The 67076-nt window shown below is 31.6% G+C and overlaps 6 protein-coding genes across 8 annotated transcripts; 3 read left to right on the forward strand and 3 right to left on the reverse strand.

The window, feature by feature from the left end:
* Positions 1-833: 833 nt before the first annotated feature.
* LOC112798060 (ethylene-responsive transcription factor ERF114-like) lies at positions 834-4989 on the reverse strand. The gene is made up of 2 exons (XM_025841215.3): positions 4422-4989; positions 834-1691 (listed from the first exon to the last, which is right to left on the reverse strand). Exons 1-2 carry the CDS (start codon positions 4684-4686, stop codon positions 1114-1116), a joined length of 843 nt encoding a protein of 280 aa, XP_025697000.1. The 5' UTR covers positions 4687-4989; the 3' UTR covers positions 834-1113.
* Positions 4990-23753: 18764 nt separating this feature from the next.
* LOC112798061 (protein MEI2-like 4) lies at positions 23754-28600 on the reverse strand. 2 transcript variants are annotated; one of them, XM_025841216.3, is made up of 14 exons: positions 28318-28477; positions 27611-27753; positions 27465-27510; positions 27284-27367; positions 26674-27098; positions 26420-26578; positions 26189-26305; positions 25953-26101; positions 25684-25835; positions 24998-25577; positions 24806-24890; positions 24622-24690; positions 24335-24514; positions 23754-24237 (listed from the first exon to the last, which is right to left on the reverse strand). In XM_025841216.3, exons 2-14 carry the CDS (start codon positions 27686-27688, stop codon positions 24172-24174), a joined length of 2190 nt encoding a protein of 729 aa, XP_025697001.1. In that variant the 5' UTR covers positions 27689-27753; positions 28318-28477; the 3' UTR covers positions 23754-24171. The 2 variants fall into 2 exon arrangements, with proteins under 2 accessions (XP_025697001.1, XP_025697003.1); XM_025841218.3 differs by lacking the exon at positions 27284-27367 and having other exon boundaries at positions 28318-28600.
* Positions 28601-32904: 4304 nt separating this feature from the next.
* LOC112798063 (trihelix transcription factor ASR3-like) lies at positions 32905-36034 on the forward strand. Its single transcript, XM_025841219.3, has 4 exons — positions 32905-33611; positions 33753-34098; positions 34462-34509; positions 35400-36034. Exons 1-4 carry the CDS (start codon positions 33270-33272, stop codon positions 35675-35677), a joined length of 1014 nt encoding a protein of 337 aa, XP_025697004.1. The 5' UTR covers positions 32905-33269; the 3' UTR covers positions 35678-36034.
* A 3968-nt stretch (positions 36035-40002) lies between these two features.
* Positions 40003-47348, forward strand: LOC112798064 (ADP-ribosylation factor GTPase-activating protein AGD3-like). Its single transcript, XM_025841220.3, has 19 exons — positions 40003-40583; positions 41559-41635; positions 41768-41868; positions 42216-42286; positions 42472-42534; positions 42722-42766; positions 43092-43157; positions 43260-43307; positions 43388-43483; positions 43564-43605; positions 43731-43946; positions 44047-44178; positions 44279-44503; positions 44606-44692; positions 44773-45111; positions 45342-45487; positions 45572-45665; positions 46033-46511; positions 46678-47348. The coding sequence occupies exons 1-19, from the start codon at positions 40539-40541 to the stop codon at positions 46790-46792; spliced, it is 2487 nt and encodes an 828-aa protein (XP_025697005.1). The 5' UTR covers positions 40003-40538; the 3' UTR covers positions 46793-47348.
* A 3056-nt stretch (positions 47349-50404) lies between these two features.
* LOC112798065 (inactive leucine-rich repeat receptor-like protein kinase CORYNE) lies at positions 50405-53708 on the forward strand. 2 transcript variants are annotated; one of them, XM_025841222.3, is made up of 2 exons: positions 50405-52355; positions 53119-53708. In XM_025841222.3, exons 1-2 carry the CDS (start codon positions 51394-51396, stop codon positions 53426-53428), a joined length of 1272 nt encoding a protein of 423 aa, XP_025697007.1. In that variant the 5' UTR covers positions 50405-51393; the 3' UTR covers positions 53429-53708. The 2 variants fall into 2 exon arrangements, with proteins under 2 accessions (XP_025697007.1, XP_025697006.1); XM_025841221.3 differs by having other exon boundaries at positions 50636-52355; positions 53116-53708.
* Positions 53709-55813: 2105 nt separating this feature from the next.
* LOC112798066 (serine carboxypeptidase-like 45) lies at positions 55814-59148 on the reverse strand. The gene is made up of 10 exons (XM_025841223.2): positions 58776-59148; positions 58548-58649; positions 58330-58425; positions 57838-57930; positions 57667-57746; positions 57223-57504; positions 56980-57104; positions 56491-56583; positions 56279-56396; positions 55814-56121 (listed from the first exon to the last, which is right to left on the reverse strand). The coding sequence occupies exons 1-10, from the start codon at positions 59032-59034 to the stop codon at positions 55972-55974; spliced, it is 1398 nt and encodes a 465-aa protein (XP_025697008.1). The 5' UTR covers positions 59035-59148; the 3' UTR covers positions 55814-55971.
* Positions 59149-67076: the final 7928 nt, after the last annotated feature.

A 67076-nucleotide genomic window follows, 5' to 3' on the forward strand; every position in this document is an offset into this window, starting at 1 on the left:
TGTAGAAGTGATCACTCTACAATAATGGAATCATTAACAACACCATCAGCAGCAACAATAACCAAATGGAATTTGGAAAACCAGAGTCTCTTCTTGACTTGCTTAAAACAACAAATGCATTGTCTGTAACCTATATGAAATCAGGGTCTACAGTAAGGGTGGAGAAGAGGACGGCCAAACCACACACCCCTAATTTTTATTAGTTTAATGTTGGTTGTAATTAATTATAGAAGGAGATTAAGAGTACATAAAAAATACGTAAGGTTAACCACTAAATAATTTGTTTTAGTTTTTCATTCATTTCAAAATCTTTTAAAATGAGAAGAAATCATTTTTCTTCCTCTCAACCTTCACTTTTTCTCTCTCTTCATGCTCGTCAACGATTAACATTACAGCTTACTTAGTACATGCGATTTTCTTTATAACATGAAAATAATTGTATATCTAACACTTCTCAACTATTAACTTTATATAAAAGACTACAAAAGAAGTTAAGAAGCAAGTCAAAAGATGAATACTACTTTCTTTTCTTTCCTCTCTGTTTCTGCCTTTAATTTCCACTTCCACTCAAAAGAGTGTATAACTTAATATTTTATAAGTGAATTGTTTTCAGAATAACATTTCCTTTTTGGAATCGTTAATAAAATAAAATAAACGGATGTTTACCTTTTTACTCTAATTTTAAAAACATTTCACAAGGGGTAACAATGGTGTGTGTTTTGTGGAGTAAAACTTTCATCTTTTCCATAAGTATAAAAGTATTTTTCCAAACTTAATTAAAAATAAGATTCAACTAGTTGACAATGCAATGATATATACTATATAGACTATTCGATAAGAAAAATTGTATATTATATATTTATAATCAATCTTGATGATAACAAATGTATAAGGACATGATAAATTAAATCACTACATAATCATCAATAATTATGGTTAAAGTACTAATCTCTAGAAATAAGCATAATTATTTCATATGAGATATTGGTGATAACGATGACTCATCCAATATTTTTTATTGAAAGAAAGAGGTCATAAAAGATATATATTTATGCAGCAACAACATGCACAGCAGTTGGCAGACACATACAATATATTTTTATATATATACTACTAATCTTGGTGGTGATGGTGTCCTCCTTCATGATCATGTTGTTGTTGTTGGTTGTAGAAATAGGACGATGGATTCAAAGATTGTTGCAATTGTTGCTGCTGTTGTTGCTGTTGTTGATTGAAAAGATGTGAAGTGTAATAAGGAAAATTTGCTTCATCACTTGAAAGAATCTGTGCATACTGAAACAAGTTTGGGAAAACTTGATGATCATGTGTTGAGGATAATGATGATGATGGTGAATAGAGCGTAGGAAGAATAGCATTAGAAGCTGAACCACTGAATTGAAAGGCAGAACCACCTTGTAGTTGTTGTTGTTGTAGCATGTTGTTGTTATTAGGTTGTTGTTGTTGAGTAGTGTTTGGTTGAACAAGTTTTTGAGGGAAATTGAGCTTGGCTTTGTTGCCTTTGAATTTGAGAGCAGCTTTGTCATAAGCTAAAGCAGCATCTTCAGCAGTGTCAAAGGTTCCAAGCCAGACTCTTGCTGCTTTGTTTGGATCTCTAATTTCTGCTGCCCATTTTCCCCATGGCCTCTGTCTCACTCCTCTGTAGTGTGGCTTCTTCTTATTTGACCCCTCCTCTTTATTATTAGTCATCAATGCAAAATATGCGTACATGCAAATTCAACAAAACATATTACAATTTTGTCTTTCAATAATAATGTTATGCAGTAAATATTCCTGGTACTCCTCATGTAAAAATATAGTTGTTATCAATAATTATGTATTTAGATTATGTTTTAATTAATAAAGCAAAAAAAATACTTTTTAATTATTGAAAATATTGATATTAAAATAATAATGTCTATCATAAAAGTTTATGCATAACAAAAAATTATTCATTTTTAAATTTCTTTACACACTAGGTCCAACAGATTACAATTTTCTGTATCATTTACAAAAATTTTATGTATATATAAAAAATTAATCATTAAATTAGTTATCATATATATATATTTTTAATGAATCCCGTTAGGGAGCCAATGAAGTATTTGTATAATGTGTACAATGGGTTATTTATTTGGCCTAATATGAGTTAAAAAATGAACATCCAGGATAAAATATTACTAATTTCTCAAATACAGTACACCTATACTATACTATCCAGAATAACTATCTGGTACTAGAAATAATAAACATCCGATCTCCTACTGAATCGAACATCCCTAATCTCCATTGTACGTACAGATACTCCATTAGCTCCCTATATTTCCTCATTTTTAATATGTATAACATGGTGATTTAAATCTCTTCACTTTTATAATAATATATATGTATCAAAGTATACATGTAAATCAATAGGTATGATTTATATTTAGAGATGAAAAAAATGAAAGTGATTAGGTCGTACTAAAATAATAAAACAAGTGTATTGATATAAATACTCAAAAAAAGTTTTTAATAAAAAAATATTAATCTCAACTTACTATATATGTAGTATGATTTGTTTAGTTTAATTTCTTTTGGACAGAATGCAAAGAATTTGGCTTTTTTTTTTTCATGACATACTTGGATGGAAGTGAGAAAATAAAATTAAACAAAGCTTATTTTGGCATTGCTGGACATTTTGATTGAAGTAGCAAACGAATTGGATTCTATATATAAAAGTCTCTAGGAAAAAGTCTATTTTTTTTTTTTTCTTCCTTCATTGACATGAGAAACTAAAACAGGTAATTCATCAATCATTGCTCAATTGTGCTTTTCCTACATAGAATTTACACATGTCTATAACCAGAATGAGAAACATTTTAGTCATCATGATACTCCATCATTTTAGAGTACCGAATTTGATATTCAACATATAAATCTATTTTTGATGTCTATATTTTACACATGCTTGAAAATAGAACCAGAAACTTGGCATATTTATCATCGTCATCTCACTCATCATGTGAGTTGGAATAATATGTACTATCAGATATTAATTGCTTGATGAAAAAATAAGTTTTATTTAATTTGTCATAGTAATTGTGTACCAACAATATCATCCATTAAGAAACGAATAAATTGAAATGATTGCAATGTATATTTCCACAAAGTTTATTAGTCAGCAAAGAGAACTCAAGTTATTATATATGCTAGAATTATCTACTTAACAAGATGTCAAGATGGACCAAAATCAAAGCTATATTATAATTAAATTGATTTAAAGAACTAAATATTATATATTATCAAACCATATGGATTTGCAACTTTAAGTAAATAAAGATGTCATGCAAAACTTTAACTAAGGAAAAGGGGTTGATGTTATGTCATGGGAAAATGAATGTAAACCGGTTTAGAAAAGTTTAGGTGGTAGGTACAAATTTTATTTTTTTGATTGTCCATGGTATTTTATAGTCCGACAGGTTTAGAGTTAATTTGTTATAAATCTAAACTCTATTTAAAAATCTACTGCTGACCAATTGATTGCTGTATGCATAAGACGATATTTAATATCCGGTCCATAGTTGCATGCAACATGAATGTAAGTAGTGTAAGTGTAAATAAAAAATATACCAATGGACTAAAATTGAAATAAATGATGCATACATCTTTGGAAATGCTTACATGCATGTGATATTATCCACTTTGGATGAAATAAATTTTATAGTTATATATGCAAGCATGCTTTCATGCAAATCAAACATCGAATTGAACTAATAAAATTTTTATGAACTATATTCTTCTACTAACAATGCAAATAGCTTACATTTTCCATACAAAGCCATCAATCATCACATGTAAGTTATCAAATCTTCAATATCATATATATATATATAGAATATAGATTGATGCATGATATTGATATCAAAAGTGTAATAAACCAAATCAAATTAAAACTTTAATTTATCATTATCATCTATTAATAATATATGGCCGTATAAAATATTAATATAACAAAATTATTTTTTGACCTTTTTATGGATCAAAAACTGCAAATAATTAAAAGATTATATAATATATAACACTATAATAAGAGTACCAAAATCTAGATCCGTGTCTAGCACGTCTCCACCAACAAAACATACACACCATTTCAATAATTGGTTCTTTTTTCTTGAAAAATATCACCAACAAATCATATGAGAGATCTTTATTAGAAAGCAACTTGAAACGGAATTAAACAATTACAAATTAAACAACACATCACACACAACATAAGATATAATTATAACATTTTTTAGAAATTAGGCATGCCAATTTCATATAAATTAAATAAAAAGGAGAAACAAGACATATAGAAATTAAACATACAAGTAACTAATTAAGAATTGAATAATAATAATAATATTATTATTATTATTATTTAATTAGAAGCTATAACTCACCTTGATCTTGAAGAGGGTGAGTAGGTTGAAGAGGTTCATTTGAGAGAGGAAAAGGGTTTGATTGTGGCATCATCATCATGTGATGAGGGTTTTGATTATTATTATTATTGGAAGTTGCCATAACTTGAGCAAGAGCTGAAACCATGGTTGACATGTCAGTGTCTTCAGGTGTGCACCAAGAAGATCCATAATCATCATCCTCTCTCTTCTCTTTTGCATCTGATGATGAAGATAATGGTAGCTTCCCATGCCTTCTTGGATCCATTTTCTTCTTCTTGTTTTTTTTTTTGCCCTATTTTCTAATTGCTTTTATGTTGTTACTACTAGCTACTTGTAGAAACACCCCCCTCCACTTGCACCATGTAAATTTAAGCATAAAGGGAGAATATATTATGCTTATTGATGTTTAATTAGTCATGATTTAATTTAAATTTCAAAGTTGAATTACCCCTTTTAATCACTTTCTTCTTTTTCATTAACCATGGATATATGATACTATATATATTCATGGATCTCATTTCAATTTTTATTTAAAATAATGGATTCTATATCCATTTTTAAATCAATTAAGGATTCTTTTGAGTTTAACACTTTATACTAATAATACAAAAGAATTAAAAAATATTCCACATAAATAAAAAATCAATCATCAAAACAATTACTATTATTATGTATTTGTATATATTTATGAGTATTGATGATTCATATATTTTTTTTTAGTTAAGTAATCAGTTTTTATAATAATAATCAAATCTGTCATAATATAATAATACAATAATTAAATCTGTAATAGATAAATAAATTTACTTACAATGATATAATATAATTTTTTATGAGGTTCTATAAAGATATTATTTACATACACCATAATAATTAATTGAGGAATGATTTTTTGTGTAACATAATATGATGGAAAATAATTATATATATATAAAATAAAATTTTATTTGGAGAAATGAATTTTTATGTGACTTCAATATCACAAGTTTAAGTCATAAAATCAACTATAGATAAAATTATCAAATTATATTTTTTACATTATATTATTTAAGTACAATTCTTCTCTAAACTGCTAGATGTTTGTAAATTGGATTATTTTTCATGACTTTTGAAATAATAAGTAGGTAAATCAAACATGTATTTTAATTGACATAATTGGAAACCTACATAGTTGACATTGAATAAAATAAATCCAATTCTTTTTTTGTCATTCCATCCCTTATAATTTTAAACATATATATTCATTTATTTATTTATTTTTCTCATCTAGATAACGTTAAAGATATATAGTGTAATAGGTGTACATGAATTGATATGTTTCTAGAGAAAAGTTTTCACTACTTTATGATAATAGTATATATGATTCAAATTCCTTTACAGCTCTGATTGTAAGTTGTAAGAGGAAATGCGTATTCCCTGGCCATGTTGTAGAACCATTTGTTTTAGGAACAAGTGGCTTCTAACGTTAGAGAGTAATGATAGTGACACTGTTATAAGTGGCTAAAAGAAAGACACACACATACCTTTACTTTTCTTGGATTAAAGAGATAATAATAGAAAGCTAAAAACTAAAATATATATATATAGATAGACATAAGAATGAGACGAAGAAAAAATGGTCAAAAGAAAATTCGTTTCTATTTTCTTGATTAGAAGCAAAACAAAGTGTTTTATACCAATCAATGATATATATATTAATTTTCTCTCCGCTTTATTTATTAAACTATTCTTCCACCTTAGTCCATGATAACAATAAAGAAGTCTCGTGACCCACAAATTCAACCTAACAAAATACATAAATTCAGTTATAATTTTAGTTTTTATTATTTTATCTTATTTTATCTTTATTTACTTTTATCTTTCTTAGGTCAATGCTTTATATATATTTAGTTTTACCTTCATAATACAATTTAATTTAATCAATTAACAATCAATAAAAATTATTCATATTTTATTTTCTTATTCTTTCACAATTTTATCATTATTCTTTACACCATAAAAATAGTGTCAAGAATTACTATTTTATAATGATTAATTAACATTTCGTAGTTTACTTATGACCGGTACAAAAAAAAAAAGTGCCAATAAATATATTGTCAATTTTTTTAACAATTACTATATAAGTATTGACTATAACACTAAATTTTTTTTTGAAAATCATTAATGTCCATGAAAAAACTTTTTTTTTTATTGTTGGGTAAAATGTCCATTATATTAATTTTTTAAAGATAATTTAAAAATTTAAAAAATATATGCATGTAAATGTATGAAATAAAGATGTAAAATTTCAACTAGACATGTCATTTCATGGTCATATCTTAATAAGAAGATCGAGCCAAATATGGAAGTGGTAATAAGCAACAAATCAAGGGATCGGAGAACGTGTATTTCACCTTTGAAAATGGTAGTTTCGTTTAATATACAGAGATATAAATTTATATTTGGCAAATAAAATATGGATAGAACATTATGTTGTAAAATATTAAATGAGTGTATTTTGTATTTTTTTAAGAAAAAAACAGAAATCCTAAATGGAATACAAGTTATTTTTTCATTTTCTCTTTTGTTATTATTATAAAATTTTTATAATTATATTTTTTATTATTTTATTTTTTATTTTAAATTTTGTATGAAAAAAAAAGATAAATTAAATTATTTATTATTTATTCTATCTTATATTCAGTTTATTACTAACTAAAATACAAAACTATTAATTTTTGTATTCTATTATTATTATCTTGTCTTATCCTATTCTCAAAACAAAATATATTTTATAAAAAAAAATTATTGTTTACGGTATTTTTCAGTCCAATAGACAATCCGTTACGGATTGGAGTTCTATTTAAGATTTTATTATTGGTCAATAAATTACTGTATGCACAAAATGAAATTCGAACACTTAACACTTATTTAAACAGATGAGTGAATTGATCACTCGACCAACCCACATTGCTTATCCTATATATAAGAATATATGTACTTGATTTGTGTTGTGTTGTGAAGCGTGCATGGTCCCAGATCCCATGCACGCCATTCAATTCCAAATAAAACAAGTTAGAGTAATTTCTATACATACATTACCGAAAGTTGAGGCATGGATGAAGGACAATTACACTAGCACCTCAAAATATGCAAAAAATACATTGTCCTCATGCATCTTAATTCTTAGCATAGCTTCTAGTCCTTTGATTAGGCCTTCAATTTTACATCACGCATGCATGTGCATGTTTAGTAGATTAGATATACTTTGATTTCCTTTATTTGCCCATCTCTCTTCTTTTAGCATTATATTGTCCAATCATTGGAGTCCTCAGCTTTATAATTTGGCTAATTCAAATATATAGATGCTTTTCTTAAATACAAACCCAATTTGATCTTTAATAAGTTTACTTCTTCAATTCTTTTGTTTTAAAATAATTAGAGTTAATGGGTAGAGTAAATTAATTAAAGTACAGTTTAAGTTTCACTCTAACCTACTTGCTTGTAGTGTAAATCTCTTTAATATTTTCTACTATTATATTTGCATGTTTTCAAACTTCTTAATTTAAATTTTACTCGCACTCTAAACCTATTTACATGATTTTACTCGAACATATATGAACATTACAGCAAACACAGAAGATAGCGACGGCTAATTAGCGGTTGTTTATCAAACTGCTGCAAATTGGTAAGATAATGGCGATTATAATATCGGTTTTGGCTCTGCTACAAAAAGAACCAAGATAGCGGCGATTTGCTTTCTAACGGTTGCAAAACAAACCAAGAAGAGAGCCATCTAAATGCCTCGTCACTCACTCAACCAAAAGTCCAGAGCTCTAAAGTCTAAATCACTCCCTCTTTTCCAGACCTAGCTTCTCTTCGACCACCCACGCAACGCCACCATCGATCGTCACCCCTAGAGTCTCCATCAGAATCACAGAACCACCACCGTCTCCACCTTCACCAAACAACCACCGCGAAAACCCTTTCTCTCTTTCTCTTCCCATGTCTCCTGCCTTCTCTGTCTCGCTGGCGGCTACCATCCAGCGTCACCGCGGTCATCTTCTTCCCCTCCTTACAACCTCGCACTGTGGGCCTGTGGCTCTCTAGCTCGCCCATGCCTCCCTCATTCCCAGTTGCAGAATCAGAATAGAGCCACTCTAATGTTAATTCGACTCAGGTTCTCATATCACATTTTCTTCTATATTTTAGTTAATTTAGGATTAGTTATATGTTGATTCTAGTGTTAATTTAATTTGGTTAGAGTTATTTGCTGCTGTTAGTTGAGTTTAGGTTAGAATTATGATTTTCTTATTAGAATTAGTGTTTTATTTATACATAGTTAAACATGCTATTAAGAGTTTCTTGAGTTTGAATTTCAATTTGTTTGGATTGATTGATTGATGCTTTGCTGAGTCACTGCGAAACGCTACTGATTTTTCATGCCATTGGTGCTGAATTTTGATTTAATGTTGCAAAGAATGCTTGTTAGTGCTATTTTGTGTTGTTTATGCTTTTGCATGTCAAGTGTTCGACAATATGCCAAATGTTTTGAATATGTTTTAAAGTTTTGTGCAAATATGATCTATGATAAGGACACTATGGATGGCAATGTTTGATCCATTTAGTGCACCCAACCTAATGAGATATGGCTTGGTTATTGTTGTATTGTTCTGGCAAGAGAAAATTTTGTTTCTTGCAATATCATGCCACAGTTAGTCAATATTATGTAGGATGGAATAGGATGGAATCAATGTCGACTTTGCACCGAAGATTTTGTATTACTTGATAAAAGCAATGATGTATGCAATTTCACCATAAAAGATATAGGTGCTATACATGAGTAAGTGAGACATCTACTTTGAATTATCTTCTACTTTTTTAGGCTTAAAATGGAGAGAATATTGAGCTGATTATGTTTTCATTAGTCATGTCAATCTAGAACTAATCATATTAGTTTTTCTTTCTTCTCCGGTATGTGTGATCCTATCTTCACTATTGGCCAAGGTCGTCAATGCAATTTATGGCTTAAAGATCCAACGACCGTTGGCAATATTTTATGCAAGTTGAAGTGAAAAAGTTAAAATGGTTGACAAGATGGCATAAATTATCTAATTTTGGCAAACAAAATTTTTTCCTTTAACATGTGTTCTTATTATTCTTATTGCCAACTCATGAAATAAATTTTGGTAACTTTTTTCCCCTAAAAATTACTCTGCAGTTTGTTTGGATGGGAGTGCACCAGCTTACCATCTTGATAGGGGATTCAGAGAAAGGATAAACAATTGGTTAGTTCAGTTTGAGGTGTGTCATATCCCTTTCTGCAAATTGGCATCAATAATAAGTCTTCACCAATTACCAACTCAAGAAAACATTGCTTTCATTATTTTGTTTTTCCTCAGCTGACAAATGTGAGGTATCTTTCTTTAAAATTAATTGTGTTCTTTTTGTTTCCAAATCGTGTGATCATTTTCTCAATTTATCAATTCAAGTTGAGATTCTAGCAAAAGAGTATGAAGATAAATATAAGCATGTTGGAGATGTATCATCCAAGTTAACTATTGAGGAAGCCACATTTTGTGATATATGGATGCAATGAGATACAGATTTCTCTTCAATTGATAGCATGTGTTGAAAACTTGTTATTACTAGCCTATTTTCTTAAATACTATCAAACTATTTCTTTATTTGATTTGCAGGAGAAAAAATTTGAATTGTATCAAGCAATTGCAAGATGGAACAATATGAAAATGTTGATGGTTCATTACAGGTAGATTTTGATATTTACTAAGCATGTATATCAATCTTGAGAAATTATTTTCGTATCTCATTTAAGTCATAAAAAATTCAGGCCCATGCTGATCATATCCAATCAGAGCTTGATGAACTGGTAAAATCTCTAAATGAGCGATGTAAGAAGTATATATGGATTACGTGCAAAGGCAACAACACTAGTGGAACTATCCTTTGGTAATTTCTAATTTATGTATTATTATCTTTTTAGTAATTCTCTAGTATTTTGGATGTCTATAACTTTTTTATTTCGAATTGCTGCTTTTATTTTGTTCTTTTGTTGTTGATATCAATCTTAAAAGTAGTCTTAGTTGTAAAATACTATTTTTAAATCATGATGAATATCACATCAACCATTGCAACTAAGAGGTTGCTCAATCAGGTGGCATTTAAAGAATGTAAGGAGTTTATGTAAGTTCTTTATGGTATTTCTATATTGGATCTATTATTGCGTTAATCAATCATTATCATTTGTTATGCTAAAACAGTCTACCCGAGATTTCAAAGCTATAACTTTATACATGAGTATTTTTTGGAGTGAATTACCCATTTACTGATGGTATGCAAAGATCTTTTTGGAGATTGTGTGGATTATATATATGGGTTAATAGTCAAATTAGTCTTTGAAAGATAAGACATTTTTTAAACTCGTCTCTAAAAGATTTTATCAATCAAATTAGTCCTTCAAATATTATGAATTAATTATATATGTCCCTCAGTTACTCCACTCACAATTTTCGTCAACGATTGATGATGTGAAATGTTAACTAATAACATACATGACACATAACACGTTCAATTAGACGTTGACTAAATATGTTTACAAAAATCTATAAATTTATTCACTAGGTTATATTAGGAATAGGATTTTTGTAATTGGAAAAAATGACTAAATTAATAAACTTTCATAAACATATTTGGTCAATATTCAATTAGACATATCTGATATTATATATGTTATTAATTAACGTTTTACAACATCAATCTTTGAAGAAAATTGTTAATGGAGTGACTGGAGGACAAATGATTAATTCACAATCTTTGAAGGACCAATTTGATTGAAAAAATCTTTTAGGGATGAATTTAAAAAATATCTTATCTTTCAGGGACTAATTTAACTATTAACCCAAACACACACACACACACACACACACACACACACACACACACACACACACACACACACACACACACACACACACATATATATAGTGTTACTTTGTTTTGTGTGAGATGCGTCATACCAAAAGCAGGCCTCACTTGAATATATAAAAAATAAATGAAAATTTTTCTAAAAATTTGGAAAATAAATGAAACTTAAATGTTTACACAAAGACAAAAATGTTTTGAAAGTTCAAGGAGTGTTTTGTTTGAAAAATAAATTAAAGTAGAGATTTGAGAATTCATTCTTTGTTTCTCAGGATATAATCTTTGTATGTAAACTCATCATTCATGTATTATTTCAGGAACAATGAATGCCCTGCTTGCCGAACACATTGTGCCAGTCGTCGTTCTTTGAGAGATGATCCAAAATATGATGTCCTTTATTGTTGTTTTATATCCAGATATTGAGAAGTATGAGGTAAAAAGTGAAGAATTCAGCAGTGCTTTCTTTAGATTTTTGTAATGCGTTGAGTTCTGAAGATTATGTTTATATAGATGTTTTGTTGATATGTTAAGTTAGCATTTTGTCTTTCTTTTGCTAATTATTGCTATGTAGATAAAATTCACAACCTTTATAGTGTATGTAGGTATTTCACCTATAAAAAGGGATTATTTTAAAGTGCTTTGACTTTTAGAATTTTTTTTTATAATCTTATATAGCTGATTGTGGTAGTTTCAAAATGCCACAATTTTTTTAAGAAAACCTATTTACCAAATAGCGGCGGTTCTGCAACCGCTGCAAAATCAATTATATGATTTGTTGCGGTTGTGCCAGTGGTTTCCAAAAACTTTTGTAAAATTAAATCTCCATCCCTAATAGGCAATGCTTGTAGAATTGCTGAAATTTTGTTTTGCGGTGGTTAAAAACCGCTGCAAATTCCTAAAAAAATCGCCACTATTTGGCGTGTCTCTTGTAATAGAAACATGAGTCATATTGTACAAATTTTAAATTAATGTATATATTATAATTTTAAATTTATTAAAAAATTAATATCAAATATTATTTATATATTATTAGCAAATGGAATGTGTAATTTGGTGATACTAACACTACAAGAGGCGCGGGACTTAGCAGCCCCAAATTGCCGGCCGTTCTCCCCAACCGCTCTAAATTGCCTGATTTGTTGCGATTCCTGCTGCGTAATTAACCCCCGCTCCAAATAAACTGAACCGAGGCGGTATTGGGCCCTCACCGCAGCAAATAACTTTAGGGGGAAGGGGTTTTGCCTCACTAAAATACCCAGACCAAATTTATTTTGTGCCATAACCTTCAAGTATTTGGCGCGAGAACCCTTCGTCAGAGGCAAGGTATAGCAATCACTTGTCTCCTTCCCCGCCGTCCTTACCCTTCCCTCTGTCAGATCCAACTGAGTCTGCTCCATCGTTGTTCCGGTTACCAGGCTCCTCCCTCAGCCGTGTAGCTCCCGTGCACGAAGGTGAAGTAGAAGGGGTCATCGGAGTCTTCTCCTTCTGCCGTGCATGTGTGTGACGTCGTCGGCGTCATCCCAATCCATCCGTCCCTGTGTCATCCTTGGCAGCCTTCTCCCCTTTGGCAGTGTTTCACGTTGCCGATTGCAATAGACTCCCCTCTCAGTGGTATGTTCCTCTCCCTCGTCCCAATTTAAGTTTCAGGGCTGTTGAGAAAATTATTCTTGCATGAATTTAATCTTTATGCTTTCTAAATTTTGTTTTGAACAACGTTCTTTGATTAATTTTGGCCAAATTTTTCTTCAATTTAACACTCAGATTGAATTTTTCCCCAATATCTGAACCCCTGAGTCTTGATGTGTTTGTGTATATTGCTACGCGGAAGATGGCGGCAGCAAATTGCATGCGTTTTCTCCATCTGCCGCAATTGTTCAAAATAGCTGCGATTGGCATCCGATTTCTTCATTGTGACGTAGAATCAACTGGATTAGTGTCGATTCAATGAAATTCTGTCGCAAACCCCAACCCAATACTTTGATTTCACCCTAAATCACTTCAGTACCTAAAATTAGAAAGAAGAGGAACCTGCGACAGGAGAGTGGAAGCGTAAGAACCCCCTGTGCTCAAACACACTGTGCACCGCTCTGTCCCCGTGGAGTCGCGTGGCTACCAACCCAACCTCCTCTCACCGCCTTCGACCGTTTCCCTCTACTCTATAGTGTGTGAAACCCCTAATCCCTCATCCTCGGTGTGCGTAACCCACCCCTGTTCTCGCATCCACCGTGCACGTCTGTGCCATCTCTGAGTCGCGTGGCTGCCCAGACGTCCTCCTCTCACCATTGTCGATCGTTCCCCTCTCCTCCAGCGAATCTGAGTTATCGTGGCCTCTTCCCTATCACTGGTTCGTACTTCCACATTGCTCTTTCTTTCTTGTTTTCATTCTTGATCACTTACAAAATTAGAATCTTATTTTCCTCAAGATTTGTAAATCTTCTTGGTTCACATTATACTTTCAGGTTATTTTCATTCAGATTTTATCTATATATTTGATTAATTCAGTTAAATTGTAGTTGTTTAGAGTTAAGGATTTTGATTCAAATTTTCTCTATATATTTGATTAATTTTGATTCAGATTATGCCTCATGTTTAATTGGGTTAAGAGAAGACCTCAAAAGAATGTTAAGTAGAAGTAAATAAATTTATCTGAGACCTTTATTCCCCTATTTCAATTTCGAAGAGGTAAGGGTTTAAATTTAAACTTTTCACTTCCTTTGTTTAGCCTCCAAAAATTTTTCTCGCAAACATGCCCTTTTTTCACCTGATGTTATCACTGTTGATAATCAAACTGAGGATGCAACAAAAGAAGGTAGCAATTCAGGTTCTTCATCTTCAATGTTCCATGGTGCAAATGAGAATAAAGCAGATTGGAGAATCGAGAGTGGTTCTTGTCTATCTCCTCGGCCAGATTACCAACAAAAGAAGACAAGGCTCCTTTTCATGCAAGAGGAGGTTGGTTTTCACTCCCTTTAACATGATTAGTTAATTTAAGATTAGTTATATGTTAATTCTAGTCTTAATTTGATTTGGTTAAGATTATCTGCTATTGTTAGTTGAGTTAAGGTTAGAATTAGTGTTAGTTTATACATAATTAAACATGCTGTTAAGAGCTTCTTGAGTTTTAATTTCAATTTGTTTGGATTGATTGACTGATACTTTGCTGAGTCCCTGTGAAATGCTGCTGATTTTTCATGTAATTGGTGCTGAATTTTGATTCGGTGTTGCAAAGAATGCTTGTTAGTGTTATTTTGTATTATTTATGCTTTTGCATGCCAAGTGTTCGACAATATGCTAAGTGTTTTGAATATGTTTCACAATATGCTCTTTTGTTGAGAACTTTCAACACATAAAGTTTGATATGTATATAAAAGTCATTTAATTGAATAGAATAAACGTATGAAGATCAAAGTGGTTTAGGAGTGTAATTTAAATTTCTCTTTGTTTTTGTATCTTTGAAGTGGCTGGACTGCTAAATTGGATTAGTATTTCATTCTCTATTTCCACTGCTATTCTTGCTCCTAGTTCATAGAACAGTTGCTTTATGTTGTGCCACATGTAACATGGACTCTCTGAAATATACTACTGCCTTCTTTAATGCCAAACCCCTCACTCTATCCATTATATATATATATTGCTTGTGTTGTTGTAAGTGTTTTGGTGGATTGTTTTATATTTTATTTTACTATTAGTAAGTATAGTAGTTAATGGAGAGTGAAGAAGAAAAGGCCTAATTAAAATCTAAAATCCGTTTAATATCTACATTTAATTTGAACACATGATCAATTTACCTTTCTAGTAGGACACCCCTCACCCTCAAACTAAAAGACTATAAAATCAAATGAGTTTCTTTTGAATTTTTCACAATGTAACCGTTCTTGTCTCAATCAAAGTAATGTAGCAGATTTGGTCATTTAAACAAATTACATAATGGATAATATGAATCTTCCTATCTCTTTCATGCACGGACCACACTTAGTTGTAGTAGGACATTATTGTTCTCTGTTTTCAAACTATAAAATGGCATTATATAAATAGAAGCAATTTGAATATTTACTTTTTCTAGTTTTATATCTGTTATATGCTTTATTATATAGAACAAAATTTTGATCTCTTCAATTGTCATGGTGATTGTGCTAGCACAAAAAGCATGAATAAATAATTTTATTCTTGTTAAGGATTTAAATGTACTTGTTGATCAACTTATACTGCTATTTTTATTTATTATGTGCTTTGTAGTGAAATTTTTAGTTAGAAAGCTTATATTTGGTAATATATACATATAAATGTGCAGCAGAATCTGTTCATTATTTTTTATGGTTCTAAAAATAGAAGAAGAGGACACAAAATTCAGGTAGATATTCAGGTAGTAGATCAACAAGATAGGAACATACTTCTGTTTTAATTTTTTTTATTCTTTTTGGAAAAGGAGAAGAAGGAATTAAATATTATCATTCATGGTGTGGAATAAGGCGATTAGATAGAACATATAATTTTGAATTTTATTTCTATCTAATTTAGCAATTGTTAAACAAATTGGTGGTGCTAGGCGGATTGTAATCGACTCCTGCCTTCCATATCCCCCCCTGTTAAACAAACTATTAAGCAAAATCTCTATACTTTTGATCAAGCAATTCAGGTGAAATTCTTATGTTTGTGTTGAATAATAATACAATATATTATTTACATATCTTCCCTCTACTCTGCTTCTTTTTGTATAATGAATTAAGAATACATTTAAGAGGCATTGATAGGAGAATTTGCTTTCAGTTTTTATTATATATTAAAATTCAAGGGCTGCATTGAAAATAGCTTCTGCATTGAGGTTCAAATTGGCATTATATACTTAACTATATATAAGGCAAATATTACATGGGTGACTCCCAGTAAAGAGAAAAGAAAAGAAAAGATATTGTATGAAGTGAACGTGTTTCATCGTTTAGCTTCTCGTTTTTTGATTTATTTTCATGTGATGTGCAGCATTGTCATTGTGAGTAATCACAGTTTTATATTAGTTAGTTAATATTTACTGTTTTTTATCTTGTTTTTTGTAAGATATGCCTGTGATGTATCTATATATATCATCACTGCTACTCATACTAATAAGAACATTAATAATACACTTTATTTCATGCAATCTAGCTTAGTCTCATCTTCTCTACTCACTAATTCTCTGATTTCATATCATCACAGCAATTTTTTTGATATTTTAGTGTTCTAACATTGCAAAATTTTTTATTTTTGCTTATGGCAGATATATGCAGTGTCTTTCACCATTCATATTGTGGTAAGTGTAGAAAATAGGTGAACAACCAAGAATTAACATACCTAATTAAATAGTTCATATAATTTTATTTGATCTACTTTTTATTTTGTAGTTTGATTTCACGTTTATTGCATTGATTTGGAAGTTTGATTTTGCACCCTTTATGGTGTTGATCATTGCCATACTAAATGATGGTAAGATAATATTGTGCTGAATGACCTTCATATAGTTTGCTTGGACTGTTGTGTGATTTTCTAATGATATTTTTCTTCACCATTATCCCTTTAGGTACCATTATGACAATATCCAAGGATAGAGTGAAACCATTCCCACAACCTGATAGCTGGAAATTGAGGAGATATTTGCTACTGGTATTGGATTGTTGTGTGATTTTTTTGGCTTATGAAGGACACTAACTTCTTCTCGGTAATCAATTTAATTTCACATTTCTTTCAGTATATTTGGTTGTATGTAGAAACCAGTAGGGATGAGCACTATTATAAATTTATATATTAGATTCATCTATGAAAAGTTTACATGTTATCACCTACTAGTGAAAATTGTGACAGTATATGCTAACTGAAGCTTTGCAAGAATCAAGGAAATGGGATGGGATTAGACTGGTGTAATCTGGCTCAACAGTTTAGTGACCTATGTGCCTCTTGATTTGCTTAAATTTGTGATTATATATCTATCTATTGTTTATTTAGTGTTTTTTTATATTAATATCTTTAATAAATATGATGTAAAGAAAATAGGTTATAGTAAAGAGAAATGGTATAAACCATTTGAGTAGTTAATCAACTTTTTTTTAAGCTCTTGTATGAAATTGTGGAGGTTTAAAACCGTCACATTTAAAAAAAAACTGCATAAATTTACGACGATTTTGAAACCGCAGCAAAATGTTTTTTAAATCCATTGACCAAAATAGCGGCGGTTCTGTGACCGCTGCAAAATCAATTATCTGATTTGCGGCGGTTCGAAACCGCAAAATCAAATTACAACTCCCTAATAGGCGACGCTTGTGGAGCCGCTGGAATTTTATTTTGCGGCGGTTTAAAACTGCCGCAAATCCATAAAAAAAACTGCCGCTATTCGGCGTGTCTCTTGTAGTGATAAGTCCTTGCCTAAAAAAACTTGGGTTTGAATCTCCTCTCCTTCTTTAGCTATGCAATTTTTACTACTTGTTGCAAATAAGGTTGCCAACACACTCAGATATATTATTAGAGAGGGTTGGATATTTATTAGTGTGGATAATCACCCAACTTTAAAAATAATAAATATATTAAGAATATAACTATTTACGTATCTTCTTCTATATATTAATTTAAACATTAAAAAAAATAGTATCATGACATTGTATCAAATAAGAGAAAAAATAATAATGACACTATATTTTTGGGTTTTTTTGTCGCTAATAACACTTATATAATAAATTTATTTCAAGTCGTGAAATTATTTACTATTTCCAAATTTTAAAAATTATTAGATAAAAATATACGAATAATAATTCTATATCATGAAATTATTTATTTAAAAAGTTTAAATTATTAGATAATTTATAATAAACTGATCATTCCAAATTTCCAATTCCTTTTCTTCATTTTGCACATCATCCCTTAAAACATTCCCTATAATTCTTCCGAACCAAAAAACCTAATAACATCCACCAAGTCCCTTTCCTTTATCATCAATAATGTGTCAAAATATATATAGCCTATGGATATTTGTTTCGTTCTCCGTGACAACAACGGCTTTGTGTTTTTTATTTTTCATTTTTCATTTTTTTTCCCTTCTTGTGTACTAGGTTTAAAGTTGTGAACGTTCTAGGGCCCTTATTGTTGGAAATAATATGTGAGATCTTGTTTTAAATCTTATCACTATCATTTTTCCTAAGGTTGATCAGAAAAAATGTGTAAAGTTGAGTATGCGCGTTATGTGGCTAGTATTATGTCTGCTTTAGCCTTACCCCACTTACTCAGATACCACTACCTACCTGCCTTTGCCCTTTATCTTTCTTCCTCTCTATCCACCAAACTATCCCAATAAAATATATATTCTTTTTAATTTGTAAAAGATTTGAGTTATACTACAACAAATCCGATAGATAGCGACAAAAATTTTGCGGCCATTCATCCAACAGTTTAAAAAAATTATTGCTACAGATTTAGCAACGCTTTATTTTAAAGCGATTTAAATTTTGTCCGAGATTCTTGTAGTGTTATAATAATTTTAGTATTGATTTCGCTCAATAAATTTTATCTAACATAAATTGTTGTTGTCTAAAAAGATTGGATTAATTCAAAAAATAGATATTCAGTCAAACCTAATTTTTAATACGAAATTAAATTATGTTTTATAATAAAAATAATAATTTTTAACACTAGGTTAACGCCTCAACTGTATATTTCAGGAACCAACATCCTATGACATATATGTGTCACATCATATGATTGTAGATGTTGAGTTATTTATTTCAATATAGCCATAATCCGAAATAATGGTTTTGAACCTTTGTTCAAAGTTCAAACATATAACATGGCGGATACAAACATACAAATTATTCGCATGAATGCACTTAATAGTTAATACATACGTCAGTACATAGTAGGGGTGACAACATGAACTCTATCTGTGAGTATCTAACTAGACTCAATCCGATCGGATAGAGTTGTTAATTAAATCTGCAGTAGGTAGGATAGGATCTGCAGACTGCAGTAGGTGCGGGTTGAGCCTCAATCCTATCCTACCAATCCGCATCTTATATAGGTATATATTATATACTTATATAATAAATATGTTTTAAGTAGATATTGAATAAAAAAATTCTCACTAAATGCAAAAAATTTATAGTCACTGAGAGAAGATTATTATTGACAATTTAATACGTTTTTTTTTTACATAAAAATCGGTTCTATTTTAAATTATCATCATCAAGTTATATAATAATATTGTATCTTTTTAGTAAGCCATAAATTAAAAACGAATAAAATAGGGTTAGAATATTCTCAAATTCGCAGATAAAATTAGAATTTAATCTAAATTCTATCTTACCGTACCTATTGCCATCCCTAATATATAGTGGCGATAGTTCTTATAAGTTATAAATGTGATAATAAATGGAAAATTAGCCACCCCCAACAAATACATAGTAATTAACATAATGAATGAATGAATGTAGAGGAATAAATAAGGATCGGAAATGGGTGGTGGTTGATGATGATGAGGACAAAAAGAAAAGAGATTTTGTGGGGAGTGGGCGTGCTTTGATGATTGATTGATTGCATATTGGACAACATGTGTGTGTGTTGTGTGTGTGTTAGCCGCAAAGGCCCAACTTGCATTGCATGGCATCATATCTCTGTTTAGTTTTGTATGCGCATGCATTTGCATGTGAGTGTGTCATAGACAACATCATTACTATTATTATTATTCATCTTCTTCTTTCTCTTTTTCTCACCCTACAAAGTACAAAATATAGAAAATTGATAGCTTACGTAAAATTAGAAAAATAAATTAAAGAAAAAGTTTAAGGAACCAATAATAATATAAGCCAATTCTTTTTATTTTTTATTTTAAAATTCAAAAAATTAAAAATGTGTTTGGTTTGTATTTTTATTTTTTATTTTTATTTTTAATATTTTTTATTTTTTGAATTTTGTAAAAAAAATAAAAAAAGAGGTGATGAAAATAAAAAAATAGTACTTTATTATTTTTATTGTTTGTACTTTTTTCTTTACAAAATTCAAAAAATAGAAAATATTAAAAATAAAAACGCAAACCAAACACACCCTAAACTAAATATATAAAAAATAAAATCGTAACAATCGTCCAATCTAATATTTATTTTAAAATTAATAGGTTTGTTCAAAATTACAAATTAAATTTTTTTTAAAATTAAATAGAAATTTTAATTATTATTATTACTAATAATAATTTTATTTGGCTCTCGCATGCCATCACTGTCCCTTCATGTGCCTCTATTCTCACTTTCACATCTCTTAATTATACGGACTAAGCTAGTCAACATCCACCCAATTGATTCCAAAAACCCTTTTCCATTAACTTTATCTTTTTTTTTTCTCCTCTCTTTCATAACATTACAAGATATTTTCATTACAAGCACTATCATATAATATTTCTAATAAAAAAACCCGACTAATTTAGTTCGATTCAATAGAAGTTTCATGAGATAAATACAAATCTTTAAAGGAGTCTTTTACTTTTTTTAGTCATTAGTAGTTAAATCCAAGACCTCTAATTAAAGAGTGAAAATAGTCTGAATCAATTTTGCGTTAGTAGATTCTGTCCTTTCTTTATTTTGTTTTTGGTGAAAGTAGATTCTCTCCTTTTAGATGTTGGAAATCCTTGATGGGCCAGTGTTTTCCTGACCGGTCCCAGTATGTCGTTTGGTTCTTTCTTGGGCCTATACCCTTTGTTTTCTTTTGTTTTCTTTTTTTTGTCAAGATTTCTTTTATCTGTTTTTGTCCAAAATTTAGTTTAAAGGAAGTTTTAGTTTAAACTTTAAAATTAGAATATTTTTAAGGGTAAAAAACTCAAATAAACCAAGCTGAGAAGTTTATTACCCAAATCAGCCAAAACAAAAAATTTTTCAGCAATCCAACAATGACCATTTAAATATAATTCGAATCATATTGATTCGAACTACAAATGCATGTAATTCGAAACAACTTGCTTCGAATTACATTTGAATGGATATGCATGTAATTCGAATAAAGTAGATTCGAATTAGAGAAGGGTAAATCGAATTGACTCGATTTGAATTAGTAGGCTCACGTGACTCTATGGAGTTCGAATCATATTGATTCAAATTATTCAATATTGGTGACACTAGGTAGTTCGAATTAAGTTGATTCGAATTACTAGTGAGTTGCCTATATAATGCTACGTTAGTTGGATATATATCAAAAAAAATTTTCACATTCTTACTTGGATAGTTGAATATATATCTTATAGTTGATACAAAAGATATTTACTGTATAATTTTATTTTTCTAAAAATATTTTATATATATATATATTTTGATGATTACACAATTTTAGAAATATTTAAAAAGTATTATTAAAATTAAAATTATATTTTTTATTATTTGACAATAAAATTAAAAATTAAAAATTAGAGATTAATATTCTGTAACCAAATTTATATAATTAATGCTAAATAAGGCAAGTTTTGGCTGTTTTTTTTTGTCTACCTAACAATATTAATCCCTAATATTTTTGTTAGGGTACAAATTTGCCACCACAACTACCGGCTACCTAGCAATATTAATCCCTAATTTTTAATTTTTAATTTTATTGTCAAATAATAAAAAATATAATTTTAATTTTAATAATACTTTTTAAATATTTCTAAAATTGTGTAATCATCAAAATATATATATAATATTTTTAGAAAAATAAAATTATACAGTAAATATCTTTTGTATCAACTATAAGATATATATCCAACTATCCAAGTAAGAATGTGAAAAAAAATTGATATATATCCAACTAACGTAGCATTATATAGGCAATTCACTAGTAATTCGAATCAACTTAATTCGAACTACCTAGTGTCACCAACATTGAATAATTCGAATCAATATGATTCGAACTCCATAGAGTCACATGAGCCTATTAATTCGAATCGAGTCAATTCGATTTACCCTTCTCTAATTCGAATATACTTGATTCGAATTACATGCATATTCATTCAAACGTAATTCGAAGCAAGTTGTTTTGAATTACATGTATTTGTAGTTTGAATCATATTGATTCGAATTATATATAAATGGCCATTGGTAGATTGCTGAAATAATTTTTATTTTGGCTGATTTGGGTAATAAACTTTTCAGCTTGGTTTATTTAGATTTTTTACCCTATTGTTAACTTAACAAATGCCTGGAACTCTTAATGTTGGGTGTGTGAGTATGTAGTGCGGGTGAGTGTAATAATATTATAATATCTAGAGTTGTAAACTGTCTAATTCATTTTCTAACTAAAAAGAAATAAGTATATTTTTTATTCTTAAAATTTGTCAAAATTTTTTAAAATATTTATAAGTTTTATTTTGTTTTAATTTTGTCCCACAAATTTTCGATTTGTATTAAATATATTTCTGACGGCTAATTTTTAAAAAAATTTAAGATCAATTCAACAACAATTTCATAAAAAATAACCCTCAACACAAGTAAATCAGGCATAATTTTCATACATTATTGTTAGCTTGGTGTAAATTTTTTTGAAAATTTAGCCATCGATGGCATCTTTTATGCAAATGCAAAATTTTTAGGACAAAATTGAAACAAAATAAAATTTAGGGGTATTTTTGAAATTTTTACCAAATTTTAGGGACAAAAAAATACTTTACCCCAAAAAAAATTCTCATAATAGACTATATTAAAATCAATTAACATTAGAATTATTTAACATATCTAAATATTTATTATAAAATATTACATTTTAATTATTTCGATTCTCTTAATCCGCATAAATATCCTTTTATATTATATCATTCAACACAACTTGAATACACACAAATCCTTTCTCTACCGCTTTCTCTTACCTTTCTAACATCTCAAATGCTTAGAAAAATCATTCCAAGTGATATACTAAATAGTAAATTCCATATGAATTAAAAGCTTAATTAAGAATTGAACCAAAGTTAAGCATAAGGCCAAAACAGAGTCAACCCCTTGGTCTATACCAGCAAGTAGAGTAGGCAATAATAATAATAATAATAATAATAATAATAATAATAATAATAATAATAATGTTATATTTATACAAAATTAATTACTAAATCAGCTATTTATATAGAATATACGTTAAAATATGAATTACATATTGAAAATGATTAAAACAACGTATATATTTTATGAGTTTAATTTTGATGCACTGATAGTGTAAAACGTGCAATCACATCTATTATTTTAGACGACCATTTACACGATCAATATGAAATGTAGTTATTTTTTCTACTGTATCATTACGTAATTGGATGTACGTGTAAAACTATTTTACACTAACAGTGCATCAAAATTAAATTATGTATTTTATATAAAAATACATAATAACTAATTTAATGACTAATTTTATGTATACATATAACATTTTTTATAATCACAATTAAGAACGATACAAATGTGTATGTATAAACAATGCTTCATCACAATAATTCATCAAAATTTCCATTAAAAAGGAAACTCAGGGTTGAAAATCACAAATGTTCTCCAACTTGACAAATCAAAACATATTATTTACAGAAAAATGAAAAAAAAAATGGTATAAGTACAATTCTATTCCAACTTCAGGAGTCCTATATATGCAATCTTGATCTTCATATTTCTAAATTTTAACAATTTTGGTATAAAAGTAACAAAAAATTCCTTGGCTTAAGCTAAGGGAGTTTTCCCCTCTCTCAAGCAATCCAAATATGAGGAACTCAAACAATAAGACCAAATTCAAATCACTTAGTTTTATAATGTTAGCATCCACAAAAATCAATGAGATGGTGGAATAAAACTAAATGCTTCCTTAGTTTGAACACTATGAACTATGAAATTCATGTTGCAGCAGGTGAGAGCTTGACAGGTTTGTTTCGAACATTTTCGCCTACCGGAAAAGGGATCTGTGTTGTTAACAAAGTTAGTACAAAACATGTTGCTTGCTTTGCAAGAAAAGAAGAGAAGTGCATAGTTTAATGCATATAAGAGGAAACTCTGTACCTGGTCGCCGGCATTAGGACCATCAGTGTTGAAGAGGATCGGCCGGCAGCGCTTGTCCTCGTTCATCAAGCTTGAATTCTGGAAGTGAGCAATGAGTGCTGCTTTTCCTTGTATGCGAGCATATGCTAGTGTTGCCACTTTCTCACTGTTGAATTTCTCCCATTTCTTTCCATTGAACTCCTAAACAGAATTGCATCATACTAAGATTTTTAGTCTATAGTTCTTAGAATTGGAACAGATATATATTGTAAATCAGATAGTATCACTTTCTAGTTCATTTGGCTAACCTGATAAAATGGTATGATCAAGCTTGGATTAGTCATGTTGATGAATGCATATCCCATATTACATTTATTCTGCAATTAAGACAAAAAGGAATACCAAAATAGACATTATTAATAGTCCATTTTTCAGTTTGGAAAAGTTAGATGACAAAGAAGGGACAAATTTCTTTAAGTAAATGGTACTTGCTTTGAAATCAATTGGTAGATAAACAAAATCATAAGCTCCTTTATGGCACTCATCAATTGCAGCTAATAGCATCTTTGAAGTATACCTGCAAGTTAACAAATATGTAATTGGTGAGAAGGAAATGATCATATGCAGATAAAAAATAAAAGGCTGCATAAAAACACATTCTATGAAATATATGACTACACTTACTTGTTGGGAATGTTCTTTATCATAAGTGTTGTCCTGTTATCTTCGCCATTTTTAATGCGTTCGATGTCAAGTTCATACTGTTTAGTGTCTACCGGAGTTGATCTGCCTTGTCTCCGGCTTCTAGCGCGTTCTTTGTAAGTACCAAAAGAATTGATCATGGGAATCATATTATGTCTTCCATGAAACATCATTTCCCTATGATTATGGAATGGAAATCCAACATCCATAGGAAGGACTTGAAGGTCAACATAGTTTCCCCCAAGACTTGGAAACATATTTTGTGGATAGAAGTCCAAACAATGTGTTTCCCCTGCATAGGGATGTTGTCTATCCCAAATGTTATAGTTGGCTGCCGGAGCAGATTGCGCAAGGTGGCTATTCATGGAGACAACATTGCTGATCATATGTGGTGGTGACCTATGAACACCATGAAATCTTGGTAAGGTAGGAGCTGCACAAACTCCATCAAAATATGAGGGTGAATTTGGCCATGTCATTCCAACATGCTGATAAGAGTTGCTCCATTTGTATCGATGGCGAGGAAGAGAAAGGCCTCCATCAGCAGTAGAGGATTCAAAAACTGAGAAAAAAAGGGTGAGTTTAAGTTTAAGTTTAAGTTTAATCAATGGATTGAGAATCATAGTTAAGTTACTGGACTTAATACTCATTTGCACATTTTGACTTACCACAATCATTCAATTCCATGGGGTGTGCATTATAGTTTGCTTGACAGAACTTCCTGCTATTGCTATCTAGCCTTTCCTGTTTTTCAATATTGATGTTCGTCGCGAACTCGGATGGATTACAAAGGACACCATTTGGAACACTTGAAGAGACCCTATGAAGCAAAGAGGTTTTCAAGTAAGGAGCATGCATAGTTAGGTGAAATCGGCTACATGATTCAAACCACGCTATTGTTTCTTATTATAGAAAACAGTTGAATTGAGAATAGTACCTTTTAGAGTATCCTATTAGGCTTGGCTCAACCTTTAGCATCTTCCTAGCAGTATCATTTCTGTTTAAAGCTTCAAGTGCTGCCGTTGCAGCTCTCACATCATAAAATTCAATCAACTTGTGATGTGGACTCTGAGGTGTTTCAAAAATCTGCAGTTCACAAAGGTTACACAGAATTAACAAATAGTTTATCTTGATCAATATTTTTGCAACTAGTAAACTGGTAACCAAACTCACCTCTTTGATTTCTCCAAAAGGGCGAAACATTCGGCGAAGTTCATTATTTGTAATGGATAAATCATATAGAGAGACAGCAAGAGTGCCCTGATTAATTTCTTTCATGGAAGGATCATCCTGATAAAATTTCCACAAGCAAGGAATCACTAAAAGAGTATATGAAAATACTGCATTTTTTCTATGAGATGCATGATCATATTTTAACAGCTATATTGAATTTCAGTGCCTAACCTTTGGAATAAGATATTGAATGTCAAACGTCCTAAAGCCGAAAAATCCATTCCGGTGAGCCTGCATTGCATTCTGGGCAGCTCTGATATCATAATATGATGCTAACACAAATCCACATTGCTTGCAGGCATTGTAAACTCTCTGAATACCTCCAAATTGCTTCACAAAATGAAAATCAGTTATCATTACCTTTATATATTAAATAAATAATGACTGCATGAACTATAAAAGTCAAAGAAAACAAGAACACAAACCTCAAATAGAGCTTTCAATTCAGAATCTCCAACATCACTAGCAACATTTTTCACCAACAATGTTCTAGAAGGGTGTTCTCTTGCAATTGAGGTATTATAAAGCTCGAGTTTCGCTTTACAAGCATCATCATGGAATTCAGAATTCTTTTGTCCAGAAGATGAACTATCATCATGTCCTAAATCCATTCCTCCAACACTAGCAAAAAGATCCTGTTCATCTGATTCATCACCAGAACTATCTTTAACAAAGATTTCATGATCATCAGTCAGTCCAGCTAGCAAATCGTCGTCATCGATAGGGAGAAGATTCCCAATAGTTTGAGCCTCAAGTTCCTCAATAGAATCAAAAACCATCTCTTCCTCAGATTCAGGTGCAATATTATCAACTGAATGTCCATATAGAACACTATTTGCAGATAGTTTCACTGCACCAATAGGAGTTATATTAAGCCACATCATATTTGCTACTTCTTCTATTCCAAAATATCTGTTACTTTCAAAATTTGGTATTAAACAATTCAATGTATCAAATCTCCAAAGTCAATGACTCATTTATAATTGAATTTGGTACAATAAAGCTGATTCACTAATCAAGTAAATGAGAATTTACATTTGCTGTTAAACAACTCTGAAAGAGAACTAGAGAAGAGGTTGCTTTCATGCTGAGTGGAAATTACATCAATTTTATTCTTTTCTGAAAAAATTTGAAACAATATGTACACTCAAGTTAGGCCTTGCTCCTTCATCAAAATCTATGATTACAGAGAATCAAATAGATTAGTAACACTAACCATAGCAATTAGATAGGTTATCTGATTTCCAGAACTCATCTTGCTTCTGTCAAGAACAAAAGATGGTAGGTTAAATTTCTATAATTTTGCAAAACCTCTCACAATATAGCACCATGTTCAAAGCTTATATATACATAATCACATACCATAGTGGAAGGAGAAACATCTTCAAAGGAAAACAATGATGAAGAAAAATTTCTGGAGTTCATTGTTTCAGAAGGCATGTTGAATAATCCAAGTAATGTGTAGATATAGACCAAGAAAATCTAGAAATAATAGCTCTTTATATCTGTTGAGCATAGAGAAAAGAAAAATAAGGCAAGTTAATCATCCAAATATTTTTTGCCTACTCGGCAAGAAAACTGCGTGTAAAAACTTCTAGAATCTAGATAGCTTCCGAATTCAAATTATGGATTTGGAATTAAATTATCATTGATACATGGATAATTTAAATTAATTAAATCCATTGAATATAAGATATACTACTATAGTTAAATATCATGCGTTGAAGTAAATCCATTGAATCAAATGCACTTGGAAATTCACACGTTTACACATTATTGTATTAAATTGAAAAAAAAAAAAAATCTACCAATATTTTGAAAGATCATCAAGAGGATCACAAAAAACTTAAAAATTACTCCTTTTCTTCCACCGTTTCAAAACAAAATAAAAATAAAATATTGAAAAATATATTCTTTTGTCCAAGTAATTAACAATTATTTTAACATGGAAGTGGTATTAACTTGAAGACTTTGAAACCAAAACCAAACCTTCAGAAGTCCAAATTCCCAAAACCCTAATTTGAATTTTGAAGAATGAATTGCAATACCGTGTACCAAAAAGCACTTACCTTTATTTGTGGGAAAAAGGGAATGAATTGTTACAACAAAGAAATGGAAGCTAAGGAATCCGTTTAAATACATGCAAGCAATAAGAGGAGGAAGAAGAAGAAGAAGTGAGAGAAAGGAAAACGAATAAATTACGGCATAAGGCAAGGTGGGAATTTGGATAAGAGAAAAAAAAAAAGAGAGAAAGGTAACGTTTTGAAGGGATGTATGTGTGGCGTGCAAGATTTTCAATCCAAAACTTGTTCTAAGGAAACCCTTTTTATGTGTTTAATTTCTTTCTTATTTGTTTAAATTCCCTGCATTGCACGTTAACACAAAACAACAACACCCTTCTTCATCTTCATCACTCTTTCTTGTTCTGAGCTACCCCATTAACTGAAAATGTGTTTTTTGAGCTTCGGTGATGTTGCCGGAACTCTCAAACTTCCGGTGAGGTAGGAAGTTATCTGGGACAGATTAAAAATCCGTTTTTTATTTTGTTCGGTTTTGTTGGTTTAACGACTTCATGATCAGGTGTCGGAGATGTTTTTTTTTAAATTATTTTTTATTATTTTTTAATGTTTCAGTTGGAAGGAGGAGAATATAGTTGAGCTTCTCAGCTTCGTTTGACTTGTCCCAGATTTGCATGATTGTGTCATTAATGTTACTTCGCTGTTCTTCAGCTTAGCCACATCAAAATCTACACAAAGAAGAGAAAAACAAAAAGGGAAAATTACATTAAAAATAATTATTATATATTTATATATAAATATATCTGTTATAATTCGTTTTTATTATATATTTTATATTTTATGTGTTTTATCCTAGGAAACCCAAACACTTTTTTGATTTGTGGTATTCACGTGTAGAACACGACACTCATCGATACTTGTTAGACATGTGTGTATACGCTTAAACACACTTAAATATCAAATGTGTCTGTGTATTCAATTTTATTCTTAACATGTATTTTTTATATAAGTTTAGAAATAGTATATATTATTAATTATTAAAATAAAAATATTTTAAATACTTTATATAATTAAAACAAATATTAAAAATAATTAAAAGATTAATTTATATTTTAGTATTAATAAAAATATTAAAATATTATAATATAACGTGTCTCTGTATCTTATAAGAATTTTAAATTTGTGTGACCACATATCTTGTGTTGTGTAGTGTTCCATATCCGTATCGATTTCTGTAAATCATAAGTTTTACATTAGCAACTAATTTGATAATTAGTTTTTAATTTTTATTGTAAAATACTACAATTAACATAACATTGTTAAAAAAAAAAAACACTCAAAGATTACGTAACTTTCGTGAGAATGTGTGTCTGTGTGTAACATGGTTAAGACTTTAGAGGAAAAAAGAAGGAACTAATGTGGGAATTTAGTGTGGCTAATTCTGTCATTTGCTTAATCACGTAGTTAAAGTTATTTTTCATTTATTATGTTATATAAAATATTAAATACAAATATTTATATATGACTTCATGAAATAGAGAAATAAGATTAACGTTTCTTTTATTTTATTTTTTAAGATGGAAAAAAAAACTATATTATATTTTTTATTTATTCCATTTTTGACCATCTCAATTTTTTTTTTTTTGGGCTTAGTCCATCTCGATTGCTAATTACTTGGTTGACCCAAGAACAAACACAGCCATTCAAATAATAAAACCTCTCTTGACCAAAAACAAAATAATAAATAATAAAACCTGCCGAGTCCAAAAAAAAAAATAATAATAAAACCTGCAAGTACGATTTGGGCCAAACAAGCCATTCAAATAATAATTAAAAGGGTTTATCTATCATGTGTTTTAAAAGTATAGATTAACATTATAAATTGAAATTTTTTTTTGTTAAAAATACAAAAAATTTAAATTTTTAATATATTTATTTTATATCTATTAAATAAAAATTACTAATAGTAAGCTTGTTATGTATCCTAAAAAGCTACGTGTTAGCTAAATCCTAATTAGAATGATGAGTTATGATTTTCAACTATTTTTCCTTTATTAATAAAATTTATCTATTTTTTATTAACAACAAAGCTTAAAACCCAAAGAAAAACAAACTTCTTAAAAATGAGATGTCGATAAAATTGGTATAAAGACGAAAAAAAATATAAGAAGGTAAATTAAAGAACGCAAGATAGCCAAAAAATAAATTATAACTATAATTGGTCATTCCTTCTGCACAAGAGTTTGCATAATAGAATTTATTTATACACTATAAAAATTATTTTATTAAAATTGATCTATCATTAACAATAAATAAGAATACCTTATACAAAACATAAAAAGACAAATAGTAATAATAAATGTTGTTATTAGTATTTTTTTTTTATATTTTTTTCTCTTCCGTCTCAAATTTTTTTAGTTAGCCATTAGAATAATTAAGTTTATTCTCACTTAAAAATTAAGGATCTCTCAATATAGAAGATGAGTTTAGTTGAAAATTTAACAACTAGATGAACCTTATGTTTTACCAAATATAAAATGTTAATTTAAGATTTTTAAAAAAGATCAAATACCTCTTCAATAAATTTTATCAAATTCAGTTAAATTAGTAGAGTCGTAAACGCATTATCAAGTAAATACTGAACGGCTATTATGGCTTATTGTACACAAATAAATGACAGTGATCTCTTTGAATTAACACTCTCATTAATTAACTTTCCTAATTCACTAATTAATTATTGCAATTACGTTATGAATTCATGTTGTTTGTATTGTTGATGCATATATTTTCGATGTTGATGTTGTATTAGTATAATTTGATGCTTAATCATGGAATTCTTCGAGAGATTCCACTCTGGTCCCCCATCATTCAGGTCCACACAGAGAATATGACCTGCTACTTATCCTCTAATTCATAATTCAATAAACTATATTCAGAATTATTATCGATCCTTCCAACTTCGTTCATATTTTTATGATGATCTTTCAATTTAGCTAGAATAATATGACTATGGTGGTTAACTAAATATAAAAAAGAAAAAACATAAATGATAGTGGATTAACTAAATACATTTATACATATATTATACATATTAAGTAAAAAAAAAAAAAAAAAAAAATATATACATATTATTATAGTATTTGCATGTTAGAGAGAAAAGTTAGTTATTCATAGTTTATTATCTTCTTTTTCCCTCAAGTCAACGCTATAAATATAAGGCTTTAACCAAGAATTTTTAGTTAGGTTAAAGTGTTTTCTTTTCAATGGAAACTCAGGTGCAGTTAACTTCATGTGAAGTTGATAAATGAGAGTCGTTAGATGAAATTTTAGTCAAATTAGTCAAATCATCTAACTGCTTTCAGTTATCAACTTCACGTGAAGTCGACTGCAATTGAGTTTATACATTTCTTTTCTACAAAGTTATATTCAATTTTCTATAGTTGATTTTTTAAAATTATTTTTCTAAAAATAATCAAATTAATATTGGGGGTATAAAAAAAAGGACATTCATTTATTTTGTGTATTTTGTTCTCATTTAAATGATTAGTAAAACATATATTTATTCATACCAGTGTTTTTGTGCTAGCATAAATAAATATTGACTCCACATCACAACTTAAAAAGAATCAATAAATGAATCAATATTAAACTGAATTATTCAAATTGCTTTTATATATGGGTCACACACACCTTAGAGAAATGGCGTGTCACTGAAAATTAATTATTATCCTTGATGGTGTTAGACTAGTGCCTAATAGTGGTACTACCTTAATTAAGGTTTTGTCAAAAGGTTGCAAACACTAAAACTAAAAGTGGCTTTAATGGAGGGTCCATCCATTAAACACAAGCATTAGCCATTAAGCCAAGTATTTGAGAGGGGAATTATTCCTTAAGATAAGAGAGGTATTGAGAAAGAAAAAAAAAATGAATGGTTTTAATCTTAAGTGGTAGGGTTAGCATGCCCTTATCAACACCATGGTCCACCTTCCACACACAATTTATAGGCTTAAGAGTACTAATCACTTTTGAGGTTACCTATTTAAAAGGATGATTCTTTCATTATTCACCTTTGATTGATCCCTCAGAATAAAAATTGGAAAATAAATAATAAAGTAGTGGAGTAAAAACTGTGGGTGGTATTTAACTATTTATATTTTTATAAGTTACATTGAACCACCCCTAAACATGAAGAGAAAGGTACAATTCATGTTTGAAACGTTTAGAAAATGACCTAAATCAGGAGTTAGAAAAATACAAATTAGGATTTTTTTTTTTGTTGCCCACGGTATCTCCTAGTCCAACAGGTTAAGAATTAATTCGTCGCGGATCGGAGCTCCATTTAAAAGTCTGCCGCTGGCCAATAAGTTGCTGCATGCACAAGGCGGGATTCAAACTTCCGACACTTGCTTAAGTGAACGAGTGAGCTGACCACTCGACTAACCCAATTGGTTATACTAATTAGGATCTGATAGCATAAGATAATGAAATGAAAGTGCTGTTTCAGGAATTTGATGTCAAACCAACCCAGCAAGTAACCTTTTGCCAAGAAAGAAAACCCCATTAATTTTGAAGAATCAAAAGATAAGGATACGACCCCCAATAAATAGTAATCAATTATTAATTATTAGATTATATCATAAACAAAAACCTTGTTTAGGAGTTAAGGGCCAAGAACCTATTTAGTGTACACTAAAGCCAGTGAAAATTACTAAAAAACAAAAACCCTTAAAAATTTAGAAAAATAAAAACACCCCAATTACACTCATAAAGATCGCAAACCCTTTCTGTCTTTCTTTCTCTCTCTTTTTTCTCTCTCTCGTTCTTCAATTTTTTTTTTTTTCCTTTTTTTTCTTTTCTCTCTTTCAATCCTTAGTCTTACGGAGAAGCCATGAACTAAACCCAAACCCTCTCTTTAAAAACGCCGTAACGGGACTATCCCCAAAAAACACCGTCAGAAACCGACACGTGCGAGTCACGTGATTTTTAAAACCCTCTTTTCCATTATGGTTTTGGAGGAACGAGTTCTGTTTAACGGCGAACACGACGGAGCCGTCAACGGAGCGCAGCCAGTTTCCGCGGCTCCAGACGGCGGAGATGACGGCAAACCGACGGCGAGGCTGCCGCGGTGGACGCGGCAGGAGATCTTGGTACTAATTCAGGGAAAGACCGACGCCGAAACCAGGTTCCGACCTGGCCGGTCCGCCGTAGGTTCGCCGTCGATCGGTTCGCCGGAGCCTAAGTGGCAGCTGGTATCGTCGTACTGTAAGAAGCACGGCGTGAACCGCGAACCGGTTCAGTGTCGGAAACGGTGGAGCAACCTCGCCGGCGATTACAAGAAGATCAAGGTGCGTTTTTAGCTGCGTCGTGATTGGATTAAACTCAATTTCAGTTCAGAATTGCTTATTAATAAAAATCAGTTATCGAATTATGCGTTTGAATTTGAATAGTGTTTCTTTTTCTCTGTTTTCGCAAAACGTGGCTTTAAGGAGTGGGAGTCTAGGGCACGGGATGAAACGGAGTCGTTTTGGGTTATGAGAAACGATATGAGGAGGGAGAGAAAGTTACCGGGGTATTTTGATAAGGAGGTGTATGATATACTTGACGCTGCGGTTTCTCCGGCGTTGGCGGTGATTCCGGCGAGTTCTGCGACGGCGGCGAAGGTGGCGGAGGAAGTGGAAGGTGGTGATGATGCTGAGGTGCACATTTATGACAGTAATAGGAGGGTGAGTGTTGGTGGTGGAGGTGAGGATGGATTATTCTCTGATTCTGAGAGGGACGAGGTTTTTGTTTCTGGGAATAAGAATGTTCCTCATCCTGTTATTCCTATCTCAGGTTTGAAACTCTGCACTTATGAACTGCTGCAATGTTGCCGAAATTTATTGTTGTTTAGCTGATTAGCTGATAAGTGCAAAAATTGTAATTTTTAATATCAACTACTTCAATGGTATGAGTTTTTTCAATCTTATTTATTGTTTATAGTAATGGTGCTGTCTTGTTTGTTTTTACAATGACTGTGGAGTTTTCGGTTACAGGGATCAGACTAGTGAGACTACACTATTATCTGTCATATATCAATAATATTGTTTTGCTAAGAAGGTGGAAAAGTTGGGGGTGGTATTTGGATGACAGTGCATTCATTCTCTTTTTTTTTTCTTATTTATTTAACTTTTCCTGCCTTTCTCTTCTGATTTACAGCGGAGAAGCAGTATCAACCACCCCTCCAAGGGGAAGGCAATGCTCAAGGTAATGATGTGTTTCATTAGGATGAATTGATGATAGGTTGAGAATTGTGGATATTATTTTGTGAAGGAATGATATCGATAGTGCTTAGCTCAAGAAACATGTTGATTGTTCGCAAATGAACCTTGTGTTTGTTCCAATATGGCTTGTGTGTTCTGGGCACAACATTAATGTTTTAGTACAAAGGCTAAATTGTACCTGAAAAGCTAAAACAAGGAGACTGGTTTAATGTGTTTACTCTTGTTCACAATATGGTAAAATCTGACCTCCTAAGTAAAGCTGAAATTCATCAGTGACAACTTACTTCCTTTTTTTACTCTTTTCTTGATTAGCTTTTTCCTAATCCAGACTTGTAAGTTACAATAGAGCATTTTCTAACGATTATTTATGTGTAATTAGTATTTGACAAGTGTAATGTAATGAAATATAACGTATGATTGTTGCTTGAAATTTTGTTGAAAGCTCTGTAACACATGAATCTTCAGTAAATGAACTTGATTTGAAACTCCATACATGTGCATGAATAGTTTTTTACTGGGATATTGTGCACCTTTGAAGTAAGTCATTGAATAACACTACTTGTCCCAGTGTAACATTGTATATTTTTGGCAATCCACACATGTTACACTTACCTAAATGGTAATCAAGTATGTATCTTATATGACATGACTGGAAGAATTTTCTCCACAAAGTATAGATCCTTCTGTGCATAAGCTTTGATTATGCCCTTACTTGAGCTCCTGAGTTTTAGCTTAAGTACAGCTTCATGTATAAGGCATATGAGTAGGATCAAAGGTTAAAATTTTGACCATTACAATGTTACAGAGTTAAGTTCCATGATGACATTGTCAAATAGAATTTAATTTGTTTAGACATTTTCTTTTACCCTATAGATGCTACTAATGAGAAACAACCAGCTTCAAATCCGGATTCTACATCTCAAGGAGAACGAAAGAGGAAGCGGTTTTCAGTTGATTCGGAAGAAGAAACTCTGCAGAGTCAACTAATTGATGTGTTAGAAAAAAACGGCAGGATGCTGCGCGATCAACTCGAAGCTCAGAACGTCAATTTCCAATTGGATCGGCAACAGCAGAAAGACACAGCAAGTAACATTGTTGCTGTGCTGGATAAGCTTGCAGATGCTTTAGGAAGAATTGCTGATAAACTATGATGCAACAAGTTCAGAACACTAGAGCAGTGTACATAAAACACTTTTAGGTACCAGTGGTTTTCATCATTTATCAAGAGTAGCTTCTAGAAGAATATGTGCAGCATTTGCTTCCTCCATTTCCTCCCCTTTTTTTTTGCATATCTTTTGTGGTTGATTACTAGCATCCTAGGATTTTACAACACATTTGAAAAAATTGGAAAAATTGGAAGTTACTGCATTTATTGTTTTTCATAGATTAGTAGTATTTCAGCAGCCAATAATAGCGGTTGTACAGATGATGACACTATTGAAGATATTTTCTTAGTTGTCTTTCATTTTATGCTCTTGATTATATATTGTGAAAGAGATTATGGTTCATTGAATTGGCTCATTTTACTTTATGAAGTGCAAGGTGAAGGATATAGCACCAAAAGAAGTGTTATAGACTCCTTTAATCTAGAGTTAAATTTGCTTTGTCATGTAAGCTATATGTAGGAACAGGTAGGTTATACATTTTTTTTTTAATTTGAAAATTAGTAATGAAAAAACAAAAGACATTAGTATTCTACTATTATTTCCACCTTTTACATGTTAAGATATTAATTCTTTTCTCAATCAGAATCCTAATAATAAAAGAAGTGAAATATCTGGACAAAATTTCAAACCTATCTCGGTTTTGTTTGCCACTTAAAGTCCCATCATTCGATATTAAACTAATCTTAAGTAAGATTTTTGAGTAGAATTTATGCAACAAATAATTAGTTTTTATACAAAGAGCATAGTGATAGTGAAACTTATTTGTAGAAGTGTTAAATGCATAGTGTATGTACCTATAGAAGTACATACTTCATGCTGCTTCCATGCTTAATAGTTACTACTGTCCAGCAATTTTTTTTGTCTTTTTGTATTTTGGTTTTTACTTTAATCATGTTTTTGGCTCACAGTGAAAGTGGTAATGCAACAAATATCATGCTTACAAGTTCTTGGATTCTTTCATTTCCTTACTTTTATGCATTCAGCTTTGATTCCTTGATGTATATTACCTTATCATCTATCAAAATCAGGAATTCATGACAAAAAGAAAATTCGGAAAAATAAGATGGTTGTATAATTGTATGTACACAAACACAATTTTTTGAGATATTAAAAAGTAAATTCTTGTTAATTATATATAGGAATATATGAAACAAGATATAAAATTAGAAGGTTAATACATCCTCTTGTCCTTTCCCTTTTGTCTCTATAAGTTTACTTCTTAATTCATTATCAGTACATAACTTGTCAAATTTATTAGTTTGACCGAAAATTTTAGAACGTCATACAACTAAGACTGAATATATCATATAAATTGGATTGAATTGATTTTGTTTTCATTTTTACTTTTTATTTTTTGGGATAGGAAAAAGGTACTTGGATTACCATATTCTTCCTGAACTAATTAAGAAGGGCAAAAAAAAAAAAAAACTTTTGCTTAAATATTTATCAAGATACTTGCTATTAGTTTCATTCAAAATTGTTATGCTTAAAGGTAAGTAAACCAGTAATATATTTTGTTCATGTAATAATATAGCTTTTAGTCCTACAATTAATTATGGAATAAGTCATAAAACGTAGAATGTTAACTTTTCATTTCTCAACCAATAATGATTAGTATTTAATAAAACATTTTATTTTGAGAAATGCATTCCTAATTCTTTTTCTTATATTCCAAGATCCACTTTTTAATTTGAATATGGAAGCAAAAGTGGTGTTGGACTCAAATATGGGGAATACAGGTGCTTCACAGCCATGTAGTGTCAGTGGAACAGAACTCCATTTGATAAAAAATTGATATTCCATTTTTAGTAAACGGAATATGGGGAATATGTGTTTGATCCACTTTTTAATTTCGAGTTCTCCATCAGTAAACTGACGGTTCGAATTGCATTTGATATTCCATTTCATAAAAAAATTGACAACAACAAACAATCCAGAGGGTCCGTTTTCTAGCTTTCGAAATTCATATTTGCCCAACTACAAGTCGGACCATGCGATTTCTTAAGCAAAATTTTAAAATCAAACAACTCACATGGTCCGATTTATATACTCTGAGTTTTTTCAATTTTTTAACACAAATCGGACCCTCCAATTTGTGTACATTGAATTTTTTTCAACTTTTTAAACACAAATCGGACTCTCCCATTTGTGTACTCCCACAATTTTAAAAAACACAAAAAATTACTATGTTAAAGTATATCATTTATTTTGTTTTCATATCAAAATTTTTTTGGCTAATATCAGTGAATTTATTATTATTATTATTATTATTATTATTATTATTATTATTATTATTATTATTGGATTAGAAGGTTCAAAATTGAAAAAGAAACCAAACATGGAGCAAACAAACCACAAAAAATAAAGATCCAAGATTTGTTTGAGGAGCATTATTGTTGGGTCTAACACAACACACACATATTGATTTGGGATATGCCCTATATCCAAAATGGTAATAATAAAAGATAAAATAAAAAATGAAAAATGAAATGAATGAAGATGAGAGAGCATTGTTATTGGGGTTAGAGAGTGGGGCCCAAAAGATGGTCCAGGAAATGGAGGGAACTGAGGTTTAGGCCCACAAGACAGAGCAGACCATCTTCATACACGCGCCATTGTTGCGCGTGAGAGAACATTATCCATCAAACAAGGTGTTGGTATTGGTGTTTGTGTGTCACAGTGTTGGGTTGGTTGGAATAAGTAACTCCGTCCTCTTGTCGTACAACACATACAACGTTGTTTTTACTACCTAAGCTTCCTCCCTCTTCCCGTTTTTCACTTCTCAATATCATAATTCTCTTTGCTCTACTCATAAAGATTATGCCCCATTAATCTTTGAGTTTAATTTGATGTATTTATAGTGTAAAATATTTTATATAATTGTATAATTATATTTATTTTTTTAATAATTATTTAAACTATAAATATAAAAAATAGTTATTTTTGTTGATGTAATATTATATAATTGGATATACATATAAAATTATTTTTATATTGATAATGTATCAAAATTAAGTTTTTAATGTTTTGCATTAATATTTTACTAACCTAAGTAGTTTAATACAGTAGGTTTGATTAAACTATGTTTTATTTTAATATTTATAGAGGTATCAATTAGCATCTTTGAAATTTAAGTTATAAAATGCATAATGTTCTGAATTTTGTAACTAATGTCTTTTTTTTATTTTAAAGTTATATAAGTATGATAAATTGATTATATATATCATAAAATATGAGAAAGATTAATGTATAATTTAAAAAAAAAATATGTTTTATTATATATAATTTGTAAAAAGATATTTTTTTATTATTTTCAAGATTTGGATGTAAGAAATCTTAGTTAAATTATAAATTATTTGTCATATTAATTAATTCTTTTTTATTATTTTTATACATATTTAATAAATAAAAAGAATGAACTAATAAACATGTTAGTATCTGTTAATAAATTCATAAAATTGCATGATGTTACTTAATTTCATAAGAAGTTTAGTTAAAGTAATTTAAAGAGAATTTACTATATCCATTTTAATTAAGATATTAAATTAGAATTTAGTCTAATATACCATTATATTTTATATTTCTTTATAATTATGACAATGATCTACTAGTATTATATGATCTCATCAGAAGTTAGAGACTTAGTAATTTACGTATCTATTTTAATATGAGATATTAAAATGAGATCTAGTAAGTAGTAGGATATTAAAATCATTATCATTATTATCGCTTAAGCTTTTGAAGTAATCGAATCAATTCAATATGATATATATATATTAATTAGTCTTTAACATATCATGGTCAAAATTCGACAAAACATAGCTGCACCAATCTTAGATTGTAATAATAAATAAAAATAAATGGGTGTTCCTATCTGTACACGAAGAAATGAATCAAGGACATAAAAAGAAAACATAAATTAATCTGCGATTCTCTGCTAATTATGACGACAATATAGTACATATTATAATATGGATATCATGATTATCATATATTGGGTCTTGAGAAACACTCGGTCTCAATTTAGCCTTTAAAATTTCAATTGCTTCAATTTAGTTCTTGAATTTTTCAAATTTTAATTACATTAGTTGTTACAGTGGTTTCTGTCACAGAATCAATTAAAAAGTTTAGAGACTAAATTGATACAATTAAAATTTTAAAGACTAAATTGAGACTCAAGTGTAATTTTAGGAACCAAATTGAGTATTATCAGATTGGGTCTTTTTAATTTTAAAATTGATAAAAATAATTAAAAAGGAAAAGAGAGAAAAGAAAAAGAAGGGGGCAAGAAAGGGAAAGGTGCATAAAAAGGAACTCAATTGGGTTGTGACTTTAGTCTCTCTTGGGATTCTTATTAAGATTTTGGTTTGATTAGTGTAATTTTGGGTTTAAACAATTCCCAATATATAATAAGAAATAGTAAAAATAAAGAATATAAAGAAAAATAAGAAAATTTTTTAAGACCCTTTTTTTATTTTTATTTTTCACTTTCCCTTTTGTTCACTTGAGAAGTTGAAGCAGTAACATTCACACACACAAAAATCAAACAAATCAAATCTAATGTGACCTCAAACTCCAACGTTGTCCATGTTTTCTGTGCTTTTGCCGTTTTAGGGTTTTTGAGGCACTGAAATCAGAGGCAGTGAAGAGTGAAGTGTGAAGTTGGAAGCTGGAAAAAGTTCAGATTTTGTTGATGCAAGTTGCAAGAGGGTGTGTGTTTTTCTGAGCTTTGGATTCCAAGATCCAGCATTTGATGATGAAATGCTGAATCAGAGTTATTCTTAGACCAACACACTGCAGAATCAAGCACTGGAATCGTTTGTTGTTTGGTCCCAAACAAACAAAAATGCAATTTGCAAAGCTAGATGACTCTCCTATGTTCCGGAAGCAGGTCACTCACTCTCACTCTCACTCTCACTCACTCTTCTTACCCTTTTGTTTCTGAGCTCAAAAATCAAAACTTTTTCTTTTGTTTCTGTTGCTTAGTCAGAATTTAATCTTGGGTGGGGTGTAGAATTTCATGTTGATCAAGCGTTTTTAGTGTTTGCTGGGAAAAAAAAAACGGTGGATTTTGTACATGTTGTACAGGATAAGGAGTGTTAGTGTTAGCTGGAATGTGAATATTCTCATGTTTGGATACTCAACTTTAGCTTTGTTTCTTCACTAAAATCACTATGGTTCCTTTTGAATTATGTGGAATCTCAACAAAAAATCAAGGGAAGAAAGCTAGAAGAAAGTGGGTTATGTTATGGCCTTCTGTTCATGTCAACATCCCTCATATATGTTCCAAACATTTTGTAAATAAGTTTACTAGTCCTGTATACTCAGAATCTTTGTGGAGATGAAATATCCTAGTGAGGTGCCCTTTAGTTTTGTTATTGCCTGAGGTAATTGCAAATTTTTTTGTGGACATTTGTGAATTTGGACATGGTAGTGATGGCTGTTACTTGTGGCACACCTGATCGGCCGTGCCTGGAGGGTTGTTGGATGATCTTTTTGGTTGAAGAAAGTTGAAGGTGGCTATGATTTACGTAGAGCTGCGGTAAGCACTAGCAGCGAGAGTTAAATAGACATCAAGAGTTTGCAAGAGCTATATTAACTGAGGGTCCATGTGATTTTTGGCCCTTGCTACCCCACCAGCGCTAAATGTCATGAAATGTGATTCCAGTTAAAAAATTTTCTGTAGTATGTGTGATCATTTGTTATCATGTTGTACCTCATTCTGCAGGGTCTTTGCTGGTCTTTTCCCTTCCTTCTCCTCTGTTTTAGAAGTCTTATACACTGCAGTCATGTTCAAATATCATATATTGGTTTGATATATGCTAAGAATTAAGATGGTTTTCTCCTTTAATATTTTGGTGGACAGATACAATGCATGGAGGAAAGTGCTGAATCTTTGAGAGAGAGAAGTTTAAAATTTTACAAAGGATGTAGAAAATATACGTACGTCATTGTTTTCATCTTATCATTATCATTATTTGTTGATTACTAGCCATGAACCTTTGAGAACATGTTCAATTGGTAATATATTTTTATTTTTAAGTATCTAATTGTCTTCACTGTTGTGCCTTCTAGTGAAGGACTTGGGGAGGCATATGACGGAGACATTGCATTTGCAAGTGCCCTTGAAACTTTTGGCGGTGGGCATAATGATCCCATCAGTGTGGCTTTCGGAGGTATGCATTTATTTATTTATTCAATGATGGTTGATCAAAGGTTCTTTGTTTGTCATCCTAGCTTACATGAATGTATCCTCAATGTCATCATGTTTCTTAGTGCCCAAGGAAAGTTGCAAATTCAAGAAAAGTTATGACTTACTGCACTTAACATGACTATGCTTCCCTTTTGTCACAACAGTGCGATTCTCGATGAGAGAATTTGCTTGAACTTTTTCTCTATTATTAAGATTACTGTATTTAGGATTATCCAACTACATATTTTGATTTAAGCCTGCATGTAATTTTTTACTAAACTCTTAAGGATTGTGGAATAATTTCTGATTGAGTTTCTTCCTGCACTTCAGGCCCTGTTATGACCAAATTCACTATAGCCTTACGAGAAATTGGGACATACAAAGAGGTCCTTCGATCACAGGTATGATATTGTGTTGTAAATGCTTTCGAGCTTTTAATAACTGCAACTGACTCCTTAACATGCCTTTTTTCTTTTATGAAAATGAAGGGAAAAAGTAAAAAGTTTAGTTAGCAATAAATAAGACATTGTTTTCCTATCAGCTCTTGGTGCCAATATCCTACTGACATATATTTTCTTTTGTTCAGGTTGAGCATATGTTAAATGACAGATTGCTCCAGTTTGTCAACATGGATTTGCAAGAGGTCAAGGTACTATATTTTTATAGTTATTTCTCATGTTATATTTTCATTTGATATTTCAAAATTTGATTTTCACAAGAAAACCACTATGCTAATGTAGCTCCGTTAACATCATTATACCGTTACTTTTGAGCATTTCAATTTCTATGAGCAAATTATGCAGTTGTCTATATTTTAAGTGATCCTCCTGATGCAGGAAGCACGGAAACGCTTTGACAAGGCTAGCCTTATTTATGACCAGGTACATTTCCTATCACAAATTCTTTATAATTTGCCCACATGGTGTTTTGTTCCTCCTGAATCGAGAATGTGGATACAATTGCCTACTAAATGATTCATTCTGATACAAAGAGATCTATGGACATATGGTAGATTTTAACAATTTTTGATACACTACTATAAAATGGTCCTAGACTTGAAACAGAAGTCTCTGAGAACATAATTTTCAGAATTTTCTAAGTTTGTAGGTTGCTGTAGCCTCTTTACTTCTTAAATATAAAAGTACATGTACTAAACTGGAGACAACAATGTTAAGCTTCAGCATCAAGTTGCTATAATCTTTGCAGACTCGTGAAAGGTTTCTGTCACTGAGAAAAGGCACAAAAAGTGAAGTAGCTAATGCCCTAGAAGAGGTAAGCTTTTGTATGTCTTATTTGTTTGGGACAGCTTATGTTCACACTCGACACTCGAATATCCCATTCTTCGAACTCCTAAATGATTAGGAAATGTTTCAGGAGCTTCATAATGCAAGATCTACATTTGAGCAAGCTCGGTTTAATCTGGTCAGTAAACTCATTTGATCATAACATAAATAAGTTATTACGGTATGATTTTTTTTCACAAAGTTAAAATACCTCTCCAGGTTACTGCCTTGTCAAATGTTGAAGCCAAGAAGAGGTTTGAATTTTTGGAAGCAGTTAGTGGGACAATGGATGCACATCTTCGTTACTTCAAACAGGTAGACATTGTGTTCGTATATGTATCTTCTGCACCATATTCTTTGTCACCGTGCTTGTCCTAAGTAAATTTTATTTGTAGGGGTATGAATTGTTGCACCAGATGGAGCCATATATTAACCAGGTTTGAAATCAACTTTGTCTCTGAACACCAAACACTGTTTTTTCCTATGGAATTTTATGTAATTGGTAAAATTATAATAAAGTGAAGCATGAAAAGTTATTTACTCCAAGCTAGTTCCTTTGCAGGTCTTGACTTATGCTCAACAGTCAAGAGAAAGGTCCAATTATGAGCAGGCAGCTCTCAATGAAAGAATGCAAGAATACAAACGGCAGATTGACCGAGAGAGTAGATGGGCTTCAAACGGTTCTAGTGGATCTCCTAATGGAGATGGCATACAAGCCATTGGTAGAAGTTCACATAAGATGATAGAGGCAGTTATGCAATCTGCTGCAAAGGGAAAGGTTGGAGAAGAGGCCTGTAAATTTGATGATGAAAAAGAATTAGTTATTATTTTCTCCAGATGGCTTCTCTAACATTTTCTTGTCTGTACATCATTTTTAGGTCCAAACTATTCGACAGGGTTATCTCTCAAAACGATCGTCAAACTTAAGGGGAGATTGGAAGAGGAGGTTTTTTGTTCTTGATAGTCGGGGAATGCTGTATTACTACCGTAAACAAGTCAGCAAGTCATCGGTTAGAAATCTAACATGAACAAATCAGTTGGTTTATGAATAACTTGAGCTGATATGCTTCTTCATTCTCCTTATGTTATTGTTTTAATTCTCATGTGTAGGGATCTAGCAGTCAACATTCTGGTCAAAGGAATAGTTCTGAGCTTGGATCTGGACTTTTAAGTCGATGGTTGTCTTCTCATCATCATGGTGGAGTACATGATGAGAAATCTGTTGCTCATCATACTGTGAACCTTCTTACATCTACAATCAAAGTTGATGCTGACCAATCAGATTTGAGGTTTTGCTTCCGGATCATCTCACCAACAAAGAACTACACTTTGCAGGTTGTTTGATATGATTTTGCAATTTCTTGGATTATGATATTATTACAGGGATAATAGTAAGGGCTTTATAGTTTAATTCCGGAATTATTCTTGTCAGTGCAGGCAGAGAGCGCACTGGACCAAATGGATTGGATTGAAAAGATCACAGGTGTTATTGCCTCATTGTTGAGTTCTCAGATTCCTGAAAGGGTAACTGCCAAAAACTTTTGCTTGATATGTTCCAATGGAACTTCGGTTAACTTTGATTAATGGTGCCCAAATTTTTTCAGTTATTACCTGCAAGTCCAATGGGAAGTGCTCATAACAGGTCTACCAGTGAGAGTAGTTCTTTTGAAAGTTCAGATTTCGATCACACAGCTATTGAAGAATTTGCAGCAGAGAGAAATCCTGCTACAGCAAATGTGGACCGCAACTCGAGAAGTTTGCAGCTGCAGCGATCCGGTATTAAAACTGAGAAGCCTATTGATGTGTTGCGAAAAGTGTGTGGGAATGATAGATGTGCTGATTGTGGTGCCCCTGAACCTGATTGGGCATCACTAAATCTTGGTGTTCTTGTTTGCATCGAGTGCTCTGGTGTTCATCGAAATCTTGGTGTACACATATCAAAGGTAGGCCACACTAGGGATTTCTCTTGATCTCTGTACTTATATGTAAAATTCTTTCTTTAACTTCGAATACCATCTGTAAAGTTGCTTCACAAAGAGCATATTATAAAATCTTTACTTCAAATTTTGAAATCTTCTAACTTCGATATTTAGGATTCAACAACTGTTTCTAGTTTGCGATGTTGCTTCAATACATTGATCATGTAGCACCCTTTTCGTCACTTCTGTTACAGGTCAGGTCACTTACGCTGGATGTTAAAGTGTGGGAACCTTCTGTAATAAGTTTGTTTCAGTCTCTGGGGAATACTTTTGCCAACTCTGTCTGGGAGGAACTATTGCAATCGAGAAGTGGCTTTCAGGTTGATCTTGTTTCTACAGGGTAAAAATTCCTCAATCTTTGCATTAGACCACTTATTTCTATGAACCTTTGATCAAGTATTGATATCCACTACTACTCGTGAAGGTTAAGCAGGCCTGATAAATCACTAGCACTTTTCGTCAGCAAACCTTCTCAATCCGAGTCTCTATCTGTTAAGGAAAAGTTTATCAATGCAAAGGTATGATTATAATATCTGTTATATGCAGTCTTCTTATACTTTCAGATCTTACTGAGCAGAAAACAAAGCCTGTAACAATTACTATATAATTTTGATTAGTTTAGGGAATATGATGGTTTATGGTTTTGACTTCGGACAATGAAGTGCTATTGTAACAAGTCAATAAAATGCATTAGTGCTACTAAAATCATCACGATCGCGTAAGATGTATCCGATTATCAATGGTGCTACTAAAGGCATCTTTATCACAAAAGCACAAACCATTAGACAATTGTGGAATGAACATTTGTATGCATTTTACCTTTTTATGTGACCTTCTAATTGCACCAGAAAACAACTTCCTCAATTATTTGTTATTCCATGACAGTACGCAGAGAAGCTTTTTGTTCGCAAGCCAAAGGACAGCCAATACCGTCTACTGGTGGCGCAACAGATATGGGAAGCAGTTCGTGCTAATGACAAAAAAACCGTGTATCGATACATTGTTAATTCTGACATTGATGTCAATGCTGCTTATGAACAAATGTGTAGCAGCTCTTTAACCCTTGCTAAAGTGATGCTATTACAAGAGCAAACAAACCATGATCACGGCTCTATATCGAGAAACACATTGGACTGGTCCTCTGCTAGCTCTTTGAACGCAGGCTCTAAAGAAGGACGTGCCGTTGACAACCTAGATGGGTCTACCCTGCTTCATCTTGCTTGTGAAACTGCAGATATTGGCATGCTGGAGCTCCTTCTACAGTATGGTGCAAATGTAAATGCAACCGATTCGAGAGGTCAAACGCCATTACATCGCTGTATTCTCAAAGGCAAATCTACATTTGCAAGATTACTTCTTTCAAGGTGAGTCTGATGTATTTCATGTATCAGCTTCAACTGTTTCTATGGTTGTGATTTAAATGTTCATGAAATATGCTAATGTGCTTTTTTCGCTGATTGAATCATTCTTTATACTATACTTCCTTTGCAATGGTTTTATGACTTCTATTGAAAATTTTTAACAATGCAGGGGAGCTGATCCTCAAGCTGTAGATGATGAGGGAAGAACCCCTATTGAGCTCGCTGCGGAGTCAAATGCCGATGACAGACAAGTCCATGCTCCATCCACCGATTCTAATGGATGAAAGTGATAAGGAAAAGGGTCTCTCTAGCTCCAAGTATATTACAGATATAAGATATGGAAGATTGGATTATTGTAAATTTGTATTTCATAAATTAAAAAAGCTGTTTTTTTTTTTCCTTTTCTTAATGAAGGATGTCACAAGTGTTGAAGGCTTAAAAAGGAGAGTGGTAGGTTGAAATGCCTGCCCCTTTAATATTTTATCCTCTTTGTGCAAAATTAGTGCTGAGATTTGTAATGTAAAATGACCACATTGGTCTGAGTCAAGAGCACTGATATATTTGGTGGCATGCAGGAAGCTCTGTAATATGTTGTTTTGTGTATTTTAATTTTGCTTCCTTTTGTGGTGAAGCTGATGAGATGTGTTAGGCTCTAGGGGATTTCTGTATCACTGTGTACATTGGTTTATTTTGGTGAAGGTGTTGTGGCTGTAATTCACTATTTATGTTTTTTTTTTTTTAATTTTTTTATTGTCAGATGGGTGGGACCTGTAGTGAGGATATATTTTTATGGCTATAGTTCTCCAATGTCCTGATATTTTCAATATTGATTTTATATATGTGCAAATCCAAACTGATAAAGAAGGTAAATTATTTATGACCTTACAAAGGGTAGTTTTTGAATCACCAAGTTGTGAATTAAAATGTTATGGCCAATTGAATGAAGAGTGAAATAGTCTGAAAATTCCAATGGTAAATTCATGTCTTGTACAATATGGAAAATTCAACCCTCCTAACATGAGACATTTTTTCTAGTGAGAAATTTATAAAAAAAAAAAAAAAAATCATGAAGCCTTAATCTATTGGGTTAAAAAGTGGACAATAGCTTAGGGAAAGCTAATGAGCTATAGCTCAAATGACACAGTCTACCCATATTCATCTAGAGGTTGTGGGTTCGAATTTAGATCCTCTAAATTTTAAATTTTTACTTTAGAGAATAAAGTGTGGTTTCTCTCATATTTTCTCTTGATCCCACCTATAAAATAAATAATGAGATATCACACTTTATTCTCTAAAGAGAAATTCAAAATTTAGAGAACCCAAATTCTTAAATCTTACCTTACCCATTACCACTCCTATAATTGGTTCATTGGCTTGGATTATGACTAGACCAAATCTTTGTTGTTAAACCGGGATATTTTGATTTGAGACCAAAAAGCAAGAACATTGGAAAAATGATTACCCCATTCATTTCTTCTTATCTATTGTATCAAGTTATATAGACAATTCAAGAAAACATAGACAAACAAAAAACAAAGGGAAGAAGTTGATATTGTACTAGAAAAGATGAGATTCGATAGAAGATGGAGGGTATGGATCACAGAGTACATTAAATCAACATCTATTTTTATAATGGTCAACGGGGCACCATCGAAATCATTTAAGATGGAAAGGGGACTTCGGTAATGTGACACATTATCACATTTTCTATTCGTGCTGGTTGTAGATGTATTGAACAGGATGATCGGGGAGGCGGTGAGAAATAGGAGAATTGCTCCTCTCCTAGTCGGTAAGGATAATATAGAGTTATCACACCTACAATTTGCTTATGACACTATATTGTTCTATCCGTCGGAGGAAGAGACAGTCAAAAATTACAAGAGACTTTTGAAGTGCTTTGAAGTGATGTCCGGATTGAGTATTAGCTTTGACAAGTTCAGTTTGATATCGATGAATTGTAGTCAGGAATGAGTGGGTCGGATGTGCCAATTATTAGGGTGTCAAACGATGAGACTACCAGTGAAGTACCTGGGTATTGAGCTAGGAGCAAACCCGAGACTAGTTAAAACATAGAAGCCAATAATAGATAAAGTAGAGGAGAAATTTAGTTTGTGGAAAGCAAGTGTGCTAAGTAAAATAGAGAAGTTGGTCCTCATCAAGTCAATGATTTAATAGTCTGCCTACTTACTATTTGAGTTTGTATAAAATGTCGGCTACGGTGGCAAAAAAAAAAAAAAATTTCATTGCAAAGGAGGTTCTTTTGGGGGAAGGATGATGGACACCATGGGTTGGCTCTTTTAAAGTAGGAGTTGATACAGGCACCGAAGAAACTAGGAGGGTTAGGTGTGGGAGATGCAATGATCCATAATACTGCTTTACTGTTTAAGTAGTGGTGGAGATTTTCTAAGAAGGATTGTCCTTTGTGAAAGAAGGTTGTGTGCTCCTGCAATAATCTGAATCTTGAACAGTTATTGTCTACTCAAGCTATACCGGCAAAAGGCGGCCTGTGGAGAGATATTTGTCACTTGCAAATAAAGGAGCAATATATCAGACAAAAGATGATTGACGGACTAGTTATGGAAGTAGGTGATGGCAGATCAACCAGATTTTGGGAAGATACATGGTTACAGTCGAAAAAGCTAAAAGACTCCTTTTCGAGGCTCTATTTGATTTCAAATAATTGGGGACTGTGCATTTTGGGATGGGATAGAGTGGGTATAGAACTTTCAATGGAGGAGAAAACTCCGCCAATGAGAGATTGATAGTTTGAACCATCTTCTAGATATCTTGCAAGCTGTGAAATTGATAGAAGGGGTACAAGATAAAGTGGTGTGAAAATTTGATAAAGAAAACGTTTATACTACTAACTCATTTGTGCAAGTTTTATAGGTACAGACTGTAATGGAAGATATCCTCAGCTATAAGTTCACAAATGGAATTTGGAAAGGACTAGTACCCCTTCGAGTAGAGTTATGTATTTGGTTTGTGATTGTATGTTGAGTTAATACAAAGGATCGACTGAACAGTTTGGACATCATTGAACGAAGAGATAATGTCTGTATTACGTGTAACAAGGAAATTGAAACTGTATAACATTTGTTTGTTATGTGTGAGTATGTTTGGCAGGTGTGGTGCACATGGATTAGTTATATGGGTCGTACATGGAGTATCCCAGGATCTATAAAGAAGCACTTTGAGAGCTGGAGGACGATGCCCTTGAAAAAAAACGCACGGAAAACATGGTCAGTGGAATTCTTTTCCGTTATATGAAATATTTGGTTGTGTAGGAACGAGTTCATTTTTCAGAAACAAGTCAACAGATGTAATGGACTGTGTTGTTAGGTCGTTTTGTTGCTCTAAAAAATAATGTCAAAATAACTCATGTTATTGATAACTACACCGACGATGACATAAATGTTACTAAAATTCATGTTATATCTCTTGTACGTTCCATTTAGTGTGTTGAGCTTGTTTTCTTTAAAAAAAAAACAAACAAACGGAAGAAGTTGCAACCAAACAAACATTAATCCTCTTGGCTTTGAGCTACATTTAGAACACTAAATTCTAAAATACATTTGTGAATATACACGTGTTGGTCAATCATGAAACTCCCCATAATACAAGTATTATAACTACTTAATTAATATCACATTAGGTTACTAATCTAAAAAAAATCTAGAAAGAATTATTCCTAGTCATAAGATAGCTTGAAAACTGATTAAAGATAAGATAATTCTTAATCCTACCTGCCACTTAAAAGTGATAAAGAAAAGATGGAGAAAAAGGGTGTAATATAATAGTAATGTAGGGCGATCTAAAGCAATTATTCGATGCAAAAAATAAATAAATAAATAAATAAATAAATAAAGTAGGAAACTTTACTAATAACTCATCAACACCACCATGCTACTAACACAATACTACTAGTGTTGTGTTAACCACTCACCATAGTTACAGCACAAATTCCCATGCCAGGTTGAAAATCAACGGCAAAAGATTTAACTTTTATGAAATCAAACGGTTGATATTCATCGTACAATTCTCTTCCTCCCCTTCACGGATTTCAATGTCTCACTTTCGGACCAAAGATGGACCCCACATAAGTACTGTGTCTTTTTTTCTTTTCTTTCTTTCTCAGTACAACAAAGGCGGGAACCAAGTTTTTGTCGCAGAGGGTATGGCCCCTTTCTTTGTCATGAGAGAGAGAAAAACAAAAAAACAAAACAAAACAGAGAGTTTTTGGATAGATAGGGAGAGAGAAAGAGAGAGAAAGAGAGAGTAATACTACTTCTAGTCTTCAACTACTGTACTACATGTTTTGAAAATCCAGTGACATTGCAGTTTTTGAAGGGTGCTTGTGCTGCTTCTCTTTCTAGTTGCTTTTGTTCAGTGTTGTTGCTTCAACTTAAGTTCATGGTCTTCCACCACCCTTCAATTTCTGTTTAGCTTTTTGGGCTTCTGTTGTGTTTCCAAGGATAAAAAAGGGAACTTGTTTTCTGGGTGTTGGTTTAGCTATTCATTTATTAGTACCCAGGAATACTGGGGTTCTTTTTTTTTTTATTTTTATGATTAAGTGTTTTGTTCTGGTTTCGTGTAATGGTGGAAAATTTAGTGGTTAAAGTGAGAGAGGAGGTAAGAAAAATAATGGGATTCGGTGGAAAATGCTAATGATTCGATAGTTACACTTCTGCTTGCTTTTCTATGTTGGCTTTCTTGTGAAGATTTTGAGTTGAAAAGGTTGAGGAAGATGCTTATTCTTATGCTTATGCTCTTTTCAACTCATGTTAGCATCAAGTGTAAAATTGTGATTTTGGGGACCAATTTGAGTATGTGTCCAAGTGTTGTGCTGATGCAGTGATGCTATTTGAGAGAATTTCATGCTGAAATGCTCATTTTGGAGCTTCTAAGATTGAATTTTGGTTGTGCCTTTGTTTGTTCTGCTGAAATGGTTAAAAAAGGTAGCAACCCTTGTTCTCTTTCAAGGGTGTTTTTGGCATTCCTTCTTGTGTTCTTGTTCAGCTTGAGCAATAACACTGTTGAATGCCATGGAAGGTTGAGTATTAAGCATATCTCTTCTGAGTCTCCATCATCATCATCTAGGCCAACACCAACACCATCATCATCATCACTATACAAGGATGAACCTAAGAAGATTATTCTTAGTATAGTTTTAGGAGCAGTAACTGGACTAGTTGGTTCTGTAATCTTTGCATTTGTGGTTCGTTGTGTTGTTCAGTACCTTAACAGAACACCAATCCTCAAGGGTCCTGTCATATTCTCCCCAAAGATTGCCCCCAAGACGCTCCAATCGGCATTGGCGAAAGATAACCACTTGCTTGGTTCAAGTCCAAATGGGAAATACTACAAAACTGTTCTTGACAATGGCCTCACAGTTGCAGTCAAAAGGTTAACACCCTTTGAGAGCAATTCACCCGAGACTAAGAAAAAATCGGTCAAGAGGCAGATACAGAAGGAGCTTGAGCTTCTCGCTGGATTAAGGCACCGAAACTTGATGAGCTTGAGGGCTTATGTGAGGGAGCCTGATACATTCTTATTGGTTTATGATTATGTATCCACTGGTAACCTTGCTGATGTCATGAATAGAGTTAGGGAGAATGAGTTGCAGCTTAATTGGGAAGTTAGGCTTAAAATCGCAGTTGGTGTTGTGAAGGGTCTTCAGTATCTTCACAATTGTGTTCCTCAAGTTCTTCACAACAACTTGAAGCTCACAAATGTGATGCTGGATGCAGAGTTTGAACCAAAATTAGCAGATTATGGATTGGCTAAGCTTCTTCCAAACTTGGATAGAGGGACTAGTAGTCCTCCTGAATGTTTCCATAGTTGCAGGTAAGACAAATCAATGGATTTTGATTCAGTCTCATTATTTTTTTACCACTGTTTTGAATTAGAGATTAGGTTCTATGCATTTACAGCTAGCCAATCAAATTGCAAGAAGATGAGAAGCCATGATAGGTAGTAATTGTAATAGGTGGTTTGTCTATATGCTGATTTGGCACTTTCTTGTAATTTTATTGGCTGACAATACAAAACATTTATAGACTTTCGGTGCATAAAAACTAATTCCTTTTAATTATGGTCTGTTTCAATTTTTCACACCAAAAGGGTAAAGGGGTGGTTGATATCTTGGCATTTGTTCTGATTCCTTTACCTTGTTTAAAAAGCTCCACACCTAATTGGGGTTTTCCACTTTAGAGTACCTAATGAAAGATTCTTGTGGAGTAACCAATAATGTGGATTCTCATGGTGCCATTTGGTATTGGTTTCTATTGTTTAATGGAAAACTTTGCTCAACCAACAAATTTTTATTCCTGCAATTACTGTTAAGTTTTGGACTTATTTATTATAGTAATAATAATAATCTATGTGCATGTTTAGTAATAGATTTTTAATGTTATAATTGCTTTATTCAACAACATTGTCAACAAAATTTTCTTCTTATAAGCTCTTTTGAATCTAAATATAAGATATATCATTACAAATTGACAAATTTTTCTGGAATCTAGATGTATTAATGACAGTATACTATTGCCAATAAGATTAGTTCATGTTTTGAGATTAAATGGTGTGTTTTGCTTTGAGATTTCAGCAGGTACACTGACAAAAGCGACATCTTCAGTTTCGGCATGATACTTGGTGTTTTACTAAGTGGAAAGGACCCTACAGATCCATTCTTTGGGGAGCCAGCAAGTATGGGAAGCATGGGGGGTTGGCTAAGGCACTTGCAGCAACAAGGCGATGCGAAAGAGGCTCTGGATAAGAGCATTCTTGGCGAAGAAGGCGAGGAAGACGAGATGCTAATGGCCGTGAGAATCGCCGCCGCATGCCTCTCTGATATGCCTGCAGAGAGGCCTTCTAGTGATGATCTTGTTCTCATGCTAACTCAACTCAACAGTTTTTAAAAGCAAACTTCATTCCAAAGGTTTCTAAAAGATATATCATATCTTTCTTTTTTCTTTGTTAGGATGATAGTGTCTTTTAATTATTTTGGTGTAATTCATTGCTCTCATTATCTTGGATTTGATAGTGTGCTTGCTATTTTGTAGCACTCTGATCTTGCAGATTTCTGTGGTTGGATTTTAGGTTATACTAGTATATTATATATTTTGTTTGTAAATGACTAGTATGTTAACAAGGAAGTGATTTCCTATTTACTATCAAAGTACAAATTTTTTTGTATCATATGATCAAAACCATAGTCTAAGGCAATGTGTACAGAGTTAGTCTTGGTAATTTGGCACATGGATATGAAACAATCACACAAACACATAAACCTATAGTTCCAAAATTATCATTCTTAGATGATTTTTTTTTTTTTTTTTTTTTTTTACATTTTGTATTTTAATACTTAAATTATTTTCCCCCGTTAATTAGATTTTGTTGAATTGTTCATAGACAAATAGACATTTATTTTTGGGTGTACACCACACTACTAAAAGGCATAAGGTGCCAAAATGCATTCACACATTGCAACACAAGAACTAATGTAGGTAGATAATATGAATTCTTCATGTCAAAGAGAAGCTATGAGAGAGACTGAGAATTTTTCAATCATTATTCTAAGGATTCTCTGTATATTAAAATAAGGGTTAAAAGTTAAATTAGTTCTTGAAAGATTATATATTTTTTAAATTCATTTTTAAAAGATTTTTTCAATTAAATTAGTCTTTTAAAAATTACGAATTAATCATTATTGTCCTTCAGTAACTCCATTAACAATTTTCGTCAACAATTAATATGAAATGTTAATTGACAACATACATAATACTTAACATGTGTAATTGGACGTTGACTAGATATATTTATCAAAATCTATTAATTTAGTCCTTTTTTCCAATTACATAAACTATATTCCCAATATGACTTACCGCTAAATTGATAGATTTTCATAAACATATTTGGTCAGCATCCAATTAGACGTGTTAAGTATCATGTATGCAAAAATTATTAATGGAGTCACTAAAGGACAAATATGGTTAATTCGTAATATTTGAAGAACCAATTTGATTGAAAAAATTTTTAGGGATAAATTTAAAGAATATCTCATCTTTTAGGGACTAATTTGTTTCAAAGTCGGATTCTTATGTAGAGGTCAAAACTTAAAGGCTTTAGAAAAATATTTATCTTTTATTAAACCATGGTAACTTAAATCAAAAGAAAAAGCTTGTTTAGCATCAATCAATTACATAATCATTGTAGAGTTTCTAATTTCCATAACCTTCCCTTGATCATAAACTTGTATCATTCCACACCAACCTTCCCTTTAGAATGAGATGAATCACTCCAATTAATTTGTGCCAAAAAGCCATGAACTATTAAGTACTAGAGGCAAAAACTGCATTTAACTTGAGTCCAATAGAGTAGTAGTCTTAGTTCTACAATTAGTTTATTTTTTTGTTCATAACATTGATACACTTGTATTTTTTGGACCTACCATTATTAGTTTAGGGAACATTTCAAGTGCACCGGGGAGCACCGGTGTTCCAGTTATTTTAACCGTTGATTTCAATTAATATATATTATATATATTTTTTATAATTCAGATCAACAGTTAAAACAACTGGAGCACCGGTACTCCCGGTGCACTTGAAATATTTCCTAATTACCACCTACATAAGTATCTACATTAAGCAATATCTCCAAGAGTTGTGGTAGTGCATCATAGTTTTTATCCCTGTGTTTTATTTCTGATTTTACATCATTAATCATGCACCTGCTGTGAGACTCAGAAGAATAAATTTAATCAATTTAAAAACTAAAGTTAGGAACTGTTAACTTTTTATAGGAGTAATTTTTTTACAAAAGCCAATTATTAAATTATGTCTATTAGTGTGCACCTTTTGCAGGGAGAAATCAGTTTCCCATGACCAATAACAATGATCATTCAAATTGCAGTGCCCTGTGTAAGCACTCATTGATTCTCTCTTTGCATTTTCCCAATGCTTAAATTCTGTTGTATCTATACTGTCATTATTCCTGTTCCTTAAGCAGTTCATGCAGTATTGCAGATAGTGAGATGAAATGTCCATAATATACTATATTTTTATTGTCACTATATGAACCTGAGAGAATATTTTAAGTGCAAAATGTCTTTAAAGTCCATACTATAATGTAATTGGAAAGTGATTCAAATATTAATTGTATGCAATCAATATCATCATACTCACAAGAATGCTCATGAAATCCATGATCTTTTAAAGTGTCAATTTTTCTTAGCATTTTGTTTAATGAGAACATAAATGAACAAAGAAAATGTACTATGACAAGAAAAATGAAAAGAAACAAACTAATAATAAACACATTTTCTCATTTCTCCTTGCTTGAGAACTTTACAAAATTTTCTACAAGATTACCAAATTTGATTAACAACCAAACCAACAAAATACCAGTCTCAGAAAAGCTTAGCTACAACAAGAATAATTTATACTTAGTTTCCATCATATCATTAAAATTCTTCAGGTAGAGGTCGACCCTCTAAGAAGGACTTGAACAGCACAAGTGATCTCTTAGGCTGTGAAAATGGAGCTTCATGTGATGCTCCTCTAATGGTGGCAAATGAAAGGATATTACCATAAACTTGAGTCCAGCCACCCACCTGAAACAAACAAACAAGAAAGGAATTTTTTTAAAGCACACTCAAAATTTCGAGTAAACATCCAGTCCGGTCCTTAACAAGAAACAATGAGAACAAAGTCGTCTCTCAAGATTCGAAAATGACAAATTCGTCTCTCGATTTCAACAAGTTCTCTCACCTGCTCCCCCTCAAACCAGACCCTGTATGGCACAGTGGTTCTCAGCCTCAGTTTTCTTGCCAATTGGTGCACTAATTTTCTACTTCCAGTCAATGGTATAACTGAATCTTGATCACCACTGCAGAACAAGAAATTTCAAATTATTCTTCAATGCAAACTTAGTCACATCCAAACTTGGGTTAAGGCATTATTAGAAGGATTGAAGCAAGTACCTGTAGACCAAGACTGGTATTCCTGCCTTTACTAATTTACCAACAACTGTGATTGTTGGTATCTCCAAATCGCGCAGCTCATAATCTAGTACACTGAGACATAAACAACCATGGTAGCATTTTGAGTTAAAACCAACATAAAAAACTGTTGTGGCAAACCAAAAGTATTTGTATTTGTATGCATATACAAGGTTAGAATACAAAATACATATTGAAAATGAGTAACAACACATTATACACATATTATGGCTGATTTTTGTATGCACGTAGCATTTTTGTTCTTTCTAAATACAATGTTTGTATGAAAAGATGCAAGGTATAACACTAAGGTTCAACATAAATAGCATCTGAATTAGCAAATGTTATTTCTATGCTCCTGAGACATATTTAACGTATGCTCCAAGTAATTGTGTTTGCTCATGAAACATGCCTTAACATGCTTAATTACAGATGAGCTTCATGTGTAATATACAGAGAGAAGAGAATTACTTGCTGCAAGCAGACCATCTTGTTACTCCAACCAGTCGCGCATGCAAAGCCGACTGAACATCCTTCCTGTTCAGATAATTCACTGTTTCATCTTCAACGCACACGTCTATGGTTTCGGTAACTTGCTGATATGGCAACAAAAACAAGACCAGCATTTTCATGTCTTCATTACTCATATCATACACAACTTACATAGAAATCAATCCAAGGCATGTTGTGAATGGAATCAAAAGAATGAACTACCTGAGGATTGAGGACCTTGGTTTGTGAAAACACTGAAGATATACAAACATCAAGTGTAACATCATACTTGTCGACGAATCTACTAGTTTCTGTGCTAACTTGGCTCATAACCCTTGAACACATAGGAGAAACAGCTCCACTATAATATTCCCTCACATATCTTGAATAGTTACACACAGATGTGAACATTTGAAATGTTACATCTGAGATTAGTCCATGTGACCAGAAGAACTCAGCTCTTGAATTGAAATCTGCTTCGAATTCAAGAACTGGGTTGCCAAGCTGCACCAAAAAGAAAACTAGATTTTTTAGACACCAAGATCCTTTAGACTTTTCCCTTTTTTTATTTTGTAGAAGAACATTAGAAGAGGGAAACAATTAAAAGAAAAAGCTGGAATCAAAGGAAAGAAGAATAATTGGAAGTTTGTGCCTTTAGAAACTCACAGCAATGCCTTTTAAATTGAACAACTTCTCTTTTCTGTTGAATTCTAGCATAAGCTCAGCAAGTTGAGGAACATAGTGGCCTGAAAACAAATTGCAAACATGTTTTAATATAAATATAATCAATTATGCAAGAACCAATTTACATAAAGAACAAATGGGAGGAAAATTTACCAGCATAGCTTTCTCCTACTATGAACAAACTTCTGTTTCTGTAGTGTGGGAACTTTACAAACCAGTTTTGCAAGAATATTAAGTTATCCCTGGCTATAAAGTGAAAGAAAAAAATCAGAAAACAAAGCAATCTTTAAAGGTGAAAATTCTCTGTAAATTTTGTAAAGTAACATTTGATACTATCTCAAGATGTAGGCATGGCATAACTGTAAAGTATAACAGAATATAATGCAATACACATTACAGGGAACTTTGAGCAAAAGGGACATGGCAGAGTTTTGTAAAAGGTAAAGATAACAAAAGTAAAAGGGAAAACAGTAAAAAAGAACATTAAGAAGGGAAAGAAGTGAAAAGAAAGGAAGAAAGAAAGAAAGTTGACTAAGAATCTTCCTTGGGAAAATTCACTTTCTTCAGCAAGTTCAAAATGCCATTGTAAGAATAGAATTAACAGTGAAATAAAAATAGAAGGATGAAAAAGTTGAGAATTGTTGCCTGTGATCTTGTCATTTACACCCACATAAGAGGAAGTATCTTTTGAATAAGAGAATCCAACTCCAATTGGTGTTTCCAAGTACAAAACATTTGCTTCTGCAGTTTCATTCATAATATATGATTCAATGCTGAATGAATGAGTATGCTAAAAAAGGATGAAACTTTAACTACCCCATTAATGAAAAATGATACATAGTTTTGTATAAACAAAAATGTACCTCTGTTCCAGCTGAATTGGTTCCTCACCAAGGCCTCTCCTTTTGGCCTAAATGGTCCATTTTCAGAAAATGCACCAACTCCAATAGAAGAACAACCAGGCCCTTCAACATAACATGGCACACAATATGCTCAATATCTTGTGAGTGTGAATAAATGTATGCCATAACACAAGAAACAAAGCTAGAACTAAATAATGGGGGCTTCAGAGTTATTAAGAGAGAGTGTACCTCCATTGAGCCAAAGAACAAGGGGTTTGGAAGGTGCATCCTTTTGAGCTTCAACGAAGTAGAAGAAAAGTGCTTTGTTGTTGCTGTTATCAACAGTAACATAACCTGAAAACTGTTGAAACTCAACATGGGGTTGACCTGGTAAGCGAGTAATCTTAAGAGGTTGGTGTGAAGAAGAAGAAGAAGAAGGGTGTGGAAGTGCAAGTGCAAGTGAAACACACATTGCAATGCAGCTCCAAAGGAGAGAAGACATAAACATGGTTTGAACTTTGAAGAATCCAAATCCAACACACTTTTTAGCAGATAGTTATTGAGAGAGTCTTTGTGGTTTGTGCAGTGAACAAGTGTGTGTGTGTCTTGTCCTGGCTTCTGTATATAAAGTAAGATAAGAATAAGAAGGACTTTCTATAATCTATATTATTGTTAATTTTTTTATTACAATCCTAGTTTAATAGCTAAAAGTATATTACACTTGAGATTTTACTATAAGATTTAAAATTATTTTTGAAGACTTGTACAAATATAATTCAATGACAACCGGATAAAGAATTCAAAAAAGTGTATGCCCGTTGAAAGAGATGAGAGAGAGACAGAGAAAGAGAGTGAATGTGAAAGGAGTGAAAGAATAAATGGGGAGTGCTAGAGGATGAATGAAAATTTTGAACAACATGAACAACATCAATCAAATAAAAATACACTATACTTTAATTTAATATTATTAATTAAATTTATTCTTTTAATCTTATTAATTTACATTGTTTACATATTGTTCAAAAAATTTGTTGGTTACCTATACTTTTCCTAAATATATACTAAAATCAATTATTAAAATTAATTATTTGTATAACTATATATTAAAATATAAATATATATTAAAAATAAATTAAATTATAAAATATGGAAATTACTTATTTGGAGGGTCTGCAACTGTGTACATGCACGTGTGTGACACGTTAGGGTAAACCAATAAACTTTTTTAATTAATATCACACATTAGTCTTTTTTTTTTTGGGGTCAAGTCTACAACCATTTTTTTCAAAGAAATTAATATTTTATATTTTAGAAAGTTAAATAAATTCATTTTTTAAAATAAAATAATAAATTAATTTTAACTTTTATAAAAAAAATAGTGTAATTTGTTTATCTATTTTTTATTAGAAATTAATTTGTCTAAAAAAATTATTAAAAACAGAAGTCTATTTTTATTAGTATGTACAAATCTTTACATATCAAATTTCACATCTTAAATTATACTCTTTCATGTCATCATTTGCATAATTAATGTATCTTTCTGGGACCTTAAATTACTTTAGAGAAAATACGAGAAACTAATAAAATATTTGTACAATGTGTACAATAGAATTTGTCACCTGTATTACAACCATAATTATGTGATTTAACTGCATGATTAGATAGGCTCTTCTATATTCATTACATAATGTTAAAGGTACATGAATTTTAAGTAAGCATTTTTTCTTTTTATTTTTCTTTATATTGATTTTTTTTTTTCGGCCAACATGAATCAAAATTTAAACATTTTAATCATAATAAAGCTTAGATATTGTGTATCACAAATACAATAAAAAGAGACATCATATATAATTACATCTAACAATTATAAACTATTAACTAATTAATTGGTATTGTACTGCTGCCCCATACTTAGCTTATTGGTCAAGTAACGCATACAAAAAATGACAGAATGTTCACTATACATTAATAACCATATTTCTTGTACGTAACACACTACTCCAGAATAAAGTAAAGGGAAGATGAACAATGACACTGTTCTGCATATCAGAATGTATATATAAACTATAAAGCTTGAGAATGATGAGAAATTAGGTGAATAGTTGATGAACATCCACTGTGTCTGTGTGCTCCTGCTACATCTTCAATTATATATTTGCTTTTCTTTCACTTGTCTCTACTCTAGCATATATATGTACAGGACCTGTAAGGCCTTTTTTTATGGTTTTTTTTTTTTTTTCAAAGCAATTGAATTTGTGTTCAATGATCATATCATGTATGTAGGCATGGGGCTTCTTTTTTATGTTGATCCTAAAATGACATAATCTTTCTTGCGACCAATACACAACTAATTTAAGACAAATAATAAAGAGATTTATAATTGTTTTAAGTTTTTTTTTGTTGCTTACGGTATCCTCAATCCGACAAGTCAAGGAATAATTTGTCGCGGATGTGAACTTTATTTAAGGATTTGTCATTCGCTAATGAGTTGTTACATACACAAGACGGGATTTAAACCTCCAATACTTATTTAAACGGACGAGTGAGCTCATCATTCAACCAATCCAAATTAGTTAATTATTTCAAGTTATATCAAATATTTTAGACTTTTAGGTCATGGCCCTAAATGGGCTAACCCCTTATAGGCCCACTAATATCAGTCTATAACCAAAGAGGACGATTTCAAAAGCGACACCGGTTAGCCTATATGATCTACATTGGATACGGGTATTGGGTAATTTTTCATGCAATAAGAGAAGTAATCACCTATTTCAAATATGATTTCTAGCCATCTTGACCAAGTCACTACTTTTTCTATAAATACCTCATCAAATTCAAGTACTTTTCAAACCTAATTCTCATAAAAACTTATTACATTCTTGCTGATTTATATATTAGAGTCTCTTATAAATACTCTCCAACCGTCATTTTTGGAGTTGACGCGAAGGCATTTCAAGCACCCTTATTAGTTATTACCACCTTTGACCTCTTTCACAAAGCACAATTGCTTATAAATTTGTTTTAGGAGTGCCTCGAAACATATGCACGACTTTGAAAAGACACTATTGAATTTAGAGGAGAAAAAAATCTTAGATGGCTCTAATAATGACCTCGAAAGATAATGAGGTCCTCAACAAAAAATACCATTTTCGACTCCTGATCTTTACTTCTATGAGAGTGATTAGCTCCTTTATCAATATTTTCTCTCTGTATTAATGGAATAAGTCTACATGGTATAACTGTTGATTTATCCATTAAAAGCCAATTAGGATTGACAAATTCTTTTTTGTTGGGAGTCTCGTCTTTGAAGGATATCAAGGCTGTTTAGGTTTTTTATATATTTTTTGTTATTTTTTTAAATATATTAGCTAAATTTACGTGTAAAACTAAGAAATATTAGTAATTTTTAAATTATTTTTATTTATAAAAATTAAATAGAGGATATATTAGTAATTAACGTGTCACATAAATATATTCTGAAGAGAAATCATTGACAGATAAACTAATTAATCCCACAAAATTAAATATCAAGAACCAAACAAAAAAAAATTTTGTCCAGGTCCTCAAAGTCCTTTGAAATAATTATCTCATTATATTTAAAATATGAATAAATATTAAAACTTAACTTTTAATTATTATATAAATTTATTTTTGTAACTATCAATTTTTTTGGATTTAGATGTTAGAATTAGAATTTAAAATGAAAAATTTAAAATTTATGATAAAAATATAATTTCAAAAATGGACCCATATTAGCCGAAAACATTAACTTGTTGAGTAAATTCTTAAAATATGAGTCCAGATGTTAATATTTTTTTTTTTTTTGTGTTTAAACAAGGAAAGAAACAAAGTAAAAACTATCTTAAATCCGAGCGGATGATTCGTTGGAGATCAACACCAGGTTCAGACCAAATAACATGATTAGAGTTACTCTTGGCACCATATTTAGCCATCTAATCCGCAGCTCTATTTGTTTATCGGGACACCCATTCAACGTGAATAAGCCAAGGACGAGATAAAAGCTCCTGAATCTTGTGAACCAAATCTGTTACTTCAGATGAATACCCACTTGTAAGCTCATGCATGATGGGCAGAATGTCAAGGCAATCCGTTTCACATATAATATCCCTCAAACCGCAATCCCAAGCTAAAACCAGCCCCCTCCAAGCAGCAAATAATTCACATCTGATTATAGACCAAGGGGGAATGCTTCCAGAGCAGCCCGAGATCCAATCTCCCTTAGAATCTCTAATAATACACCCAAATCTCGCTAAATTTGAATCCATATGCAAGCTTGCATCACAATTAACTTTAAAACTATTGCCTACCGGTGGTTCCCAACACAGGCAATTTCGGAGAGACCTAAAGCCATTGCTTCGATTCCTGTAAACCTGTAAGTCCTTGGCGGTAATTCTGGCCAAGGCAACAACTTTATGGTCTGTCCAAGGGTTGTCAGTGTTGAATATGTCATTGCACCTATGTCTCTATACCCACCAAAGCTCTGCACCAAAGGACGCCTCATTGTTAGTCAAGGCCTTCCGAAATCACTCTTCAAGAGCAGTACCAGCCGTCGAGTCCAGGATACTAGGATCCAACATATACCAGATTGCCTTTGATCGTTCACAGTCTCTAAGGCAATGCTCCATAGTCTCCTGCGCCTTGTTACATCTCTTACACATATCTGAAGAAGTTAAATGCCGCTTGAATCGAAAGGTCTCAGTTGGTAGAGTATCATGTAAGCTAAGCCACATAGTAAATTTGAACTTCTCTAGAATGTTTGTGTTCCACAACCAGTTCTAATTACTGTTGGCATTCCAATTTAATATTTTATTTAATAACCATCTGTAACCCTCCCTTGCACTATACTTTTTTGTTGCTGCAGGCCACCACTCTCACTGTGGCTCCAACTCAGTCAAACTAGGATATCTCAGACCACAAATAAATTGCTTAATCTCATGCGGAATAGGCGTGGTAAGACTATCAACCTCCCAAGACACCCCTTTCCACAAGTCAGCCACCATGAAATCTGATTCAGAAATATGTACATAAGGAACAAGGTTGCGAAGCTTACCAAAAGGAGTCCACTCATCATACCAAACTGATTTGTGGACATCTCCAATATTCCAATGAAGCCCTTCCTTGAGATGCTCATAGGCACTAACAATGTTCTTCCAGGTAGCCGATGAAGAATTTCTACTGTTTCCGTTCATACCAGATTGATTCCTGAGATATTTATGCTTCAGAACCTGCACCCATAACTTCTCACTATTATTTAGACAATCTCATACTAACTTTTCCAGAAACGCCTTGTTAACACAGGAAGTATCCCTAATATCCAATCCTCTTGCCTTTTTAGGAGTTGTTAATATGTAATAATGATGGAGACACCAATAAATAGTAAATATAAAACAGCCTCTCCACTCTCCATCCAAAAGAAAAAAACAAAAAAACAAAAAAACAGAGTCTTCTCGTCATGCTAGAATTAATAGTTAATTTGGAAAACTTTTTTGGCCAAAAACTAACATTTGAATTGTGAAACATGCACCTATCCTATTGGGACCTAATCAAGTAGCGTATCTACCAATTACGAAGAATGGAGCTGAATCTTTGCCCGTAATCACGGATCAAAGGGGAATACTTGTTGCTGTTGATTGAGAAATGAGAATGCTCCCAAAGTCTACGTGTAACGAAGAATTATATTATGAGTTGAAAGAATAACATTAGATAATTAGATTTTATATTATATTATATAGATATACGTACTGAATTAATTTTAATTTGTTGCAGCTAGCAAGTGGTAATATAAATTAAAGCTCATTAGAGAGCCAATTAAAAACAATTAATTTCAACCAATAAATAATTAGACTCGATCATTAACTTTTTTTCTCTTCTATTTTTTTTTTAATTTCTTCTCATTTCTTTTTACTTTCTTTCAACATTATCACCCCTACCACCGATCACCCATTATTAGGGGTGTTATTGGTTCAGTATGATTCGGTTTTAGACCAAAAATCAATTAAACCGATTTATTTGATTTTCACAAAGTACTAATTAATCGGTTTATTGTCTGTACAATAATCAAATTTAATCGAACCGAACTAAAAACAGTTTGATTTGGTTGATTTTTTTGGTTTTTAAATCCTAACTAATAGAAAATTAATCTCAGTAAAATGATGTTTAAAACAATCAATAAACTGAAATAACATTACATTACATTTAAATTTAACACAATTTTAACTCATTCCAACAACTAAACATAAAACAAACACATTTGTTAAGTCTAAAATTTCTATTTCAATGCATTACTAAAATAATAACCACTTCTTTAGTTTGGTCGGTTCGATTCGATTTCTGCCGAACCAACCGAAAACCGAACCGAACTGATCGGGTTAATTCGGGAAAAAACAAAAAAAAAAAACTAATTTTTTTGGTTTTCTATTTGGTTGTTGTAAATTTTGGCTCGATTTTACGGTAAATTTCGGTTCGGTTCGGTAACTTACACCCCTACCTATTACTATCGCCAATCAGCCACCAGCTGTAATCTCGACCTATCTTAAATTCTAAATTCTAAATTTTAAATCTTAAATTTTAATTTTAATAAAATATCGGTTATAAAATTTATATAAACATTTTGTATATACATGAAAAAAATAAATAATAATAATAGGATTAAACATTGTTGGGTTAATTAATTGTTGGCGCTTTATACATGGCGCTATATAGTGGGAATCTATAACTGCCATTGATATACCTAGTTTCAAAATGGCACGCGTTACAGGTCTTTGTGCTAAACTATGAGCTCATGCACAAGGATGATCGAAATGTGTGCATCAGAAATGAATAATAAATTAAGTATATATGCACATATATATATATTAGTTACAGAATGCATGAATGTTAATATATTATTATATAGTGGTTAATGGTTACTCTTCTCTATCTTGTTGTGATAATAGAAAAAGCTTGTTTTTAGTAGAAAGATGCGCATGGGGAAATAAAGAAAAAGGAAAGAAAAACAAACAATATATATTACCATACCTTCTATTCGGCTCATTTTTTTGGATATGCGAAATATGTGTGTTGTGTATTATTATAGAAAATTTGGATGCTAGACATGAATGTGAGAACAGCTTTTTTTAAAATAGGAATGAAAAAATCGGACCATCCGATTTCTTTGTAAAAAAAAATAAACTTATTAATCGGACAATTCGATTAGTATGGAAGAGAAAATTTATATTTTGGTAAAGGTAATCGAAGAGTCCGATTTGTGTGCTCAAAAATCGGACGGTCCGATTTTTACTTCTGACACCACACTTGCATAAAACACCTATACACTCCATATCTACGTCTTACACCATTTTCTCTCCTACATCTAAATTAAAAAGTGCCTCTATTCTTCTATGTAAAGGTGATTTTGAACTCATTCTCTATCTCTATTTGGACTTATCCAACACTCAATCACTTTTTATTGTTTTGCAAGTTAAAGGCCCCGTCTACAGTAGCATGTGCTGGATGCAATAATAATGTTGTTTGATTCGAATATTAATATTAACATATATTAAATACATCAAGACATGATGATGATCATATCAACATGGATATATAATCATAATTATTTTCATGAGCAAGGCCAAATATGATGATGATGATTTCTCTTCAACGAGAGGATGCATGTGTTTGGTTAACCTTTAATTTGTAGCTTATCATATATAATTATTGCATTGAAATGATGATATGTAACGCCGGGTTATTATGCTATCGATTCAGAAACATATATTGAACTATTGTTTGATCTAATAATATATTGCTCTATAAAATCTTGGTTATGAAGGTTTTTTATTTTCCTTCTTAAACAAATATATATATTAAAAATTAAATACTAAATTAATTATTATGTATTTATATATAAATATAGATATTATTTCAAATACTTTTAATATATATTTTATATAAATAATTGATTTTTTATGTATACACAACATAGATGGAGTTTAAATTCATAAATAAGAGTAACACCGAAAAAATAGGAAAGACTATTATGTCCTGTGTAAGAGAGAGAATTTTTTATCATTACGAAATATAAATTATTAGATTAAAATATAAAGAGAAAATGACAAATAGGTCTCTGATATTTTACTCCGCGAATATTTTCGTCTTTGACCATTAAAAAATACTTTTAAGTCCCTGACCTTCACAAAACTTGGACGGATCAGTCCCTGACAGAGGCATTTAGACGGAGGCACTGATCCGTCCAAATTTTGTGAATGTCAGAAACTTAAAAATATTTTTTAATGGTCAAAAACAAAAATGTCCACAAGACAAAAGGTCAGGGATCTATTTATCCTTTTTTCAAATATAAATGATTATAGCACTCTAGCATGGTCGGTTAAGAAAATATATGTATGTATTCATCACACAAAGACAAGCTTGGCTTGGCAAGCAAGTAGGGAGAAGCTTTAACCAACGTGATCAAGTGCTAATCATAATTAGGTGAATTCTACCCAACTCCCTCTAAAATAACATGTAAGTTACCCTTCATAATGTGTCACA

Source organism: Arachis hypogaea, chromosome 14, assembly GCF_003086295.3.
Source record: "Arachis hypogaea cultivar Tifrunner chromosome 14, arahy.Tifrunner.gnm2.J5K5, whole genome shotgun sequence".
Taxonomy (NCBI): Eukaryota; Viridiplantae; Streptophyta; class Magnoliopsida; order Fabales; family Fabaceae; genus Arachis; species Arachis hypogaea.

Coding starts and splice junctions, on each gene's coding strand:
- LOC112798060 (XM_025841215.3), bottom strand. CDS start 4,686: ATGGATCCAAGAAGGCATGGGAAGCTACCATTATCTTCATCATCAGAT. Junction 1,692..4,421: donor TCACCCTCTTCAAGATCAAG/GTGAGTTATAGC, acceptor CTAATAATAAAG/AGGAGGGGTCAAATAAGAAG.
- LOC112798061 (XM_025841216.3), bottom strand. CDS start 27,688: ATGCCTTCTGAAACAATGAACTCCAGAAATTTTTCTTCATCATTGTTT. Junction 26,102..26,188: donor CTTTTGGAGAAATCAAAGAG/GTGAGTTTGGTT, acceptor TGTGAACTGCAG/ATTTTTGAAACACCTCAGAG. Junction 24,691..24,805: donor ATCTACCAATTGATTTCAAA/GCAAGTACCATT, acceptor TCTTAATTGCAG/AATAAATGTAATATGGGATA.
- LOC112798064 (XM_025841220.3), top strand. CDS start 40,539: ATGCAATTTGCAAAGCTAGATGACTCTCCTATGTTCCGGAAGCAG. Junction 43,484..43,563: donor ATCTTCGTTACTTCAAACAG/GTAGACATTGTG, acceptor TTTTATTTGTAG/GGGTATGAATTGTTGCACCA. Junction 44,693..44,772: donor GTTCTCAGATTCCTGAAAGG/GTAACTGCCAAA, acceptor AAATTTTTTCAG/TTATTACCTGCAAGTCCAAT.
- LOC112798065 (XM_025841221.3), top strand. CDS start 51,394: ATGCTCATTTTGGAGCTTCTAAGATTGAATTTTGGTTGTGCCTTTGTT. Junction 52,356..53,115: donor GAATGTTTCCATAGTTGCAG/GTAAGACAAATC, acceptor TTGAGATTTCAG/CAGGTACACTGACAAAAGCG.
- LOC112798066 (XM_025841223.2), bottom strand. CDS start 59,034: ATGTTTATGTCTTCTCTCCTTTGGAGCTGCATTGCAATGTGTGTTTCA. Junction 58,426..58,547: donor CCAATTCAGCTGGAACAGAG/GTACATTTTTGT, acceptor ATGAAACTGCAG/AAGCAAATGTTTTGTACTTG. Junction 56,584..56,979: donor AGATGGTCTGCTTGCAGCAA/GTAATTCTCTTC, acceptor TTTATGTCTCAG/TGTACTAGATTATGAGCTGC.
- LOC112798063 (XM_025841219.3), top strand. CDS start 33,270: ATGGTTTTGGAGGAACGAGTTCTGTTTAACGGCGAACACGACGGAGCC. Junction 34,099..34,461: donor TCCTGTTATTCCTATCTCAG/GTTTGAAACTCT, acceptor TCTGATTTACAG/CGGAGAAGCAGTATCAACCA. Junction 34,510..35,399: donor AGGGGAAGGCAATGCTCAAG/GTAATGATGTGT, acceptor TTTACCCTATAG/ATGCTACTAATGAGAAACAA.